The following is a 72089-nucleotide window of genomic DNA, read 5'->3' on the forward strand; positions in this document are numbered from 1 at the left end:
ATGTGATATTTTAATTTCACGCTCATTCTTCAGGGAGTTTCTATTATGGATGGATTGCACATGTTTGGCTGTGGGGAATATATATATATATTTCCAAAGCAGTCAAACCAGTCAAGAAATCTTGTTTGTCCTGTTTTTTTATTGTTTTAACCTCACAGACACATTTGGAAGTGATGGTAAATTTTAAAAAGAATATAATATTTTTGGAGGGGGCATAAACTCTTCTTCCGAACAATCACCATGCTTGGCTTCTTACACTGGAGGAGCATTTGAAAATGGTAGACTGTCTTTACAAACAGGACACTGCTAAGAAAAGACAGACAGAAAGAAGGGGAATTTCAACCGATGGCTTCACTAACTCACTGTCATCTAAAATACAGATTTGAGCATCTTCTAATTAAGACATTTTCTAAAGCGTAAGAAGACTTGTAGGGGAAAACAGCCTAGTATTTCCCAATCTCAGCAGTCAGTCAATCTTACTTTGGTTTCGAAACCACAAAGTAGCACTGAGTCAAACAAGGTAAAATCAGCAGACAACCTTTTGACGTAAACGAGTCTTTCCTATTAGCCATCTCTTTTTTAAATAGTGGAGTTACGAGACCTGGAAATCAAAGTTATAGTGAGAAAAGGGTAGTAAGAAAAGGGTAGGTTTAAAACCTCAGCCCCCGATGCTTTTGAAAGAGCAGTTTCTCAACACTTGTCCTAGCTAACTTGGGGCACACATCCCAACTAACCAAACTAGATGCGGCATTAATTGCATTCAGGAAAGCGTGTGTGTGTGTGTGTGAGTGAGTGTGTGAGTGAGTGAGTGTGTGTGTGTGTGGTGTTATGCAAACAGCCTTTGTGGGAAGCAGCTTTGCAGCCGTGGGATTCAAGGTGGGAAGGGAGACTTTAATCCTTTCTATCCCTGACAAGGTCCTGTAAAAAGGGGGGAGGCTCTCTGAAGCCATTTGCATTTCAAGGTAAGCCTCCACTGATGCCAGTGAAACAGCTGTTTGGACATCAGTTGCATTCATGCAATTAACATCAAATATGATTAATATCAAATCTAAGCCCTCAGCTGCTTCTTGAAATCTTCCTTTACCCACCCAGTTCACACAGCTCTGCCAACTACCCACACCCTAAACCTTCAAAACTGACCTATTATCTATGTCACCTGTCTGTTTTTAAAACATAGTGTGCTTTATTAATGAATCTGGAAGGGGAAACGGCTTGCCTTGAGCCTTGGAGATCACATGCTGTTCCAACGTCCTGTTGCATTTACAGGATGTGACGATCATCATTTGCTGGGCATGGGAAGATCACATCACGATCCACATGAACGGCTCTGCTAGACTGCTTTACTGATGCACTGCTAAGGTTGCCACGTGCTCCATGCTAGCATTCCATAAGTACCTATGCATACCATTGAGAGGTTCATTAGACGGTTTCATGACTGAACAAAACACCTGATGTGAGTTACAAGCTGCCTGCAAAGGAGAACTCTGGAAAGGTATTCCACCGATGCAAGCTTCTCTTGAGCAGCGTGCAGTTATTTAACAAAATTTTGATACCACTTGATTGCAAAAAAGCCTCCAAGTGTGTGAGTGGGGTGGGTGGGTGTTTTGGATCAGGTTAGCCATATTGATTTGTATGCTGTTGGTGGGTTTTTGTCATTGTCTTGTTGGGCTATGTATGTGATAAAAGGGAGCCATACTGGGGTGAAGCCGTCTTCTTCTACTTGTCCCCGTGTCAGTTTCAGCTTATTGGTTAATTTTTTTCTAGTAAGGCTGTTTCCCATACTATTTGGTACCATTGGTCCATGCTTACTCCTGGCCAACCCCAACATCTCTCACCACCAAAGGAACACAAGCGAACAGCAGAGAACCTGCACAAGTGACGCTGACAAAAACCAACCACATATATTAAGTAAAATAGAAACATTGTCACCCCCCATCTCTCCCCCATCTACCTCTTCCCCCCTTTCTTCCCAATGCCTCAACAAATGAAACTGATTTGTAAAAATGTTACCAGAGACATTGCATATATCTTTGTAAATCAAGAAAATCTTTAATTAAAAAAAGCCTCCAGGTAGCTTACAGAAATATGAAGTGTTTTAATTAAAAACCCCCAGTTAAGATTGATATTTTTAAAATATTCAAAAGATTAAAATCAACAATAGCTAACTAGAAGTAAAACATATGCAACTTCTGCATGTCTGGATAGGCTTGGCTAAACACAAACATACTGTATTTAACCAGGTACTGAAAAAAGTACAGCCAAGGCACCTAGCTAATGTCAGGAGGCTGGGAGTTCCAAAGATCAATTTCTTACAACAGACCCTCCAAGTGTCCCTATTTTCCAGGGACATACCTAATTTAGAGAAGCCATCACAGTTTCTGATTTGATCCCAGAATGTCCCACTTTTCCTTTGCTTGTTTTGTTTAGGCGTTTAGTCGTGTCTGACTCTTCATGACCCCATGGACCAGAGCACGCCAGGCACTCCTGTCTTCCACTGCCTCTCGCAGTTTGGTCAGACTCATGTTGGTAGCTTCGAGAACACTGTCCAACCATCTCATCCTCTGTCATCCCCTTTTCCTTGTGCCCTCAATCTTTCCCAGCATCAGGGTCTTTTCCAGAGAGTCTTCTCATGAGGTGGCCAAAGTATTGGAGCCTCAGCTTCACGATCTGTCCTTAGCATGTCCCTATTTTCATTGAAGAAATGTTGGAGGGTTTGGTGTTATCTGACCCCCAAGCCATCCTGCATAGGGAGGGTTTTTTCAATGTTTAATCTTCTATTATGTTTTTATATATGTTGGAAGCTGCCCAAAGTGGTTGGGGCAACTCGGTAAGATGTCTGGGGTATAAATAGTAAAATGATCATTATGGAATGGGACGTCCCTATTTTCATCAGATAAATGTTGGAAATGTTACAAGTGCAGAGTCGGTATTATGTGACATCTGTAACAGTACCAGTTCCACAGAATGAAGCTGTCAAGTGGGCATATGTGAGGTGAGGAGATCCTGCAAGAACAGGACACAGTCTATCAGGATGGTTACATCTGTGGCAAGACAGCTTAGTTCTCCTAGTGGTTAAAAGACGAAAGGCAATGGCCCTTAATGATATCGTCTTGGCTCCCTACTCCAATTTTAGCCAAATTATGACCCCCACCTCTGGTAACTTTATAAAAAACAGTAATTAATCATGGGGTCTCACAGAATATGAGGGGCCGGCCTCCCTCTGACCCTCTGGAATTTGAACACCAGTAACCCTGGAAGGCTTAGTATTCTGTGTCATTTGAAAATATGAGCGATCTGATTGAATGTCTTTATGCAAACACTTATAGAGTCATGGAATTGTAGGGTTGGAAGGAGTAATCTTGTCCAACCCCCTGCAATGCAAGAATCTTTCCCCCACCCAACGTGCGGCTCAAGCCCAGGGATTATCCGGACTCAAAATATGATCAAAATTAAACTGGCAGCTGCTTTCAAATTTCCTTAAAGATAAATCACTAAACCATTTCAGGGTGACTTTATCTCAAGCCTCCTAAATAAAATCAGGTAATCTATTCATCTGCAAGACTTCCTAACAGCATAAGCCTAATTGTGTCAGTTGTAAGTCCTACTGAATTCAATGAGCCTTACTCCAAGGTAGGTGAGATGAGGATCGCCAACTCAGTTTCAATTTCAGCCTTATAGAAAATGTACATGAACAGTGGTTAGGGGGAAAAGGATAAATCCATTAATATTTAGCACTCATTTAATTTCATTTTAAATAGTATTTTTAAATTATGATAATAAACTTGGAAACCATTTGGCAAATATTTTATTAGCATCCTAGTATCAGAGCTTTTCAGATATGAAGTTCACAAAAGTCTTGCTACTGTTGACAGAAACAATCAGAGGCAAATTCTGGTATGGATATTGTTCATCTTTGGTTTAAATCTGTACATTAAAAAAAAAGAAAAAGAAAAAAATCACCTACTCAGCCTACTTATCTCTGTTTATATCCATAAATCACTTATTTTGAAACATATTGGATATTAGCAGATTTAGCAGCTGTTTATATTCTGGGTTATCCCCATTCTATGGGAAACATTTTATATGCAAAATTTAAGCCTACAGAGCCACCTTCTGGTTCTATGTGGTTACTACAACATTATTATTTTTAGCCGTTTCCCCCCCCCCCCCTAGAGTGCCTTTAAAAATATACACAAGACAGTGTATGAACAATTAAAATACAAGGGTAATTTAAAATTGCACAAAAACTACATTAAAAACCTGATTCTCAAATGCCTTACAGATTGCATAATTATGGCATTTTCCAAATCATGGGACAAACAAGAAGGAAGAATAAATATGTATCTGCCAAACCTTCATTTGTTTCCCTCCCACCTTTCTTAGTGGCATCCCAAAATCACAATTCAAGCTTAGAGATAAGGAGACCTGGAAATCACCTGGCAATGATTTCATTCAAATTCTGATGCTACGCTTTTCAGAGACGCTGCCTTTACAATGCACTGAATCCAAACAAAGTAGAATGGATATGATATAGAAACTAGATGGTATACTTAGCTCTGATTTATACTTTACTTCCTGCAATGCAACCAGTTCATGGTTCCTCCACAAGCTGCTCAACATTTATATTATTTTCTGACCATGTAGTTAGGCTATATTGCAGCTTTCGCCAACCACTGCCCTAGCCATGCCAGCTGGGGCTGATGGGAAATGTAGTCCGGGGGACGGGACGGGACGGGACAGGATCAGCACCCCTGATGAAAGCAATAGGTAAATGTACATTTTTGTATGTAATGCCGTGTTAGAGGGCAGGGGCGTTGCTACATATTTAAGGAGTGCAGATATGGTTGGATGATATGCTTAGCGCTTATTGACAGTACTCCCTGCAACAGAGCCATGACACAATGTGTATATGCTCACTTATATGTACTGTTGCCTCTGGGAAACTAAGATGGTGAATGGCTAGGGTCCACTTCACTTTGCTTGCAGGGTGTCCAGCTTCTTTATAAACTGGATGAGTATACTCTTCTCATCCATGTGCTCTTCGCATCCATGCAGGTTTAAGCAGTCTAAATTCCCATGTGGCTCACTGCCACTGTATGCCTGTGAGGTTCATACGATAAAGACTCGCATTATCCCGGAAGCTTCAGGCCCATTTTCCTGTTCATTGCACGATGAGTACGTTCCCTCTATTTCTTGCATAGAGGTGTATTTAACTGGAGGGGGAGGTGGCTTGAAAGACGGCGGTCTGTTCAGACTAAAATGAAAAAACAACACCACCAGAGTTGCAAAAAAAAAAAAATTGCAACAAAACACAACAGCAACACACAATAAAATGGTAGGGAAGGTAAACAAAACTAAGACGTCATCGTTCTGGGGAGAAAACGGCCTCATACATAAAGTTTCTGGGCAATATACAAGGGCAGCCCCACACAGAGCAGATTACAGCAATCCAGTTTTGAGGTTGCCAGTGAATGGACTGCATTAGCCAGACTACTCCAGTCCAGAGATGGCCATAGACAGTGCCGATAATCCTAACCACAAAGGTCACCTAGGTCTCTGATGGCAAAGGTGCTTTGAAGGCTACCCCCAAGCTATGCATGTGCTCCTTCAGAGAGAATGCAAGCCCATCAAGAACAAGCAATATGAAAATCTGTTAAATCTCAAGTGTCAGGCCAGGGCAAAGAGGTGCACCTTCAGCATATGACAGAAACTACTCAGGCACACCTCTGTGGGGAAGGAACTGTTTAGGGACTGTCACAGAGAAACCCCTCTCTGGACACCTTCTGAGGGCAGTGGAACCCCTCCTTCCCAAACTTCTGAGGGCAGTGAAACTATCAATCTTAACATCTGACAGGGCTGTCTTAAGGTCATCGGGCGCCCTGGTGCAGGGATCCCTTGGGCGCCCCCCCACTCTTTTTTTTTTAAAAAGGAAAGCTCTTACCTGGCGTGCCAGGTGGCGGGTGTGGGGGGAGCCTCATGGCGGCCCCCGCGCCTCACAGTGGGGCCGCGCTGTACCGGAGGCCGCCCGCCTGTCCAATGCCGGACTGAGTGGGGGAGGGGGGCCGCTGCTCCGCGCGGCCTTCCTCCCTTCTCCCAGCGGGCTGTCTCCCGAAACTCTGTTTCCTTCCCGCCAACAGGGCGCTGCGTTTCATTGGTAGAGGTGGCGGATGACCCTGGCGCTGCAGAGCGGAACAGGGTCCTAGTGCCCCTGTTCCACTTGCTTACCTCCCTGCTCTCCTGGCACAGCTGGTGGAGGGAAAAGGGAGGTCAACGCGTAGCTCCCCCACTTGCTGGGGCACTCCTCAGCGCCCCCTGATCGCCCAGGCGCCCTGGCGCAATGCACCACTAGAGTCAATGGGCAAGCTGGGCCTGACATCTGAGAAGGTCTGTAGCTTGAATTGGGTCTGGAAATGAGCTGATAACCCATGCAGCTGTCTTAAAAAACAGGGTCTATGTCAGTTCCAAATGGAACCAGCAATCTGACTGCTGCATTTTAGACCAGTTGAAGTTTCTAAATCATCTTCTAGAGCAGCCCCATGTAGAGCATATTGTAGTAGCCTGGTTTATAATTATGACTTGCCCCAGTCCTGCCCTTGTCATGCACAATAACGGAGGTCATGGACACAACCAGCCATTTCAAATAGTACGGCTGTCTCTTTTATGCAAAACATTAAACTTCATTACCATAGCTGCCAAGTTATCCCTTTTTTAAAGGGATTTCCCCTCATGCTGAATAGGCTTCCTCGTGAGAAAAGGGAAAACTTGGCAGCTATGTTCATTACAGTTGACAGGAGTTGGAATTGCTTGCATGATGCCTCACACTTCTGTGCATATGTGAGTACATACTGTAAAACACTGAAGATTTCAATAGGGATGCCAGCAGGAAAAGTTGTTTTGTCTCTTATTTGCCATGTTCAATAAGTATCTGTGATTCTGACAGTGTCTGAAGAAATTAGCCAAGATTTTACACAGCACCACTCTTACTGCATTCCAGTTCTTTATTGTGATGTGGCACCTAACTGGGGCAAGTCAATGTGATGCCTTGAGATGTTGCTGGATTCCAACTCCCATCAGCCTCAGCCTGAATGGCCAATGTTGGGGGTTGATGGGAGTTGTAGTCCAGCAATGTTGAAGAAGGGCACCATCTTGGCTACCCTGCATTGTGCAAACTGGTGCAGATGCACTGGAACATGCTCAAGTCCCACTGTGGTCAATGGGGCATAGCAACTGCAATTTCAAGAATGCTAAATTATACACCATCCTAATCAGATTGCAAATCACAGGCATGCATGAAGCTGCTTTATATTGAGTCAGACCATTGGCCCATTCAGCTTCATGTCCACAGTGACAGCCACCATTACCCCAGGTTTTTTGAGACAGGGGTCTTTCTCAGCCCTTCCTGGAGAGGCTGGGGATTGAACCTGGGAGCTTCTACATGCAAAACAGTTGTTTGGCCACTGAGTTATGGCCCTTTCCGAGTGCTTTCATTGGGGATTTATTTCACAACAGCACATTTTGTATTAGCATGCAAAATCCCGGGAGGGCATGTACTACTTACATTTCTTTTTGATACTGACACCATTTTCTGACTCCCAAAACGAATAAGCATGTGCATAAGAGAAGCAGAATGGCTACAACTGCTGGCCAGGGGAAGGAAGTCTTTCCTGGAATAGTTGCAGTACCTGAAAAAATAACCCCAGCTATCATAGGCAAAAACAATACAACTTCAAACAGCTGCTTTCTCCTCCCCAATTTCTAAGCCAATTGCAAACAGCAATTTCTAAACCAAGGGCTGATTCAGACAGCACATTTTTCTTGTCAACATGTGAGTTGTACCTGGTAGTCACAATGAGAAACACATTGTGTGAAATTGCTGTTTGCAAGTAAAGCATCAGCGCTTGTTCACAGAAGCTGGTAACCGAGTGGCTATGATTCTGAGGCTCCTCTAGTGGAGCTGTTAATTGAACATTCATCCTGATTTGATTGCACAATGCATGCATGATAGTTATGCAATGTCCACTATTTAATGAGGATTCCTTCTGATGTGTTTGTGCAGAGGCTATATGACTTCCCATCAACCAACCACTATCTATTTCTAGTGCATTTCCCTGTCACTTTCCTTACAGCAAAATGTCTGGGTTTCTTTTTTAAAGCAGATTTGTTGTGATAGGGCGTTTTAATCCCTTTTAATTTCACGATTCTGCATTTTTGATATGCAAATGAATCCCTCCCACGAAACAGTGACAGTCTGGAGGTGACCCTGGAAACTGCGACAGTCATATTGGTTTTTGACTGATTGAGACATTAATACACATCTCAATCCTTGCAGCTTTGGAAAGGTAGAAGTGCCAGTCAGCTCTGTGAAACAGAAGCTAGAGACGCATGGTTGTCTGACGTACTGTCAAGATCAAGGAAGCCTTATCCTGACTGAAGAAGAAGAAGAGTTTGGATTTGATATCCCGCTTTATCACTACCCTAAGGAGTCTCAAAGCGGCTAACACTCTCCCCCCCCCAACAAACACTCTGTAAGGTGAGTGGGGCTGAGAGACTTCAGAGAAGTGTGACTAGCCCAAGGTCACCCAGCAGCTGCATGTGGAGGAGCGGAGACGCGCACCTGGTCCCCCAGATTACGAGTCTACCGCTCTTAACCACTACACCACACTGGCTGGTACAGGCTCGCCAAGATTTTAGACAGGGGTCTCTCCCAGCCCTATCTGGAGATGTAAGGGATTGAACTTGAAACATTATGTGTGCAAAGCAGATGCTTTCCCTCTAAGCTTTGTCCTTTTTGTCCCATCACCTTTTGTTCACCAAAAGGTTCTGTTTCTAAGCAGGCAAACCATCCCAATGGTTTGCAGCTGCACAGTCAAAACCAGCATCTTGCAGCAAGCAATAAAAAGCAACTATGAGCTCTGAGCAACTAGTTCCCACTCAGGATGTGAGTAGCCACATCCTGCAGTTTCAGTCTTTCAGGGCAACTGCATGTATGTCACATCTATGTCAATAGAAGCATTTGCGAGAAGCTGTCCAAGCGCTCCTGTGCCTGTTGTTCTCTGAGTTCTGACAAGGGGGAAATAGAGGCTTTTGCTTATCTCTGCTCTTCTCTAACCTATATTTTTGGTGTTGCCCTTTCTGCCCACACAGAAATTCTCAGATTGGTCTTAGAGGAGCAAATGGTGCAAAGGGAAGAGCAAAGAACAGGAAGCTTAATTGAGTTTCATATGACTGCTCAGGTGGTTATAAATGGCATTGTGAGACACTGACATATGCAAACTAGTGGCTGTTACTTCTAGCAAAAGGAAATGAGGCAAATATAAGATGTTTCTCTGGAGCACGTACCATGGCATAGTGGTCACTGAGGATTTTTAATTTGAGTCAGAATAAGAAAATAAAAAACACGCTCATGTCTCAAATTGTCTGTCGGCTCACCAGATGTGTGGTTCAGTCTTATGAAATTGCTTTTGGTGGATATGCTTAGAGTTGCTCTGTGCCACTTTTAGGGCTTATTGGATTCACTGACTTTTGTTAGGCTGTTTTATTTGTTTTTGTTCCGAGTACATTGTTGTTTAACCATTCAGAAATATCATAAAAGTTGTGCATTGTACGCACACAGACATAATCGGTGTGCATTAAAAAGAAGGGACCAAGAGTAGCACGTGTTTCCTGATTAAGGAAGGGCAATTTATGCACTGATTTATATCTAGAAAGAGCAATTATTGCATGAGATTCTGTGCTATTCATTTTTCTGCATGTGCTCAGTGACACACAGATTAGGTCTCCCAGTAAAGAAACTCATAAGGAGCACCCACTGTTCCCGTACTACGTACACAGTCCCAAATGAAGGGTTAGTACAATCGTACCTCTGCTTACGTACCCTCGGGACACGTAAACTTTGGGATGCAAACCCGGAAGTATTTTTCCAGGTTTCGCCGTGCGCACATGCACAAAAGCACTAAACTGCGCCATGCGCAGAAGCGGTTCTTTGGTTGCAAATTCCTTGGGATGTGGCCAGACCTCTGGAATGGATCCCATTCACAACCGGAGGTATCACTGTACTGGTGGTGTTCAAACAGCCCACTCCATGCAGACATCTAATATGTGGCTGCACCCTCAATACTGCACACTCTGCTGCCCCCCCCCTTCTGATGTCCATGTGTGGCATTTGAAGGAAAGCTGGCCAAAACACATACAACTGTCAAAGGCGACTATGGGATTGCAGCTCTCATCTCTTTTTCAGGCCGAGGGAGCCGACGTTTGTCCACAGACAGCTTTCAAGGTCATGTGGCCAGCAGGAACTGCTTTTGGTGCAACGGAACACTGTGACGAAAACCAGAGCACATGGAAACGCTGTTTACCTTCCCGTCACAGTGGTACCTATTTCTCTACTTGCACTGGTGTGCTTTCAAGCTGCTAGGTTCGCAGGAGCTGGGACAGAGGAACAGGAGCTCACCCCGTTGGTGGGATTTGAACCACCGACCTTCTGATCAGCAAGCCCAAGAGGCTCAGTGGTTTAGACCACAACGCCACCCGCATTCCGGACGAAGAAGATAGAGATAGGGAACCCATGGTACTGGAGGTGGAGACACCAGGCTCAACCTGGTCCTCCCTCCACCCATTGGATGTATGCATAGAAAAGGCCATTTGAATGCTCTTACTGTTAGATTTAATGGTGTCATGCTGGAGAGCCAGTATGGTGTAATGGTTAGAGTGTTGGACTGGGACCTGGGAGACCAGAGTTCAAATCCCCACTCAGCAATGTAGCTCACTGGGTGACCTCAGGCCAGCCACCATCTCCTAGCTTGACCTACCTCACAGGGTTGCTGTGAGGATGCAATGGGGAGGAGAAGAACTATGTACACCACCTAGAGATCCTTGGAAGATATGGGTAATAGATAAATGATGATGATAGATGATAGATAGATAGATAGATAGATAGATAGATAGATAGATGATAAATAACAATCATTACCATGGAGGGTTGAAGGGTGGGATTTAAACATATAATTCATATAATTCTCTCACCTAACAGATACACGTACCAGAACCAGCACTGGAAAACCTGCTAGATCTGGGCCTAAATTAAATAGGTCTAAAAAAGAAACAGTAACTCACCTGTGTTTTTAAACTGGTCCTTTATTGTGGATGAATTATCATGGCTAGTCTGTGGGGTTTCTTCAGTCACTCTTCTGGTGGATAGATCGCCTTTAAAAACAAACCCAGTGATCCCCACATGATACGTTATAGAAACTTTAAATTCCTATTATGAAATGTTAACCATCTTAGGTGATATTTGATGTGTACAGCTGGATATGTTTGGAGTCCACAGGTGATATTTGATGGGGACTCCAAACATATCCAGCTGTACACACACCAGCTCTCCACCCAATACACAGCCCTGTTTGCGAACCATTCTCAATGGAGAGCCGATACGTACATATCTCCACTCGTGTGGGCTCCCACTTCAAACATGGTGCTGAGTATATAGACAGTGAGGGAAGGGTTCCTGTGACACGGGAGGGAGAGACACCAGGCACAACTGGTTCCTCTGACACACAGTTGCTGTATGTGCAGAGAAGGTCATTTGAACATCCCTACTGCCATAATCAATCATTACGATCATGGAGATTTGGGGAGGGGAAATTTAAGCATGAATCGCCTTCCTTTAATCCCACACCTCCACCCAAGAGATCAATGGGAAGATTTCTAGATCAGGATCCAAAAGAAATGTTTGCAGCAGGGTACATCTGAAAGAGAAACAGTAACTCACCTGTATTGTTAAACCAGTCCTTCCCAGTGGATGAATGATCAAGTGCAGTCAGTGTGGTTGCTTCCGTCTCTCTGCTGGTGGATAGATTCCCTTTAAAAACAAATCCAAACCAACATCCCCAATATGATATATCTTATACTGGCTTGATTTCCGTGTTCTGAAATTGTAACAATCCTGGCACCATTATTTATTTATATGATAAAAATGTAGCCAACTAGATATTTCGATTTTGAAAAAGGGCTCCTGTTGGCATCAACGTCAAGCAAAACAAAAGCATTGGCTAATGATGAACTAGTGAGTGTAAGATGTAATTCACTGTGTTGTATCTTAGGGCTGTCATATTTGAAAGAGTGAAAATATGGACACAAAAGTTGTTGAGTTTTGTTTTGCCAAAGTTGTTGAGCTTTTTGGGAAAAATCAAAAGAATAATATTTTTGAGATATTTTAAAGAAAGATCAGCAAAAAAAAACGACACTGCTGACATAGGTTGCCATACACCCGGATTTCCCCAGATATTTTTGCCAATTTCCAACCACACACTGCTTCCGACTGCAGTATTCCAGTAAGGCCAGGAAATTCCAGATGTATGACAACCCTATGAGCAGAAGTAATGCTCCATGGTGGCTTTAATTATACATGTTTACAATTAAATTTCATACACACAGAGATTTTTGAATATAGGTATAACAGAAAAGCAAATAATGTTCTAGCATTCCTCTGCACATGTCATAAATATATGTGGACATATCTTCACTTAGCCCCCTATGTGAAAATAACCTTTGTTGTCTGGGCAATTTCAGACATTGTGGAACAGGAAGAGGGAGGAAATCTGTGAGAACCGTCCATCCTTTCCCAAGATTTCCATTACAACATCCAAAGCTTCTCCCCCTGTGGTGAGGGCATTGAGTTCCCTCAGAATCTCCAGCTCTTGCACCTCTGCCTCAGGGAGATTTGAGCAAATTTAATTTCTTTTCCAGTGATCTATTGAAGCCCATGTATTGGGGGTGGGTGGGTGAAGGAGGAAAAGGGTATTCTTGTCAGACCCTTGCCCTCCACACTTCATCCAACACTTCTCACTTGCGTAGGAAACAGTTTGGGAGCGAGCGATCAATATTAGTTTGTTTGATCCTAATTGCGTGTTATGTATGTGAACTTTTAAGCAGAATGACTTGCCACAGGGAATAGCTCTTCGCAGCTTGTATGTCAAGCAAGCATCCGCAGCCTGAAAGAGGAGCATCCTGCTAAGCGTGTTAGACATGAGAAATGATTGCATTAAGAGAATCGTAATTGTGAATTGCTACCAAGGAGTGTGGTAGAGTCTCCTTCTTTGGAGGTCTTTAAGCAGAGGCTTAACAGGCATATGTCAAGAATGCGTTGATGGTGTTTCCTGCTTGGCAGGGGGTTGGACTGGATGGCCCTTGTGGTCTCTTCCAACTCTATGATACTATGATTCTATGAATAGCAAGCACTAACCCTTAGGCCACTGGTTAGAGTCTTCCCGGATTAATGACTGGGAGCCTTTTTCCAGGCAGCAAGACAAGCAACATTTCAGTTGGAGCAATATGGTACAGCTGGGGGGGGGGGGTCTATTCTCTATGGGAAGGGCAACAGAGGGCTCAGCATGTGGATGAGCCCAGAGCCAAAGGCAGAGGTGTAGTGGGACAGAGACAGGCATGGATGAGCTCCTGTCACTTAATCCACAGCAGGGAGGAGGATATAACCTTCTGCGTGCCAAATAAATGAGCTTTTCTCAAAGAGAAAGCCACCTGATAAGAAGAGTTTGGATTTGATATCCCGCTTTATCACTACCCGAAGGAGTCTCAAAGCGGCTAACAATCTCCTTTCCCCTCCTCCCCCACAACAGACACCCTGTGAGGTGGGTGGGGCTGAGAGACTTCAGAGAAGTGTGACTAGCCTAAGGTCACCCAGCAGCTGCATGTGGAGGAGCGGAGACACGAACCCAGTTCCCCAGATCACAAGTCTAGTGCTCTTAACCACTACACCACACTGGCTCTAAGATAAGATAAGCAGAAGAAGGGGTTGGTTGTATTTGCATGCCCAGCTAAGGGTTATATTGCCACATTTAATTAGATTTTTTTAAAAATCGAAAATTCCCTTTATTATGGACAACCAAAATGTTACAAAATAGGGAGCAAGCTCTATCATCTTTCTTTGATAGTACAGTTGTACCTTGGTTCTTGAACGCCTTGTGACTCGAACGTTTTGGCTCCCAAATGCCGCAAAAAGTGAGTGTTCTGGTTTGTGAACTTTTTTTGGAAGCTGAATGTCAGACGCGGCTTCTACGGCTTCCGATTGGGTGCAGGAAGCTCCTGCAGCCAATTGGAAGCCACTCCTTGGTTTTTGAACATTTTCAGAAGTCGAATGGACTTCCGAAATGGTTTTCGTTTGAGAACCAAGGTACATGCAAAGGGATAGTTTGCATTTCTCTTCACTTCTGGATCTTTCATTGAAGCTAACTCCCCCCCCCGCCAAACCAAAACAACTGGTCTCTGTTGGGCAATGGGTCAGCACATCTGGCTGTTAACATAAAAAGCTATTCTAGGTTACTTACTTTGCGGCACTGTGGAGTAACTGGAGATCTTCGTAATGGTGTTATCTTGCAGGTTTTTAGTCGAAAGCCCGGGCTCTGTGGAAAACAAAGTGTCTTTAAGGTCCTTGTTCAAAGTGTTGCAGCAATGCTTTGTTGAAGATGGTTCTCCATGGGACAGGCCGCAACACTAGTGAGAAAGCTTCATTTTGTGAAATGATATATAATGAAATGAAAAAGATGTTAAGATATACATTTATTAGAAAAAAAGAAGCTTTTCTACTTGGTATTACAGGAGATGATATTAATAGACAAGATAAAAAATTGTTTTTGTACGCGACAACTGCAGCAAGAGTATTATTGGCACAGAAATGGAAACAAGAAGAATTACCGAAAATAGAAGAATGGCAGACGAAATTAATGTACTACGCAGAATTGGATAAGATGACAGGGAGAATTTGAAACCGACGGGACCAGAAGTCCTTGAAGGACTAAATTCAAGAAATATTTGAAAAACAACTGTAAACAACAAATCATGCTAGGCTTGCAGAAAGTTTTGTAAGGAGAACTATATGAAATATTACAGAAAAAAAACATATTACACACAAGAGAGAGAGAGAGAGAGAGAGATTCATTTTGTGAGGATACAAATGCCCTGTTCATTCATTTAAACAACATGCATGGACATGAAGTGTGGCTCAAGTGGGGGGGGGGCTGTGCAGAGCAACCCCACCCCTAATGCCATGTTCCTGCCCCCTCCATCTCTGAAGAGGTATTCTTCCTGCATTTGGAAAATGGATAGAATCTTCTACATAAATAGCGGAACATACTTAAAATCATCCTGAGCTTCCCTGAGCTTCCCTTTAGCCTCCTTGCTTCGCTCCCCCACTTCTTCTGGCTTCTTCCCCATTTCTTCCTTCTCCCCCCTTCTACTGTAGGTTCCAGTGCTATTTTCCTTAAAAAATATTTAGGGCGACTCTCATTTTGACTCAAGAAAGCCACCATTTCATAGTTCAAATCAGGAAAAATAAATACAGTAAATGGACATTGGGGGTAGCAACGGAACTTATGATTCACTGTGCTAGAGAAGAAACTAAAGTTTTATTTATTTTTTAGTTTCTGCTCCCGTTAGATTCACAAAATGTTTAGGCCTATGCGTACCCCTGTGTACCCCCAGGAAAAAAAATGCACTGGTAGGTTCCCTCCCTTTCCCCTGGCCACAGCGTTCTCAATACTTCTTGCCCAAATTTTACGGAGTCCGCGTTTTGAAGGATGACACATTTCAAGGTCTTTTTTCAGATATTTCTATGGCAAGAGGTCAGTCATCCTTGACATCTATCAGAGTTTGGGAAGAAAAGAAACTAGCTCTTTGACACTGGCTGCAAGCTTGAGAAGGAGAGATGTACTGTACAGTGATTAACACTCCGTGTCAAAGTGTCTCTTAGTGCCTGGCGCACAAAGGATGTTCCTATGGAAGCTAAGTGCCGAACAGCTGTCATTCGGATTATCTCACTGAGCAAAGTTGAATGGGAAACTTTTACAGTGAAAAGAAGAAGGCAAAGGGAAGTTACTGCTTTATTAAGGCAAGCAGGGGATTTGTCAGACAGCAAGAGCAACAAAAGCACTTTGCAACCAACATGACATTTATGAACCATGACATGGAATGTCTAAGGAAGTCGAGTGCCCTGTTCAATTCGGCAGTGGAGATATTCCACGCACGCAGTACAGATAGTCATGTTGAGCAGTGCCACTCAATGAAGTGAATAAAGAAGGACTTCTGCAAGTGTTTTCTCATATAACATTGCTGCATACAAAAGAGGAGGCTGGATCAGGGCACCACACATCAACTAGATAAGAGAGCATACTTGAAAGCAATTGAGTTTGTATTCAGGTTCATGTTTTTAAAAAGCAAGTACATGTTGGCATTTCAAAGGAGCATAGGAATCTGTTTTATACTGGATAAGGATCCCTCCTTGTTGTCCGTCTACTGCCAGGTGAAGACTTTCTTGTTCCAACAGACTTTTGGGAACTGGCTGCTTTTAATGAAAAAGCTGGTGCCATGCTGTTTTTATTGGAATTATTGGTATGTTTTTTAGCATTTTTACACACACACACACACACACACACTTTTTTTTAATTATTGCTTTTTCTATATTTTTAGTGCTTCTTATTTTTATTGCAATCCATTCCGAGTCCCACCAAGGAAAAAAGGTGGAGTATAAATATATAAATGCCATTGGGCTATCTCAGGAGCTAGAGAAGAAGAAGAAGAAGAAGAGGAGGAGGAGGAGGAGGAGGAGGAGGAGGAGGAGGAGGAGGAGGAGTAGTTTGGATTTGATATCCCGCTTTATCACTACCCGAAGGAGTCTCAAAGCGGCTAACATTCTCCGTTCCCTTCCTCCTCCACAACAAACACTCTGTGAGGTGAGTGGGGCTGAGAGACTTCAAAGAAGTGTGACTAGCCCAAGGTCACCCAGCAGCTGCATGTGGAGGAGCGGAGATGCGAACCCGGTTCCCCAGATTATGAGTCTACTGCTCTTAACCACTACACCACACTGGCTCGCTTGGAGCCAAGCGATCAAAGCACATGGTGTCAGTGAAATCAATTCCTTATTCAAGGAACCGAAACAGCGCAGGGCTAGCGAACCCAGCAACAAGGCAGTTTCGAAGACCCACCTTCCCATCACTTCTTAAGGCTCCTCCTCTCTGGGGTCTTTCCCAAGCAGTCATAAACTGTTCCTGCACACAACCCCCCTCCGTTCTGCCTTCTTCATTTCTTTGTGTTCTAGGAAACTGGGATGTGCATGTGAGAGAGACAGAGCTGGTCGCAACAGGAGGGGAAAACTGACTGGCTTCTTCAGCAGCCTGCCTCTCTGTCTCCTGGCCCCACTCTGCTCCAGCCTCTGCTTCTGCCTCAGAGTCTGAACTGCTCACCAAATATTGTTACCGCTTCTTCTCCCTCTGACCACTCATGGTCATTCCACCACCACTGAGCCTTCTTCCCCTGGGGGGTGCCCTCGGGGGTTCGCCAGCTAGTGCCTCCCACCACTCCTCAGCATCCAGCCAGCCCATGACAATCCATCTAGCTCAGTATTGTCTACACTCAAAGGCGGCAATATATTCCTGGGTTTCAGATAAGGTATCTTCCCCATCCTATCTTGAGATGCCAGGTATCAACCTTTTCTATGCAAAGCAGATGCTTTACCACTGAGCTACATCCCAAACCGTGGCACCGACGATCACTTTCTCACAGACATTCATGAAAGAACTTAAGAAATATTTTAGAAAAGGTTAGCTTGGTGACAAATGCGGCCGCAAGGAAACAAGCTCAAGAGTAGGTGAACCTGAACTAAAAAAAGAAAAGGAGAAACAGCCGATTGCTGCCCTTTGTCAGATGTAGGAAATTCCATCATGATGCTCTGCTGTGCCTGTCCTACAAGGAAATCTGAGCCAGCTCAAGACAAATGTTCAGCAAACAGCTGACTTGGTGCTCCATCTGGAGCTCGGCAGCTCCTAATGTAATTTCACATGTGCACAATGGCTCCCAGGAGAGGTGGATTCAGAGAATATTTTAAGAATCTCTCAGATTGCATTCCCTTTTGGGCGCATCACTCGGCTATGATGAAGTCACTTCACTGCCGGTGCTTTGTCTGCTCATTTTACGATGTGAACTTAAATATGTATATTAGAGATTTGGCAAATAAAAATAAAAATGCTGCAGATGAACAGAAGAAGCGGGTTAGTCTTTTGCCAAGTCTGTGTCTTGGCCAGGGAAGGCAAAATGAAGAGAGAAACAAAGGAGAGGACACAAAACCACCCTATAAGAACTTGGAGAAACACACACATAGATTATATGCTGCTTCATGTTTCCCTCTTTCCTTCTCTACCTTGAAAGGTCACACTCCTATATGTAGGGTAATGGGGAGCAGATGGGGGGATATAAGGAGAAGGTGGCTGAGAAGATTTGGCAGTGGTGGTGGATTAGCACAGGGATGGGGAAACTCAGGCCTGAGGGCAGAATGCAGCTTTCCAGGCTTCTCTATATCCCAGAATCCTCCCCAAACCATACCCCCTTCTGCCCAGACCAAACTCCTCATTGCCTGGCTAGATTGCATCTTTGAACTTTGCTCATGCTCCCTGTTTGCCTGGATGGGGGATGGAGAGAGGTATGCGAGTGAATCAATATTTTGCATCTGGCCCCTGCCCACCACTGACCTGTGGCTGCCTGTTGGGAGGTTGGCTAGAAAGGAACTGCAGCCGATTGGCTGGAAAGAGGTCCTTAACCCGATATCAGAACATTCTCCCTTCCTTACATGAGCAAAATGTGAGAGTAGCTTGAGAACATATTGGTATGCTTGATATCTCTTTGGTCTATCGAGGTGTGAATCAGACATTCCTGAATCTCTTCACAACATCGGACTGCAGGAAGCTGCTCTAGACTGAATCAGAGCAGTGGTTCGTCTTACTCAGTAGTATCCGCTGGGTGGCAATGGTTCTTCAGGTTTCTGGTTTTCATTGTTTCCAAGCTTTACCTGGAGATGCTGGGAATTGCAGCCTAAGATTTCCTGCAGGCAAAGCACACACTCTACCACTGAGCTACCACCCTTTCCCCATCCATAGGCTTTGAGGGGAAAACCTGATGCCACTTAGCCTAGGGGCATTGCCTGGAGCACGTGGGGTCAATTTGCCATATTGAACTTTCCACATAAACAACAAATGTAGTGAGATGTTCTCCAGCTGAACTACCCTAACAATAGGTGGGATGGAATACATGCTGAAATAGCAACATCGGAGCTTGGTAAGTATTTTGATCATTTATTGTTGGATGAATTTCTCAGAAAAGCACAGAAAGTGTTTCATACAAATAAACATAACTTACTTTTTGTGAGGGAATCCAAAACTGGATTAACCTGACTACTGGATTTTGAAGCTTCCATCGTCGTAGTCTGAAGCCCTGTTGAAAATAACAATAGCCTCAAATGTAGTGGATGAACTGTCTAATAATAGCTTAAGAACAACTTAGTACTAACTGCGAGATTTGATTCTTCGTAGGTGAAAACAACAGTAGGGTTTGTATGGTGGGGTAAGTCAAACCATGGTTTAGCAAGAATTCAAGAGTGCAAGAGTGCAGGTTTCTCACCGGTCATTTTGCCACTGCACATGTGCTGTGCCATGGTTTGGCTTAGGATATTGACTGAAGCTGGTCTTGTGGTTTAGCTCTTCCAGCTTAGTGTAACATGCCAGGCCAATGTCACAAAACATGATCTAACATTAGTATTAATAATGATATAGTCGTTTGTGTATGTGTATTTTAATAAACACACTTGCAGATTTCCCAATGAAGATGTCCAAAATACATTGAGATAAAAGAATTCCATTAGTTTTGCACCTGAATATCTTTCTTGTTAAATTCATTCTTCTTACAACAGAGTTACTTCAGCATGGAACTTTAGTAACCTCCCAGAAACTTTATGGTTCTGTATTTAGGTGGGGAAACACCATGGCAGCTAAGAAAATACTGTACCATTGCCACATTTACTCTCAGTATTTATGTGATTTTTGTGTGTGCAGGTTTTAAGAATAGCACAAAAATATAGACTTCACTTACTTTGTGTGGGGGAATCCGAGACTGGAGTAACTTGAGTAACAGATTCTGAGAGTGGCAAAGATGTAGTCTGAAACCCTGGTGAAAATAACCATTGCAACAGAGAGTGAACAATCCAATATTAGGTTACGGACAACATCACAATAACTGAGAGTTTGATTGGATTCTTGATGTACCAACACAATATCACAAAACATGACTTTTCATCAATATTGCAGTGACCTTAAAATGACAACACAGGCTAATCCCTTAAAGCCAATGTTTTAAGATGAGAATACAAATGTCTAAGTACTCTGTGGTGCTGGGCAACATAGTAAGGAGTGAAGTATCATGTCTATTCTAAATAATTTCTAGATTATGAAAATTTTGTAGAGAAAGTGGATAGAATTTTGAGGCCACAAAAACCCAGCAGCATCTGAGTGTGAATTCCTCCTTGTACGCAATTTTGTATGCAATTTTGCCTGCCATATCCATTTTTTGCAAAACAATGCTTGCACTGACATTACTGTACAAAGTTTTCTCCAACAAACAAAGACATTTTTATTTGCCCAGGCATTTTAAATTTGTTTTACTGCCTGAGCCTGCTTCATAGCATTACTGCCTTTCAGGGGTTCCCCCCCTATAAAATATATGTGGCATTGATGTGACGTATTATCATTTTTACTGTTGTTGTACACCACTGAGGATTCTGTCATAATGAAGGGTGGTTTAGAAATTTTATAAATAATACAAAAAAGGAGAATATATTGCCTGCTGAATATGCATTAGCACTGAATATATAACCAGCATTTTCAGCTGTTTTCTTAGCATGAGTGAATTTATACCTTGAAAACATGTGTGCAGTGATTTATGGAAGGAAGTGTTTTTCTTTTGTTTCTGCAAACTTCGCATTGTCAAAGAGGCTTCAGTTAGATTGAGCTCATGCACATCATATGCTCTTTGGATTTCAGGTGGCTCATAACTTGACTTACCACAAGGGAGAACTATTTCTTCAGATGAAATGTCATTTCCAGGGAAAGGATACACAGACATGCATTTGAAAGCCTGATAAATGGATGGCCAAGTTGTACTTCGTATTGTCAACAGTGATCTCCTCTCATAAAAACCTCCCTCAAACGTTGCATCTTCTTTTTGTATGGATAGTCCTTTGAAAAATAAGTAGAAATGAGATCGGTCTTTATTTATTCCTTTTTTTTTTAACCTTTAAAACTCAAATTCAAACCTTGAAAACTCAAAGAATACTCAAACCAGCTAACAAGAAGGATAAAACCATAGCTCAGAGGTTTAGCACTGGGCAAAGTGACAGAGGACCCATTTTGCATGCAAAGGAACCCGGGTTAAATCTTGGTGCTTCTAGGAAGGGCTGGCAAAAACTTCTGTCAGAAACCCTGGAAAGTCAATACTGAGCTAGCTGGAACAATGGTCTGACTTAGTTTAATGTGAACACCATTTCAGTGTCAGGTTAAATTGCACCTCTTCTCTCTGCTTTTGTGGAATTATGATAATGGAATCCTTACCGTTGTGTGTATTTGGGGAGGTGGAGTATTAGTTTATCATTAAATGAGGGTTGTGTTCAGCATAAAAGCTTTTCCTCTCACATAGATTATGAATGCTTACGTTCTTCTGCTCACAGAAAGAGTACTGTGCTCTCTGGTTAGAGCCGGATTTTTTTTTTTTAAAGTGAATTTTTGAAATGCCATTTCAGAAAATGTTTGCATTACCTCCGGATTTGTCCTTCAGTATCTCTCCATCCATGTACCACTGAAGGTCGGGCTTAGGAAATGCCTTCCTTACCACACAAGTAATATTAGCCTATTAGAAATTCAAAGGAAAGCAAGTCAATAATGGCTTGGCTATAATGCTGCACTCTGAAGCATACTTACAATGAACATTACATTTCAGAGGAATGTTGGCTCTTTGTGTGGGATAATCAGCCTCACATAACCTGTCCTTTTGTACTTACTTATTTATTTACAGCACTTATGTGCTTATCTGCCAAGGTACCCAAGGTAGTTTACAGTTTTAAAATACCCAAATACATGTTATTAAATGTAAAGTAGCCCTGTGTGTGGCGATGAGACTAGAACAGGGACTGACCTTTTCTTTTGCCTTCTCCCCTTGCTTTCTCCTTCTTCCCCCACAGGGAAGATGGTCTAAATCACCATAGTAAAGGTGCTATATCCATCAATAAATCAATAAGATGTTTGAATACTTCAGGGCAAGCTTTACAGAAACATTCAGTCTTTGATCCTCTGTCCCCATAATCACCCTTAACATTTTCATTTGCAGGTGTAATGAAACCACTAAAATATTACCACTAAAATAGTTCAAAACTTGAAGGAAAGGATGATCATAGCTGTGGCTCCATCTGGCATGCGGTTTGTCGAAAAGCAGAGAGGATGTGGTTTGGTACCCAGTTGACAGCGCTAAATATGAGGACAGCATGAGCAGGTCACAAGAGCCTTATTCTTGATGCATATAATGCAAAATACTAAGCTACCTAGAGAAAGATGAGCTGTTAAAAAAACCGCTTTTACCTTCATAGATCTGCTCGTACCTGTGGAGTGTTTTGTTAACTGAAGTTTTAAACTGAATGTGATCTGAGGTGCAAAATATAGACAGGGACTTAACATTTCCAGCCGTTTTGGAAAGCTCAGAGCTGTGGGTGGTTGCTATATTTTTTACTGCCCCCCTGTCGACCATATAAATAATTTATTTCACTTTTCTCTGCGGGTAGAAAACTGAGAACAAGAAAAGTGATAGGAAGATGGGCAGATATAGGAACAACAACACATGAGATTCAAATGACTCCTTAGGCTATCGAAGCAGGGATTATGTTAAAAGATGGACCTGGGTTTTCAAGCATATCAAACTTAGGAAAAATGTTATGATCTGAAATGAGCCAAATAAAACATTTTATTTTAAAATTAAAATAATATTGTTTTAATACAGAAATAATAATAATAATAATAATAATAATCTGGGATGCGTAGATTTTAAAATCTGAATTAGACAGGATAACTACTGGAGCCTTCTTTGGGAGTTCTTCTTGCATGTAAATACCCTGTTTCTCATATTTTAAGACATACCCATAAAATAAGCCATAGCAGGATTTTTAAGCATTCAAGGAATATAAGCCATACCCCGAAAATAAGACATAGTGATAGGCACAGCAGCAATGCTGGCCGCGGCAGGAGGAGGGAAAAAATAAGACATCCCTTGAAAATAAGCCATAGTGTGTTTTTTTGAGGAAAAAATAAATATAAGACGTGTCTTATAATATGAGAAACACGGTATATACAGTTACCAGTGTACAAAGCTTGCCTGACAATGCATAGAAGGGATTGGTAATGGGAGTGGCCTGCTCCTGAGATGATCCCATTCATAAGAAGGGAACGACATGGAGGAGAACGACATGGGCCTTATACTGAATCAGGGTATTGGTCCATCTGGCTTTTCATTGTGTACATCAACAGGCCTCAACTCTCCAGGATTTCAGAGAGGGGGCGTTATGAGCCCTGGAGATGCTAGGAATTGAACATAGTGCCTTCTGTGTGCTTCCAGCTCTATGATTCCATGATTCTATTCAAGGCAGATGCTCCATCACTGAGGTACAGTCCTTTCCCTGCGGTCAGGTAAATCCTGAAACAGGTTGCTTGTAACAAAGGACAAGGATGAGATAATGTGTTGTTCTTTTCTATTCTTTTATGCTGCCTGCAGATGTCAAAGAATGAGTACCGGTACTTCAAACTAATGAGCATTCTGAATTCTTTCCTTCAAAGGTTCAATACCATCCGAGGGCCACATAATTACCGGTACTAGGAGGGAATTCTGACTGGATGATTCCAAATTTGAGGGGAAAATATTCCCAAATCAGTTGCCTTGGCGGGTTTTCTTGTGGCCGAATTCTCAATTTTGTCCCATTTGATTGGATGACTGGAGCAATAAAGCTATGCACTAACTCATGCATTTGTACCGCTAAATGTACTCACCTCTCCTGTGAAACTTGCTTGGAGGCCAATAGAGATTTCTGGTTTCACTTGAGCACAGAAAGAAAATACACGTTTACATTAATTAGACAGCAGCCAAGTAAGCACTGCAAATTCTTGCACAATAATCATTACTTTGCATTTATGAAATAGATTCAAATAGAAGCACACGTGGTAATAGTAAGAGGAGATGATGTTCAAGAACAGTACTACAGATACTAGGATCCACTCAACAGCCTTGCAATAGCTCTGTTATGGCTTTGGTTTCAACTCCCCACTGAGTACAGTTGCTTGGGGGAATGAGACTAGGCTTTCCTTATATCTACTTTGCCAAATTCTGAAGGGCACTTCACAGAGGCTTGGCTACTAAAACAACTTAAGACATTTTCTGTCCACTTCTTCCCATGCTGCTACCTGCATCCTTTCTCAATCTTGGGTCCCCAGATGTTGTTGGACTACAACTCCCATCTTCTCTAGCTAGCAGGCTAGGGATGATGAGAGTTGTATTCTGACAACATCTGGGGACCCAAGGTTTGTTTCAGATATTAATATTGCACAGCATGAAGAAATTGGATGCATAAAAATGGAATAATTTTGAAATATAAATGGTCTAGATCCATAAGTATTATTCAAAGTTCTTCAAAAAACAGATACAAAACAATGATACATCCAGAAATTTGTGTAAAGCACATGCATATTCAAGCATAGGTTCTTCTTCTTAAATATGTAACATAATTGTTATCAAAGCTCTGTTTCTTTCATATCCTGCATTAGTCTGCATCCAGCCTAAGGTTATGCAACTCCTGGAGATGTATCTTATCATATCCTTCTCTCACTGTGCCAAAAGGCAAAGGCAACTACCTTTCAAAAGTGAACTAAGGTTAAACACTCATGTGAAGGCCAGCAGAGAACATTAACAATTAATTTTCAACCCAGCTAGAAGCTAAGAGAGCTCTTTCTAGCTTAGAATATTCCAATGAAATTTTCCAATGTTAAACCCTTAGCAACACACATACAGGCATTCTCCATTTCAGTGTGCAATTAAACAATTAATAAAGTTGAGCAAGGTTGCTCTAGAGCAGGCATGTCAAACCTGCGGCCCTCCAGATGTTTTGGACTACAATTCCCATCTTCCCCAACCACTGGTCCTGCTAGCTAGGGATCATGGGAGTTGTAGGCCAAAACATCTGGAGGGCCGCAGTTTGGAGATGCCTGCTCTAGAGGGTCAGGGAGGCTTTCTGAACAAGGTGAGGTGGGGCACAGATGACTGCTGAGAAAGAATTTGCCACAAATTGGGCTTGGATCCTAAACCAAGATAATTTAAGGAAATCCCCAGAAGGAAACTTTGCTGTCTTTTATTTCCTTCCCTGAGCAGCCCCCTGAGCCATGTCCCACATTTTTCAGGAGCAACTCCCCCTCTAGGGAAGGCTATGGATTGGTGGCAGAATATCTGCTTGGTCAAAGGGTTCACTCCCCAGTATCTCCTGGTTGTTGTTGTTTGGTCGTTTAGTCGTGTCCGACTCTTCATGACCCCATGGACCAGAGCATGCCAGGCACTCCTGTCTCCTGGTAGATCTGGGTAAATATCCCATGTCTGAGGACCTGCTGCAAGTGACTGCAGACAGTACTAAACTAGATGGAGCAATGATTGACTCAGTACAGTGGTACCTCAGTTTAAGTACACAATTAGTTCCGAAAGTCTGTACTTAACCTGAAGCGTACTTAACCTGAAGCGAACTTTCCCATTGAAAGTAATGGAAAGTGGATTAATCCGTTCCAGATGGGTCCATGGAGTACTTAAACTGAAAGTACTCAAACCGAAGCGTACTTAAACTGAGGTATGACTGTATAAGACAACTACCGTATCTTTGTTCCTCCATAGATACTTTCATTCTGTGAACTCCCTTCAATTCACTTAGATTGGGGTCCAAGACAATTTTCCATCAATGGCGCTGCTCTATGGGCAAACTCAGATTGCACGAGTTGATGAAGCTGTCCTCAGAGCACCCCATCTCAAGCCCAGGTGCCAAGCACTGGGCATTCCAGCACACTCCAGATATCATAAGCCACTGGTACACCAGATCATCAGAGGATTTGGGATAATATCAAACATGCTCAGGATTGCAATGCTGTAGAGCAGAGCCAACAAAGGGACACATTTCCTGAGACTTTAAAAGGCAGGCATTACTCTCCCTCACATCGCTGGCATGCCTTTCTTCACTCAAACTCCCCAGCAGAAAATCTATTTATACACTTAGGATGCAATGGGTAGCAATGCAGTCATTCTGTTATAGAACATTGGTTAAGGGAATCCTGTGGCAAAGAGAACGGCCTGCTTGTAATTAATTTTTGGCTCCTCTGTGAATGCAGACTTTGCACTGAAGAGCACCGGACAGAATGTAACACAGGAGGGGGAAGAACTTGTGGCCCTCCAGATGTTAGAATCATAGAACCACAGAATTGTCAAGTTGGAAGGGACCCTGACTCTACAATTGTTGGATTCCAGCTCCCATCAGACCTAGGAAGCACGGCCACTGGTCAGAAACAATGGATGTTGCAGTCCAACATGTGCATGGCCACAGTTTCCCCATCCCTGCAGTACAGCATTGCCGCACAGTGGCCTTGTTTAAACCATACCGTGGGGTTGGACTAGATGACCCTTAGGTGCTTTCCAACTCTAGAATTCTATGATTCTATTCAGGTGAGTTTGGATGAGCATCAGATTTGCATCACCCCCACCCCACCACACTGCTTCATATCCTCTCTTCCTCTAGCATGGCTGCAAGGATGCGAAGAAAAGCATTTGCTTCCTGTTTCAATGGACCGTGGTTTGGTTTTATGTCTGTTGCTCACCCAGCCTTGTTCCCGCAGTGCTGAATTGTGGTGTTTAGCATCATAGCCGAGGACAGTGTTTGCTAGAGAAAGAGCTGGCCAATTATCTAGTAAACCAGTAAACACCCCAAGCAGATGAATGCAAAAAATGCAGACCAGGTGGTTTAAATTAAGGTCAGGAAGAGGTTGGTTAAGTAGCTGAATACTTTGCAGCTCTCGGAGCTGCTCTCTGCATTCTCACAATGCTGCGTCAACAGTCTTATTGTGTCATCCTTCCTTTGATCCAGTTCTGCAGCAACACTCATTGCCTCCACTTTGGTCCTCAACGTCTGCCAGTTATCCTTCCCCAGTGACTTGGGTTGGGTTTTGTTCCCTCCAGATGGGTTTGTTTTACTTTGAAGTGAAGTTATGTTTTCTTAATGACTAACATCCTTCATCCTCCAACTCTGTTTCTGAGCATCTTCTAACCCAGTTGGGTGAAAAGACAAATTTTGCAGGATGTTGGGATTTGTTTGGTTTGGTGGGGTTTTTTTTTTTTTTTTGCTAGCTATTATTTTGTACTCCCAACCAGGGAATGCAGCAGACAGTAAGGGCTAGTACTGTTATATGGAAGAGAGGAAGAATAAAATAAACAGACTGTCTGACTTTTGTCCAGTAGTTAGTGATAATGCTGGGGTGGGTAGTCACACTTCTGTAAGAAGTGAAGAGCAAAGCTTGAAAGGGCAACATCAGGAGCAAACAAAAATCTATCTCAAACAATCCATCCATTCCACTAGATGCTCTGTCCATTTGACCAGATCATCTTCATGGTCTTGGATTTTTTCTTATCCATCAAGTTGTCAATGGCAGATAAAAACCCTGAACTATGTGTGATCAGTGTGCCTATCACACTCAAAACAGCATTTATAAGTCCAGCCAGTCCTGCCTCCAATACTTCAGGTTCCCTTCCAAGTCTACAATTCTATGATTCTGTGATTATCAGAACAAACTAGTCCTGTCCCTTGTTTTCCATGCATGCATGCAGCAGGAAAATCTGCAAGAAGGGATCTTGTACAGTAAATCCTTGCTTGCTATGATCCTGCCTCCAACCTTTGGCAAGCATCCTTATTCAAATGCTCGTAACCGCCCCAGACTCATATAGACAGGAAGTTCACTTCCACAGAAAAATAATAATCTTCCACATACTAAATTACATATCAAGGAGAGGTGTCAACTCTGTCCTAGTCCCTGACATATTAGTTTTCTATATGCAGGAATGTCACTCCTCTCCTCAATGTTATAGAAATGTTATAGCATTTTGTTATAGAAACCATCACCAGGCATAGACTTATCTGATCAATGAGAACTGGGACTAAGGGCTCATGCAGACTGCCACTTGCCCCACCACTTTCCCCTGGGGAAACCCAATCTTTACCACTGAATCAGAGCAAACGTCAATTGGGTTTTCTGCAGATTGATATTTGCTCTGATTCGGAGCTAAAGAGCAGGTTTTCCTGGGGGAAGTGGTGCTTTCTAGACATGGCACAAGCGGATGTGTGGGCAACCCAATATTTCCGGAGGATGGTAAATTCACATTATGGCAACCTTTCCAGCATTTGAAATATTCCATATTCCTTTCACTCCCACACCTCAGCTTTCATGGTGTATGATTCCCTAACACGGATGCTCAATCGAATTCTGATTGCCATATGAGCTCCTGTTCCAGATCTCACAGCCATGTGAAGAAAGCCAGGTGTCAACTTGGATTAGGGCTGTTGCTGCTGGGCTGCCCACCCAAGCATGGCGTGACAGATAACTTCTTTGTGGGCACCAGGCAGAGATGTGGCTTTTTAGTAAAACATTTTGCTGATGAAATAACTTTTGGGCTGGCTCAGCTTGCATTTATGTTGATGACTGCTGGATTTGTCAATTTGAGTTTTATTGCATTGGTAAAACAAACATTATTTGTTTTACACAGTGCAATTATTTAATCTGTTGGCCGCTTTGACTTTCCTTGGAGAATAAGGCAGAGTAGAATTTTAAAAACTTGCCGTTTTACTGTTTCTGCCCTGCATTTCTGCATTTGAAGTTCTTCTAAAACGTAAACTGAAGCACATTACTTGCAACAGGAACGTGGTCAGTCGAGCAGGAATGCAAATGCATTAGCTGGAGTCACCGCAAAAGAGATACCATTTAAAAGATTATAATGCCCCTCATTAAAAACAAATCTTAATGTGTCAATTACTGCTTACCACTGTTCTTAACAACAAGATTGATTTCAGAGCGGATTGTTCCAGTTGGAAATGTAGCAAAGTTGCACTCATACAAGCCAGACATTTCCAGACTCACGTTCTTCAGCTGCAGAATCCATTGACTGCATTCTATGTTGCTGGCTGTAATATCACTGTGGCCGCCCAGGCAATTGTGGGCATCCTTCCTGAAACTCACAGAGTAGCTGTAAGCCGTTTCATGGTGTTTTGGTCCATAGGTGGGGTGGTATATAGCTATCTTTCTCGGCAGACCATCCTGAATCTTTGTCCACTGTGTTTGTGTTACATACGTATCCTTTTCCTTTGGGATGCTACATGATAGAGTCACATTGCTGCCAGGCAAACCATAGACAGTTTTCCCGTCCTGAAGGATGATGTTAGACTGGGCTGCAAGAGAACACAAATGCACACAGTGTCATTTTCACATGCTTTATATACTCATGTTTGTAATTCCTAGGCTTCCACTGCACACCTGGCAGTAGAATATGGAGAAACTGGCATGAGCGATGTGATGCAGATAATGGCGCAAAAACAGTGGTTCTCAAAGGGTGTGGCCTGGTGTGGCAGGAGAAGCTGTCAAATAAGGTGCAAGATTCAAGAGCAATCAATTTTACAGTTGGGAATGATTCATGTTATCACATAGCTGCATTATTTTATACCTTCTTGATGTCCCACAAACATTGTAAATTAGCTGTGTACTATGTTATAAATCTAGCACTGCTAGGAGTTGTTCCTTTTTGTTTTCCATTGTATTTGTTATCAATAAAAAAATTGGAATGGCACAAGCAAATTTTTATTCTGAAAGTATGGCCTAGAGAAAAAAGGCTAAAAGAATGGCCCCCACAGCCCTTTTCTACCTTTTCTTCCAGCTTCAATGCTGGAAGAGTCCTTTTGCCCGCTATCACACCTCAGAATGCCAAGAGATCTGGAGACCCAAGGCTGCCAGTGGCTACTTGCCATGACGGATATACGCCACCTCCACTGCTGGAGGCAGCATAAAATCATAGAATAGCAGAGTTGGAAAAGCATGTCTCTGAATACTAGTTACCTGAAATCACGAGTGGGATGGAGCTCTGTTGCACTCATGTCCTGTTCACAGGCTTTCTATAAGAATCTAGTTGGCCACTGCATACCCCACAACTGCCCCATTTTAACAAGGACATCCCAGATCACAGAAACCAGGATTGGGGTGCCTTGACTTTGGCCTTGCAGCGGCAGTGAGCCACCAAAGCTAAGGCAGGGGGGCAGGCTTGGGGGGGGCAGCAGCAGGCCAAGGTGTCCTGGGCATGCTTGCAAATGGTGGTAGGCCAAGGTAGCCTGAGCTGGTGAGGGATGAAGAGGGGGTGTCTCCGATTTGGGACAGAAAATGCTGGGAGCATATGCCCGTGTGAGAAGAGAATGCTAGATTACATGGGTTTTTATGAGATGTGCAGGGGTCAAGAGAAGAGCTTTATCTAGGACCTACATTCATGGTATCTGGGCCTTTAAACGCTGTGTGAGTACGCCTTAAGAGACATTTTAGACTAAAGAGCAAGAGTATATATTTCTCTAACGAGGAACAAAGAACAGTATAAACAGCCCAGGGATCTCAATTCAGCATCTTGCATTCAGGAAGCTGCTTCACTTTTGACAGAATTCTACACAGGAAATTCTTCCTGGGAATTATGCTTAAGAGCATGCATGAAGATCAAAGTGCAACATCAACAGGGAATTAGGAATAAATATTTTAATACTTAACTTTTATTAATAGTCCTTTTATCTCAGAACGTGCGGCAATTCTTGAGTATCTGTCTCTTTCAAGTTGTCATGAGGGGTCTATTATCAGGCCAAAGTTGTTAAGTATGGGCTGACTCAAGTTTGACTGTCTGGTCTGCATTTAGGCTTATAATCCTATGCAGAGCGATTCAATAGCTGCTTGCCCTATCTGATAGGATCAACTCCATCCATGAGACTTGCTGAACCAGCACAGGAGCACTTAGGGAGAACCAGTAGATAGAATTATGGTAGCACCACAGTCATTTTGCTTATATTGGTTTCTGGCACACATCCTACCATAGCGGTAGGGATAGGGGAGAGACTTGATTCCATTCGCTTTTAAAGGCAAACCTGCACAATTACACAAAGCAAAGCAACCATCTTTCTAAATTCACATTTCTCTAAATTCATCACTGTGGTTCTTCAGCCAAGCAATGTGTAGCATACACTAGGCTGAAGTCCACATAAAATGCATTACTGGGGGAAAAACCCATACAAAATGCATTATATTAGGGAGGAAAAATGTTTTTTAAAAATGCATATTGTAGACAAAACTGCATACAGCTTCTCCCGTCTGCAAACGTGCCCATATGCTCCAAAAAGGTTGGCGACCCCTGTCCTATGAGGATATTCCAGCAGCAGACTTAGGGCGCCAAGCTGAAGAGATGCAAAATAATAATAATAATTAATAAATAAAAATATCTATATTTATTCAGATACCTACTGAGAAGATCCATAAAAAAAACAACTGTACAAAAAGGAATTGTTTTGAAAATAAGAAATCTTTGGGAGGGCGCACCAAATTTTATTCTCACTCAGGGCACCATATTACCAAAGTCCGCCCATGAATATTCTCTTAAGCCCCACGTGAAGGAAAGGCTGCATAAGATCACTACAATTTGTGATCAAGGCTGTACAACTAACACCCTTACTTCTGAAATGTTGCAACAGGGTGCGGAACCTGCGGCCCTCTAATTGTTCTTGGGCTTAAAACTCTTATATAACTGACCAGCAGCCGTGATGGTTGTGGCTGATGGGAGCTGGAATCCAATTACATCTGCAAGATGCTTCCCGTTTCCCCATTTCCTGTGTTACATTCTGTCCTCTTCAGTGCAAAGTCAGTCCACATTGATAGAGGTTCCAAAAACCAGAAAAAAAACAGAGAGAACCCAGCACTTTCCTTCAGAAATGAAATTATAGCTTATTCTTGAATTCTTATTAATAAATGGTAAGAATATTTTAACCACATTGTTATTAGCAAACTCCCCTTGAAAATACAGTTAGATAACCAAAATAATTGCTCCGCAATGTCAGCCTAATGCAGGACTTCATATCCAAAAGTGGCTTTTCGGAAGCCCCCAAGAAATACAACCATGGATATAAAACTTGAAGGAGACACATCACCACATTGCCTTGGGTCCTAACCCTCAGCTCAGGCATACAACAGATTTATCAACCTAACAGGAAGAGGTTCCTTGGAAGAAAATGAACTTACCATTGATCAAGTGTGTGAGGATGAACAAATAATGCACCTGAAATTGCCATCTCCTCTCCATCTTTAGCTCACGTTGCTAAGAAAAATTATTTCTAAAGAAAGAGTAACAACACATTCAGATGTCTCTCAAAGAAGATAAAATGTTCTGTCTGTGGTTAGGACTTCTCTCCTATTTGCATGATGGGTTCTGCTTTTCATGCTTTCTTTTTCACGTCTCTGAGAGGAAATAGATGCTTACAAGAAACCACTGTGTGTAGGGTTGTTTAAAAAACACACACAAAAAACGTATGTTGCCAGGAAGAAGGAGGAGGAGGAGGAGGAGGAGTAGAAGAAAATGAAACAGTACATGATAAGAAAACTTGCCCCTATTTCCAAAATATATTTGGTCACATTTAGCGTGAGTTTTCAGCTCTAAATAAAACAGTTTGACCTGACAATGGACAACACTATCATTATTATTGCCTTAATTTGTATACTGCCCTTCACCCGAAGATCTCAGGGTGGTTCACAGCATAAAAAATGCAAGATAAAAAACACAAATTACACATTAAAAACAAGAACAAACCAAACCAATAACACCTTACGGTTCCCAGGGAAGAACATGAGGCCATTAGTGATATATGTGTATTTCATGTGGTGTTAGAGCAAATGCTTGTTCTTTCCCCTTTTATATTATAGCAGGAGTTGCCATCATCGTACCTGTGGGCACTATTGTGACTGCCAAAGGTCTAAATAAATAGCCGCTCAAAAATCCACAATGCACAAAGGTCCATTTGCACTTCCTATTCAGCCCATGTTTGCAGCAATTCAGCCTTTCCTACACTGAATACTCACCCTTAAGCACACCCATATTTTACTGGATGCCAGGATCGCACACCCACTGCCCAATCTGCAAGTGGGACCAGAACCACTGTAACACAGTGCCCCCAGTTCCCATCCCACGGGAGGGTACCATGGTCAGCGACACCAAAAGCCATAAAGAGATCAAGAAGCAGGACCAGGAAGTCACATTCCCCTTGCCCCTCTCTTTGTAAATGTCATCCATCAGGGTGACCAAGGGTGATTCGCTCCCAGGGCCAAGCCTGAACCTGGTGCCATTGATGAGAGATGCTCGCCTAAAGCTCACATCCTTTGCTGGCGGGAAAAAGGTGTGTGCGTGTCTGTGACTGCTGATGACATCACTGTAGTATTGATGGGATTTGAAAAACAAGAGGGTTGTGGCAAAGATGATTAGCAAATGGCCTTTTCATAATTTGAAAGGAACCAAGGACGGGCCTCTGCACCATTATACGTTTTGCTTCAGCCAACCAACTCTGAAATGTGAATTCAACTGCAGAAGTAGATGGGTGGAAGCTCAGAAGGAAGACTGGGATGTTACTAATCTACTGTAAATTGGTGTGAGTGTTGGTGGGATCCACTGGCAGATCTCTGGATGGTTTGAAGTACGTAAACCAGTGAGGATTGCTTAGCAATGGCTACCATAAATGAATTCCCACCCTACCCCTAATTACCGTACTTGGCAGAAATGGGAGGTTCTTTGGACTGATACCTATGTAAGCTCAGTTAAGTTGCGGTACTAAAAACAAATTCTTGTGCTGATAATTCTTCACCCTTAAATTATAACACCTTAAATGTACTGTGCTTGGCAGATCTTAGGGACCTAGGAGACAACAACACAGTAGACCCCACAAGCCTAAAGTCTATTTTCACCTGATTTAAATAACTGCTTCAACTCTTACCCTTTTTGGGGGGGAGGCACACTGCTCCATTTTCTGCTTTGTTGCCTTCTCCCCCTCTCTCCCCACACCTACTTCTCCTTTAACAGCAGGAGGAGAAAAAAAGAGCAAGAGGTCAGCATATACAGCTATCTGTGTGACACAGTAGAAAAATTGCACAGTAGCAGTTTTATTGATCCCATAACTATTCATCACAATTGGAGACGACAGCACAAGCACAGTATGATATATGCCATGTGCACAAGAGGGTCGCTCTGAACTCCACGGTAGTTCCTAGGTCATTAGGTCCTGTCCTCAGAGAGGTATGCTAGCAACCATTACTCATCTGCACTGGCTTTCCTTGGACCCTGTTTGCTGGCCCTTGTCATGACACAGGGAACGGGCACGTCAGTGAAGATGAGACAAGAGGTTCCTGCTTGGTGGTGAGATTTAATTTATCCTGTTCAAGCTGATGTGGACAGGACCACTAGTTATTTACACTTGAGATAAAATATAGCAGTGGAAAAGAATGTGAGATCATGAGTTATGACTCTGATTCAAAACATGCCTTGGCTTGCCAGTGGTATCCTTATGCCCCAAGTGCTCCTTTGCAATATTCATGAATGTGCACCATAAGATAAACACATAGCTTGCTTTTACACACACACACACACACACACACACACACACACACACAACCTAACACTGCAGTCCCTTCAGGTCCTGCAGTCTGGGCAATAATACCTCAAAGAGCAATCTTGCAGAACTGATTGCTCAGCAGAAGACATTGCTTCTTTCAATGTGATATATGAAATGATTCTGAAAAATCTCTCTCTGCTCGACTCTTGCAGACGCCAACTTTAACAGAATGGAGTTCTTCCTTTTGCCAATGGGTCATAATGAGGCAACATAAACCAAGAAGCAAGGTTTGTCTAATACAAGGTATCCCCTCCTTTAATTTGCCAATTTGATCGACTATGTATGCAGCAGATTGGGCACTGACATTGCTCCGTGGGGAGAAGAGGGCCATTAGTGAGAAAAAGAAACAAACCCACTGGACAGATATGAATATCTCGCCTATAGAAAAGTCAGGGCAGGGAGAGGTTGTTGTAGCACAAAGCTGCTTCAACTCTTCAATATCATGTAGGGAAACATGAGGAAGAACTTTCCGACATTACGAAGAGCTGTTCAAGAGGAACATTGTGGAGCCTCTTTCCTTGGAGGTTTTAAAGCGGAGGTTGGATGGTCATCTGTCATGGATGTTTTAGTTGAGATTCCTGCATTGCAGGGGGTTGGACTAGATTGGCCTGAGGGTCCCTTCCAACTCTGCAATTCTGATTGTAAGAGCTCCATTCTGTCTCTTGAATCTGTACTAGGCACACAGGTATTTCTGACATCACAGGTTTATTAAAAAGGGTTATAAACAGATTCATGGCAGGGAACTTTACAGAGGACCTGAAGCACAGGGCCGCTAATCCAAGAGGAAATAGGAAGAAGGCTGAAAGCGAGGCCACAGTGCGCAGCTAATTCTCTGTGTCTCAGATAGGGATGGAATTTGCAGGATAAACAAACAAAAAATAAATGCAAACCCCTGACAAAAATTAATTAAACTTTTAGTGCACATTTCTCCTGATATACATATTTTTGTTACATTATTTCCACTAGTATTATAATTCACAGTTTCCCCTCAGATACATACTTTCCTTTGGTGAACCACACTGCAGAAGTGCAAGTTTTGAGGGAATTATGGGTTTCAGTTCACGCGTTGTTCCAGGAAGCATGGGTTAGGTTGGCATTAAAATGCAAACCAAACTAAACTTCTTCCCCATCCTTAGACCGAATATAGCACAGCCAGTGCCATGTGAGAATCCTTGATGGAAGACAATGTGCAAGATTCTCCGCTTTGATATGCAGACCTCCCTGGGAAATGTGCAGAGCTTGCAGCTCCAGAAGACACAATAGTTAGAAGGGAGAGTCATGAAAGAGCTTGGTGGAACTGTGGCCACAACTTCACAAAGCTGGAATGCTAAAGTGAAACGAGATAAATTCTGTGTTCTGTGTAGACAGAGTGTAGTGTTCTGCTTCAAAGTCATATAAAGCCATCAGTTTAGGAGGCACTTTGATGCTCTGCTTTAGAAAAGACAGAAGTCATTAGTCGTATCCCAAGGACATGCACTTTCATGTGAACATGATTCAATATCTACCTTTCAAATAGCCAGCTATCCATGCTGGAACACTTTAGTTGCTGGTAAAACTGAATTACTGTGTCGCGAAATGATGCAAAACCGAATTACTGTGTCGCCAAATGATGCATGTCTAAAAATTGTGCCACCAACATGAAAAGTTTGGAAAGCTCTGTTTTAAGTTCTTTGCAGTTCACCCGGATCCCACTTTCGGAAGTCATGGCTTTTTGCTACCGCTCCCCAGAGAAGCAGTATTGAAGAACCGTCGGTAGGTGGCGCCGCAATCTCATTTGCGAGCCTCGACGTGCAGCGAAGGGAAATCAAATCCCCGGGCGCGCATTAACTTTGCCCACATTTGGAGGATGGCGACGGGGCTTCCCCAATTATCTCCTCTTGGTGCTTTCACTTCCAGAGAAGGCAATCCTGAAGGATAAAAAAATTTGGGGTGGGGGTGGGGGGTGGGGAGAGAATTCGCTTTCGCAACCCAAGACCCATCAGCCCCTTCCATTATCCCTCCCGCTCAGAAAAACAACATCAATTGCCTGGCAATACTTCGACGGTTATAGCAGAGCCGCCTCCGAGAGAGCAGCGCAGGCACACACACCCCTCCCCTTTCCAAGCAAAAGGAATCCTGAACTCTGGGGACACTTTCAATTATTCACAAAGCGAGCCTTTTTTTCAGAGGACTTGGCGCGAGAGCTGTTCGTGCTAGAGGCGAGAAATGATTCCCTTGCAGCCCGGTGTCCTCTAAACATCGCTTAAGGAAACGCAGCTCCCCACCGGCCGGGGGGTGGGGGGAGGACACTTTGAAGCAGGAATGTCATTAAATGATAAACTAACTTTGCAAAAAAATAAAATAAAAGACTTGTGTTCAAATACTTTGGCCTATTTTCTGTTTCGCAACTTTAGACAGTTGTGTTAGTTGGGGAGAGATAACTTTCAATCTTCTTCTTTTTTAAGGATATATCACCTCCTCCCATTTATTACATTTAAAACCCAGATTTTTCTCCAAGGCAGTATCCATGGCTCTCTGCCCTCTGTTACATGTTCATAACAACCCTGTGAGTTAGGATACCGTAGTGGTTCCTAATTTCCCCCCCCAAGTCAACGCTCCTATAAAAAGCACTATTCAGAACAGAGGTTTGCACAACTGACTGAGGAAGACAACACAACGGAATTCAAAACAGTCACAATTAATTGCACATTTATTCGAAATCCATGCACTCCCCAATCTGTTCTGGAGGGTTGGGGGACCCCAGAACAATTTAAGGGGTACTGCAAGAGGAAACGGAGAAAGTTCTATTGTGCAAAGCATGAATCCTTCTGCTGACAGGACGTTGGATGCACTTCATTGGATGCAAACCATAGATTGCTCGAAGGCTAGGCTGCAGTTGAATCTCTCTTCAACACTATCGACAGGACAAAACAGTCACAATTAATTGCACATTTATTCGAAATCCATGCACTCCCCAATCTGTTCTGGAGGGTTGGGGGACCCCAGAACAATTTAAGGGGTACTGCAAGAGGAAACGGAGAAAGTTCTATTGTGCAAAGCATGAATCCTTCTGCTGACAGGACGTTGGATGCACTTCATTGGATGCAAACCATAGATTGCTCGAAGGCTAGGCTGCAGTTGAATCTCTCTTCAACACTATCGACAGGACAGAATCCTCCGCTGTACTGGCAGACAGAGGCTAGCCTAGAAGGGGCAGAACAAGCCACATGACACACCCACAGCCCTGTCCTCAAACAACTCACCGTCACTCCCTGTCCCTTAGGATCTGCTGCCTGAGATAGCTGCCTCACTCAGCCCAATGGTAGGGCTGACCTGATTGCCCCTTATTTCGAGGCACCTTCTGAGGAGTGGCACGCTTGATGGATTGCACCAGATGTCAGCTCAAAAATAAAATATGAGCACAATCCTGCTTCCTGCACAGAATCTCCCACTAAATATTTCTTAGGTTTGTCTATCTCACAGGTTACAAAAAGAGTGTTATCGAGAGAGTTCAGCTGTATAATTTTATTGTGGGCCTCAGACCTGGTTCAGCCTTGAATACAACTGGTGGAGTTTCTCTGTCGGTATTTCTCAGCCTCATCTGTTCACCCGTCATACGGGAATAGTAGCAGTTTGCCTCAGAGAGTGAAGACAAACAAGAATAAGAGGGTGCCTCACCCTCATATTAAATAGCCTTTAAGCATGCCTCACCCTATTTGTGAATGCAAACAGTCCAGAAGTATCTGGATGTTGCTTACCCCTGCAGAATAAATATTTCATGGAGGAGCTGTTCAGAAGTCAATAATGTCTTAATTTCTTTTCGTGTGGAAACTGCATTTCATGCTGCATCTTAAAAAGCCAACAGTGAGGATTAAGAGCCGATTCTCCAAATCCCCAGAAATTAGAAACATAAGAGACTTTGAATCAAAGCAGAGACAAAAATAAATACATAAAACAAACATCCTTCCTTCCTCCCCAATCAGGGCTTATCACTGTCGTTTTTTCATCCGAGCTGCCACAAAGCAGAGAAGAACAATTGGCAGAATCTGTCTTTCCTGCAGGAAGGAAACAAACCCCCACTTCACTTGCTAAGATTAGGTTTTTTCTTTATAAATAAAAAAACTCCCCAAAGTTACATGACTCATAGACATAAGCAGTTTGAACTAAATAAAGATTAAAACGAAAACCAACCAACACATGTATTTATAAAGTCCGAAGATGCATGGAGGGTATTCTGAATTTTATGAACTACTGTGCAGACCAAGCAATGCATAGTAAAGGACCCCTGGACGGTGAAGTCCACTCAAAGGCGACTATGCGGTGTGGCGCTCATCTCGCTTTTCAGGCCGAGGGAGCAGGCATTTGTTCACAGACAGTTTTCTGGGCCATATGGCCAGCGTGACTAAACTGCTTCTGGTGCAACAGTACACCGTGACAAGTGCCAGGGCGCATGGAAATGCCATTTATACTTGCACTGGTATTTATCTACTTGCACTGGTACCACTCAGTGGTATTTATCTACTTATCAGCTCAGTATTTATCCACTTGCACTGGTGTGCTTTCAAACTGTCAGGTTGGCAGAAGTTGGGACAGAGCAACGGGAGCTCACCCCACCATGCGGATTTGAACCACCGACCTTCTGATCGGCAAGCCCAAGAGGCTCCGTGGTTTAGACCACAGCACCACTCACGTCCCGTTACCTTTACCAATGCATAGTATCTAGATAATGACTGCAGTAGGAAATCACAATCACCTTGGTTTGTCATGCGGGGAACAAGCCTCGCTTCCCCTATTTCCACCAGTTGTAAGGAGGTGTTCAGAACGTTTTACTTCCCTTCTTGATCAACTACAGCTTGCAATAAACTGTGATTAATCTGATCTATGGCTTGCTTGAAAAAAGCCAACATCATTTTGCAGTTGATGGAGCTGGCTTGTTTTTCAATAAACCATCATTAAGATTAACTACAGTTTCCTGTTCAGGTTGAATGCTAAATTGTGGCTAATTCCAATCAGAAGCGAAAGTATCAAAGCCATTACTTGTGGCTATACCAGAAGAGGAGAGAGGGGAGTTTGGAAGCCCAGGGTAAGGCTGGGATGATTACCATGAGGATAAAGCATAATTTATCATGACATTCACATGTAGCAAGGCAAGGGACTTAACTTTTCAAAAGCAGGAAGCGACTCATCACCTTGTATGGACGCTCAAAAACATAAAGTCATTGGTCCTGATCCAGAAGCAGACTTCCTGACTGTGATGCTGAATAGGCAAAGAGCTTTGAGACGTGGATGGGCAGAAAGCAGTCAAGGTGTTGCCTGGCATAGTTGCCAAGGGGAATTAGTTACACACAGATGATCTGAATTGTGGCGCTTATTTCTCATTCTGTGTCTCAGTGGTCAAACAGACCCAGACACGCAAATGATTGACATTGTGCTTAGCACAGTTTTTTGAATACCCCAACACCGCTAGTCTCCTCCTCCTTGTGGACTAAGTTGCTCAGTAAACTTTCCCTTCTAACATCTTGCATTTCAACCTTTTTGTAGTTTTTATGGCTGTTCCCTGAACACTCTCCAGTTCATTAATCACCATAAGTTGTCAGGCCCAGGCAACCCCTTGACTAATAGCAGAAGACTAGGAAGGAGGTTCTTTTTTTCTAGTACATTATTTCCAACAGGTTTCCCACTCCTCTTCAGCTGGGGGCATATGCTGCATCCGAAGACCCCAAAGTAATGATGACTAATTTTGGTCTTTTTGTATTTGGGAAGGGTTTTATTGAACATGTAGTATCCAGCAGTATACAGCAGGCTTAGGTCAATAGTATCAATGGTTTCTGCTCCATTGTTTACATCTTGATACCACCTGCTGGGGGAAATGAATGGGAGGGGTGCTGTGGCCCTCAGCTCTTCCTTGTGGAATTCCTATAGGCATCTGGTTGGCCACTGTGAGACTGGAATGCTGAACTAGCTGGTGATCCAGGAAGGCTCTTCTTACCTGCAATTCAACTAACACATTTAGGCTGAAATCCTATGCACATTTACTTGGGAGAAAACCACTTTGAACTCAAGTGAAGACATGCAAGGTCATGTTAGTCTGGCAGAGGGTGAATTACTGACCTGCTCGTTAACATTAAATCCGCAAAAAAGTGGTCATCTAGTTAGATCATGATGTGCCTAGTTTGGCCATTGAGATCAGGAAAGGAGGCATTTTGCAGGTGAACTACCATTTCAGTTGAGAATGGTCATGTTGATAATACAGTCGTACCTTGGATCCTGAACACCTGGCAAGTTGAACGTTTTGGCTCCTGAATGCCAGAAGTGAGTGTTCCAGTTTGCAAACATTGTTTGGAACCTAAACGTCCCACGGGGCTTCCGCTGCACTTTGGTTTCCAAACATTTTGGAAATAAAACAGACTTCCAGCACGGATTCCGTTCGACTTCTAAGGTACAACTGTATGGCCTTTTTGATGCAAATTCCTTGACTGTGGATTTCCCTGCCTCCTTTTTAGAAAAGCCATGAAAACCATCCTTTACCAGTCCTATGAACATGCTTATGGGTGCTGAAATTTGCTGTTTCGAATCTTGCTTCCTACCTTATCTTGATTTTTTAAACTGATTTTTTTTCATGTTTTTCAGTTACTGGGCTGGATCCTAAGGTAAGTTAACTTAAGTCCAAAGAAAGAAGTTTTCTATCTCCTGCTCCCCCTGCAACTGCCTGTCACCCTCCCACAATACTTTCTGAAAATTTGAAGGTCTTCCTGAACAATGTGGTCTGAGGTAAGGCGGGGAATTGCCCCGAATTAGGCTCAGATGCTAACACATGTTAATTGAAGGAAAGTGTCTTCCCTACTTGAGCATTTTCAGGTGCCCCCCCCCTCTGAAGAGGCTTGTCAAAGGAAACAGGGGTCAGGAAACTTTGCTTCTGCAAAGTTCTTTGGCAGAGACAAAATGGCTTGGCTTCTAAGATATGCCATAAGTCATGTAGGGGAGGTGAGCAGGTTATATAAATCAGTAAACTGTCCTCAACTAGAAGTGGCAGTTTTGCCAGGTCTGTGCTGTGAAACGCTCTTTCAGCAGAGATTTGTCAGGCATTCTCACTTTGAATTTCAGGTGTCTCTTGGACTGGAATTCAGTGAAAGAAGTACAAGATCCAATGGATGTGGGTGTGACCCAACAATCGGCCACTGGTAGCTAGATGGTGCTTGACACCTGCTACTGCTGCCATGCAACTGGTTATTTTTTTTTTTTAAAAAAAACATTTCCTAACACTGCCTAATAGGTCAGGGCGACGGCAGTTAGGAGAGCAGACTGACCAGGACATTGAGGAATGGGGAGAAAACAGGGTAGCAAAAGGGACCAGGGTGTTGTTGTGTGGGTTGCCCATCCTCCTCTAAAACCTAGTCGTGTTCCTCCACATGCATTAGTTCAGTATTTATTACAGAACACTAGACTCCCCAAAACATCCCTGGAAATGGTTGGAGGTAAGTATGGTGAGCTATTAGCTGGTTTGGTTATTAACTAATCACACATGACCGATTTACTGTGGACCCAGTAAGCAACACACACAGGATGTGGATACTTACATTTGACACCTATATGGCACTGCTAGCACAGTAATACTATGTCTATGATTTGGGTGGCACTGTGGTCTAAACCACTGAGCCTCTTGCCAAGTGGAAGGTCAGCGGTTCGAATTCCCATGAGGAGTGAGCTCCCCTTGCTCTGTCCCAGCTCCTGCCAACCTAGCAGTTCGATAGCACACCAGTGCAAGTAGATAAACAGGTGGTGGGAAGATAAACAGCATTTCCGTGCACTCTGGTTTTAGTCACGGTTTTCCATTGCGCCAGAAGCAGTTTAGTCATGCTGGTTACATGACCCAGAAAGCTGTCTTCGGACAAATGCCGTCTCCCTCGGCCTGAAGGCGAGATGAGCACCGCAACTCTATAGTAGCCTTTGACTGGACTTAACCGTCCAGGGGTCCTTTATCTTTTAACTTACTATGACTCTGTGTGTGTGTGTGTGTGTGTGTGTGTACATACATATACATTCACACACAAATATATATATGAGACAAGCCATCCTTCATTTGCAGCAAATTCATGGTACCATTTCTACTGCATGGATCGTGCAAGTCCAATTGTAGCCTTTATAAACATTTTACATCAACACCTGCTATTCTTCATTCCTTTGGGGTGTGGGGGATAATCAACTGAAGCCAGTAGAGGCTTGCCCAATGTCAGTTAGTAGATTAGTAATTGATTTTCAGATTTTTCATTTACCTATTACTCTCGATATTATTGTTGTTTAGGCAACTCTGAAGTTTATAATTATTTAATTGTTCCGAATTGTTGCAGCCAACTCCTGCCCCCTTGAAAAATCAATGATACAGTAAATTAATTTCAGTCTGCTTCCATAATTGGATTTTGAAGAGAGCAACTTGCAATATCTTTTTAAAATTAAAAAAAAGGCGGGAGAAATGCAATGTTAAGTGTTTTGAAAACATAAACAGTTTTCCTTTTTTATAAACTTTTTTCCATTGTAATTGCAAATAAAGGGATAAGTTTAATTGCCAAACGGAAAGCAAATGCCTTATGGGCAACTACTTTTTACATATAAGCCAGAGAGAATGGCTGTGTGTGTGTGTATGGCATGTGTATATCATTACACAAGAATGAACAACAGAAGCAGCTATTGAATTATATTATATATCATGGAAGAGGAAGAGGAGGAGGAGAGAAGGAGATTTACAATGGTAACTTAGAGCATAATATCCCAATAGAGTTTAGCAAAAGGGCACTTAACTCGATTCATTTTAATACCAGCTTTACTGTTAAGTGAGAATGCTACAGATAAGTTAGCTTAGTTGCTCAGTTTTGCATGTGAAGACCCCCAAATCCACCCCCAAATGAAGACACAATAGACACAGATTTTAGTTTAAGGTTTTTGGCATTAAATTTAGGCCACAACTTGATTGATTATGGCATGTGAGTGGTTGCTTAGGCATTGGTTCCAGACTACCTGAACCTGCACGGTGGCAGGAACAGGACTGACACTGGGCACCACCATATGTCAGTAAGGGAAAGCATCCTGGGGGAGCGAGAACTTCTTTGATCTCACAGCTCACCCCAGATGCTCCCAGGGGCTCTGGTGTGGCCCTAGTCCCTTGACAGGGTTCGGACAAAAGCAAGGCGAGCCCCTGGATTCCTTTAACAGAATTCCTTAGCAGCAGCAATGGAGGGGCAGGCACAGCCAACCACGTCCCCTCCCCAAAACATTGTACCAAATTCCTAACCACCAACCTTACAAAGTTGTGATTATTTGCTGCACGGTAGGCAAAAACCAAGTGGCACCAGCCAATCAGCCAAATGGCAAAATTCCTACCGGGCCCCTGCTCCAAATCAGACGACCCCTAGACAGGCATAGCAAGGCCATAAGAACAACCCTAAATATAGGGAGAGGAGGGCGGGTGATCCACTGCACGTCGCAAGAAAGTGAAACTCTCCAGCGACGTGCAGCAGCTTAAGTAGCTCCTCAGCAGCCAATAGCTAACCCAACTGACTAAATTTCTGCCCCAGCAACAGAGGGGCAACCAATGGGGTGTTGTGGCCATCCAAACGGTCCCACCCCCACAACAGGGAGGCAGTTTCTGGTGATCTCACCGCAACATGTGCCCTCCATGATGGAGGACCCGGCTTGCAGATCTTTTTCAAGATGTTGACTGTAGTTCAGTTAAAGACTAATGGGCCAGTCAGTCACTCAGCAAACAACAATAATATTAGCAGTCAAATGTTTTACTCTTCCAGTAAACCTTATGACAAAACCAGAAAACGAAATGCTAGCAATAAGAATCAAGGCAATAATGTATGCCTATGGAATTTGAGCCATACTATCACATCCCGTTCTGATGTTGGTGCATTTCAGGCAGGTTCCTGTACTGCTTTCCTAGTGACTTCCTGGGGAGTAAATGAACAATCAGAGCTAATAGTGATTCTTTGGCCCCTGGAGAAACTCGAGATTTTACTATTGTCTCTCCCGAAAAAGCAACTCGTGAAAAGTAGATTGAAATGGCGTAAGAAAAGCATGTTCCATCTACATAACCAGCAGGAAAGGATATAACAGAGATGGGAACAAGTGAGCACAATTACACTGACTGTTATACTTCTGCTTCTCCAATATATTTCTTCAGTTCCAGTTTAAAAGCAGCTTTGGGACTTGGAGTGAACACTGTTTAATGGTAAAGTGTTGCAGGCTTTGCATGGTATTTCATCCCATTGAAGAACTCACGTGTGAGCAGTGGTTTGGAGTTCCCAATTTTGCTTTTGCTGAGTCCTGATCATATGCATGCAGGTCAGACTGTCTAGACCTTCCCCTGAATGCATAGAGGTTGGGGCAGGCACTGGGGGTGCGATCCTCCTCCTCTTCCACACATGCATGGTATCGGCTTCATGTTTTCTCTCCAGGTGCCTTCAATGGCTGGCTATGTTCCAACCAGGGCTATTATTCCAGAGAAAGAGGTGCTGGAACCAAAGTTGTTGAGTTTTCTTTATGCCTCTGAATACCAGTTGCTGGGAATCTCACATGGGGGAAATGCTGTTGCATTCAGGCTTCTGGTTGGCCACTGTCAGGACAGGATGCTGGGTAAGAAGGGGCAGCTCAGCTGATAGAGCACGAGACTCTTAATTTCAGGGTCATGGGTTTGAGTCCCACCTTGGGAGGTCAGACTAGATGACGCTTGTGGTCCCTTCCAACTCTAATCTAGCAGGGCTCTTCATGCATTCTTATTTTGCTACTGACTGAATAGGCTGCTGTTGTCACAGTCTGGTTGGCGGGAGGTAGCAGTCCCGACTCAGGATGTCAGGACCAGAGGCAAGATGGTGGTGTGGAAGCAGGAACCGGCTCTGGATGGTGCAGGGCTGAGGGTCCAGCAGCAGGCAGTCGCAGGGTCAAGGAACCAAAGGTTGGGAAGCAGGGCGTCATGGAGGCAAGGGCCCAAGGGTCAAGGAGCAAGGCGGAGGCGAAGGTCTGGGAGTCGAGGAGCAAAGCGTCGGCAAGGCGAAGGAACAGGAGGCAAGATGCAACGAGGCAGGGATCGCGTTGCTGTGGCAAAGAGCTGAAGGGAAATGCTGAGCTTTTATCCCTCCCAGCTCTTGCCACCAGGTGCAGTGAGTTATCAAGTGGCCTCACCTGAGTGGCCACTCCTAGCTTCTCCAGCACAAGCTGAGGCAGGTCCCAGTCCTGCAGAGCACTACAGGCCCCAGAGCCCATGACAGCTGTCATACAAAACATTTCTCTCTCTAAATATGGCCCTGGCTGCCTATTCCACCTCTGTCCTTGTCAAGCACTGAGTGAAGGGAGATCTGTTTTAGAACCCTACCAATTAGCGTAAATTCAGCCATTTGTCACAACTTCAACGGTCCTTTGAGCCAGGCCCAAGGGATGGCTGTTTATTTGCTTGACTTTAGCTAGCAAGCTCAAGTTGGCATTGCATATCCAGACACAAGGAAGGTGCTTTGTCTGGCTTCTGCAGCCAGACCCCCCAGTGTGATGTTCTTTGAGAAGCAGCCAAGTGCAGTCTCAGGGGATTGTTGTCTCACTTCCAGAGAGCAAAATCCATCCATCCATCCTTGCTTGCTTAGTGGTTCTGGAATGGAAGATTAGGACTCTCAAGGCAGCTTGTGAACTCAAACCTCTCAATTAATTTCCCCAGGATCAGCTAGATGTTCATTAAGTCAATTATCAATGCAGTTGGTCAATGTGCATATTTTGTATGACATCGCTTAGCATTGTTATTATCAAAGCAGTAAAATTGGGGAGGGAAAAAACTTTTTTTTAAAAAGAGATTTTGTTGCTTCTCCAACCAATGGAAAAGACACACTGCCCTCTCCTTTTCTCTTTTGGAGGGCTTGACAGAGAAAGATGCCAAAACAAGAAGGGGCTGAATTCAACTTTGCATTCTTTACATTTCCCACAATGCAACAGGGGCTGAAGTTGGACCCTACATTATTCTTCCTTGCAGTGTGAAAGGTGAAGAGCACTGTAACAATACCAGCATGACAAAAGTCCCCCACTCCTGCAGTTTCATGTCCCGTGGGTGGCTGTAGACCTCATTGTTGCCCATATTTAATCCCCACTTGTAGCCAAATACTGAGAAAGTCCTAAACTTGCAAGATCTGAGTCAGATGAAAAGAGAACTGAGTGCCATCAACATATTAATGGTTTTGGCACCTTCATCTAGTCTGGTATCCTATTTTAACTGCCAGTAGCTTTCCAAGACTTCAGGCAAACAAAGTGTGTGTGTGTGTGTGTGTGTGTGTGTGTGTGTGTGTGTGTGTGTGTTAAATTGGGACAATCTAAATGCAAAGAATGTGCTACTTCACTGAGCTATGTCTGCTCTGCAGCATCTGATTACTGGAAACACCTGGTATAAAGGCAGCTACCCGTAATAGCAAAAAAGGTGTGTGTTGTAGGTAATCAAGCAAAGTCCTTTTTTATTTCCTAGAATTTCCAAACCTTGTTTGCATTTTTGTACACTGCAACACCTAGTGCTCCCATTAAGTGAGTGCTTATCTTACCCAGCAGAGTGATAGGAATCTTCCACAATGCTGGAAATGAGCCCTAAAACAATGGGATCCATTTCACATGCAGCACGTAGTGTGCCTTCGAGGTCTATGTATCTTCGGAGTGACTTATGGAGCAGCTTTTCTGTCTCTGACAAATGATGGTGTGGGAAGCCTTGCCAAAGGTGGTGGCAGTGGGCACAAAACTATTACGCTGCATGCAGATTAAACCGCCCTGTGGAATTGTTCAGCAGGAAATCAGTATAAATGCTGTCATACTCTTTTTTTCTATTAAAAAATGTTAAGTCTCACTAATATATCCTCTGCCCAGCTTCCACTAGGAAAGTAACACGGTACCAGGCCACTGCTTACCCACTTGTAAGGGTCACTTACGAGGGATAGTTAATCATGTCAAACATAAAAGGCTGGATGATGCCAGTAGTCTCTCAATCTGGTCTCTTGGTATAGGTTAACTTCCTGCCTTGAGTTGTAGGGAAATAAACAAATGACATTGCCTGATAAATGGATGGGAAAATCACAAAGGGCAAAAGGAAAAAAGCAGATAATCAGGAAAATAATCGTGAATCCTTAGCTAAATAAAGTGATGCATCATGGGAGAGCTACAGAATGAGATATGGAACTCCCTTAGTGATAACAGCTTCAGGACAAGCTCACTTCTAACTCTATCCATCTCCCAAAGATTTGTATTACAATAATAATAATAATAATAATAATAATAATAATAATAATAATAATAATCTACCTCACCAATTAAAAATGAGCATGGAATTTAATTTAATTTTTAAGTCAACAGTGATGCTTTGTCTCACAATCTCATTTCAGATATCCCTTTTTGGTTGCCCAAAAGCAATATGGTCTAGCTTGTACATAGATCAGGAATCATAGAACATAGAGTTGGAAGAGACCACAAGGGCCATCCAGTCCAATCCCCTGCCAAGCAGGAAACACCATCAAAGCATTCTTGACATATGGCTGTCAAGCCTCTGCTTAAAGACCTCCAAAGAAGGAGACTCCACCACACTTCTTGGCAGCAAATTCCACTGTCGAACAGCTCTTACTGTCAGGAAGTTCTTCCTAATGTTTAGGTGGAATCTTCTTTCTTGTAGTTTGAATCCATTGCTCCGTGTCCGCTTCTCTGGAGCAGCAGAAAACAACCTTTCACCCTCCTGTATATGACATCCTTTAAATATCTGAACATGTGCAGGAAACCTGCACAACACCACGTAAAACTCAAACAATGGACGAAGTCACATCAAGATTGCCATTTTTGTGGTGTTTTATTAATGCACATCGGAAACAGTGATGCAACTGATCCAGAATGCTGAACCACAGTGTCAGTGTAATGTAATCTGCATGGAGCCAGTTTCCTACTTCCCTTCATGTGCGGCTGTGAGAAAGATATCAGAAACATTCACTTCTGGTTTAAACTGTGTTTGTCGCCTTGTCTGAACTGTGGTTAGCTGTAAAGGTAAAGGTAAAAGGACCCCTGACTGTCAGGTCCAGTCGTGAACGTAACAACGGTTTGAAGAAACAAGCCAGAATCGGTTTGATCTTGGCTTGTTCAGACAAACCATAGTTTAAACAAGCTGACAAACTGTGGGTGGTTCAAAAAGAAAGACTCCTCACAGCCATGCCAGAGGAGGACAAGTGTGGAGCACACAAGGCTGAAATATGATTTAGCATTACATTTGAAACAAAGATGCAAATGAACTAAACACTGCAGCAGATTGCAGAGGTTCCAATTCCAGAAATAGGTTTTTTGAAATAGAAATTCTCCTAGTTAAACTAGAATTTAGAAGTGGAATGACGGGGCAGAGCAATTCTATGTAACAATAAAGGAACTGAACTGTGTGCTTATCTTTAAACTGAACCCAGTGGGATGTACTCCCGAGTAAGCATGCTTAGGATCGGCTTTGAAGTGCCTCATCTCACCATTCTCCCCCACCACCACTGACATTTTCTCTGCAATGATCTTTGGGAACTCATTCCCTGCCTTGCTGTGGAGGCATTAGGGCAGCGAAAATCATGTGCAAGTGATGAAAAGTGTGATGAGGCCCCATGTTGTCTGCATACTGATGGCTCCGATACCCAAAGGAGTTGCCTGCTCCTCATAATTCCCAGGGGCTTCATTTACATGCAGTGCTGCAGATGCCCTGAAATAGAGCACTCTTGCGAGATAGCTCGTGATGAAGGCACAATTTACATCTAAAAGAATTCGCACAGAATGGGAGAGAAATGATGTCTTTACGGTCAAACACTTTAGAAACTCTGATGAATGCCATCCTCAGATGGCAGGCGCCACTGGGCAGGCATGCATGTTAAAATATAACATACGTAGGAATGCAATTAGTAATATTATATTAGCAGGATCAGCATGAACAAAAAAGGTCTGCAACAATATGTAGCATTACAAGTGCATCTTAAGAACCAAAGTATTCAATGTATTAGTTAGTTAGTTAGTTAGATGTTTTATTGTATTTTTAATATTTTGTTGGAAGCTGCCCAGAGTGGCTGGGGAAACCCAGCCAGATTATTATTATTATCATTATTATTATTATTATTATTACCAGTAGAACAAAAGATAAAATCATACGAAGAGCCTGCTGGATCAAGCCAATGCATAGCTGCCAAGTTATCCCTTTTTTTAAAGGGATTTTCCCTTATGCTGAATAGGCTTCCTCGCAAGAAAAGGGAAAACTTGGCAGCTATGAGCCAATGGCCCATGTACTGCAGCATCATTTCTCAGCATGGCCAAACACATGCTTGTGGGAAGCCTGTAAGCAGGTCCCAAGCACAAGACTGCTCTCCTTTCTCCTTGGAGCAGCTGTTACCAACTTAGGTTGGCGCATCAACTGCAGTTCTTTCTGGACCAGAACAGCCTTGCTTTGGTAGTCTATATACATTAGTAACCTCACAATTAGACTGCTGTAATGTGCTGTTTGTGGATCAATCCTTGCACCTGCTTCAGAAGATGAGGCTAGGGCCAACTGCAGCTGCAAGGGTGCTTCATGGGGCACCTGGCTTTACTCATCTCACACCAGTGTTAACAGATCTACACTGACTGCCTAGCAGCTATAAGGCCAAACTATAAGGTTTCGTTGTTGCTATTAAAAGCCATGAATAACTTGAGGCCGGGATATCTAGTAGATTGCCTTCCCCAGTAGGGAGATCTGGGAGATCTTCCTCATTGTTCCACAACCAGCGGAGAGCAAAGGCCCAGAATATGCACCAAAGGACCGACTGAGGAGGTTTTGCTGACCAGCATTGTTACCTACAGTGAATGCTCAAGCATTCTTATCCATCTTCTTACAGCACCTGGACTTCTGCTTGTGAAAACTCATGGCAATAAGGCACAGAGCTTCTATTCTCAAACTAAAGGATGATTAAAAGTTCACTCGAGTCCATGCTTAACCTACTTGCAAACGCCAGCCTCTGAAGCAAACTTCTGTCTCATCCGTAACCTTTTGCCAGTACAGCTGAGCCCCCTGGCACTGAGGGATAATACATTAGGTTTAGAATCTTGCCATATAAATCTCCAGTATTAGGACTTAACAAGGAAAAATAGATTTCCAACAAGCACTGGTGTTCTGTTCTCTTCTTTTATCCGTTCAGCACTTTGAACTGAAGGGCGCAATGTGTTTACATTCTATTACTATAAATTCAATTGTTTGCAAAAATTCTCTCTCAATTTTCTGCCCTCTGGCTATAAAAGCTACATTCAGAGTGGCTTGTCTTTAGCAATTGCTTCCTTTCCTTTTATTGATGGGTTCCCTGGACTTTTCACTGCGTGTTTTATTCTATTATCCTTTTTAATGGCTCCTCATTTCCTTAGCATAGCCAGGCAGGCACAGATGTATCCAAGGGAGCATATCTCAGTAACAGGTGGAAGCGCTGTTGCTCACTATCCATGGGGGACGGGGGACGGGAACAGCATGCAGAAAATGTGTGTTTTATGCAGTAATTCAAGAAGTGATTTCATAATTCACTTACTAAACTGAATTTAGCTTTTGCATACTGTTCAAACTCTAAGTGGTATAGATTATACCTCGTGATTTCTTTCATTTTTAATGCACTCCTTAGGTGTAAAGCTTCTGAGATGCATGTACTCTCCTCTAGAGTAAAGCAGTGCCAACCAGAACTCAGATGTGACAGGTGATCTAAGACAGGTTATCTCATTTGGCATTTCTGTGCCATGTACAAATTTGCTCTTCAGAAATGTCATCATAGCGCTAGCAAAATACGTGAACTCAGGAATAATTTCTTGTTATTTCTGAGCATGCACACTATTCAATAGTCCATCGGCCTGCATATTCATTGATAATGGAACACCATGGGAAGGTAGATTAGTCCACCATCTTCAAAACGCCAATAAAAAGCAATGTAATAAATGTTAATTCCTGACTGGAAATTTACATTATTCGGTACAGTCCGCCCTCTGTTTATGCACATTCAGTACAGTATGTGTGTGACTGTGTAAACGTGCATCATGCCAAACCTGGAAGTGACCTGGAAACAACATGAAGATGTCACTGAAACATCACTAACAGGGCAGAATGAGGGTGGAAAAGAGTCAGGGTGGGGACAGAATGGGGTGTTTGCAGGCTTTCCCCAATGGGTTTCAATTATATGTGATTTCACCGATGCCTCAGAATGTAACCCCCATGTAAACAGGGGGCTGCCTGCATTTTAGAGGCTATAGATCAGGCATCCTCAAACTTCGGCCCTCCAGATGTTTTGGACTACCATTCCCATCTTCCTTGACCACGGGTCCTTTTTGCTAGGGATCATGGGAGTTGTAGGCCAAAACATCTGGAGGGCCACAGTTTGGGGATGCCTGCTATAGATGCACAAAGGTTGTGATTGGCCTCACATTGAAACTGGCAAAAGATAAATGGCAAATGACTTAAATGATTAAAAAAGTTTAAGGTTCCTCCTTTTGCCTTCCTTGTTCACCTCGTGCAAAGCTTATTTATTTATATTGCCAAAGTTCAGCATGCAATACAAATACAATCCTATGCGGAAAGGGAATGCAGTGGGTTCAAGGTGGTAGGTCCCAAAGATATCTAGCATTCATTCACTAGAGAGAAAATGAATGAAATGTCATTGCTTAAAGTCATAGTTCACCACAATATACATTATAGCAATCCATTTAACATATTCAGCAAATAGATATACAACCCCTCCAATGCCAAAAAAGCCCACCACCCAAATACTCCCTGCATAATATAAACCACACATTGTCCCTACACAGTTATACATGTGTTAAAAATACAATAGAACAAAAGCACATTTTACCCATTCACCCATCCTAAGGTTTTTGGAACCTGGCTTGTATGTTCTTAGCTGCCAGAGCAAATTTTGCTACCTTGATCTTAGTGAATACATGTTTGCCTGCAAGTAATGTAGATATCTTGCCCAGGAGGGATTTGTTTGACAAGGATTAAAATACACAAGTAATAAATTTGTGCCTAGGGTAACTTAGTAAATAATGGGAGACATCCTTGACCTCACCTGACTCACAAAGTCTTTTGTGGATTGGAAAGGTTTTTAACCACCCAGCCAAGAAATCAGAGGGCAATAAGGCTGTGAATGATTTTCTTAAAGGGTTACAAAGTAATTCTCCAGACCAAGTATTGTTTTGTATAATGGGTCCTAATGTAAATAAGACCTTTGTGTGTTTGAACATAACCCCCACCACTTAAAATAGAGATGGATGCTCTCTTTTAACATCTGCTTGGATCTATTTGAACAAAAAAAGTAGGTAATACCTCATTATTAATCCCACAAGCATGCAAAGTAGTGCTGAGAGAATTTAAGGGATCAAATTTGCAGTTGTTCTTGAAAGCATTTTGGGGGTGACAGTTATTCATGAAAACTAGCTTCAACCAAGGCAAGTGCAACATGAATACAGGTTTCAACAGAGAAATCATAAGCCTAGTCAGGACTAGGAATGCTCAGTAGTCAGGGACTGTTGTGAATTGAAAGAGGAAAACATTAAAGGAAAGTTGGTGGGAGCTTCAATCCCTGACAATATGCAATATCCTGCAGGAGGGTATGGCTGGCAGTAATTTTTACCCCTAGCTCTCCTGGTAGTGCTGACGATGTCAAAACAAACATCATAGCCGCTCTCCAGTGTTTTCCTCCGCTAACACTGTCCTTGGACTTTTTAACACCTGGAAATGTGCAGAGCACTTAACAGTAACTTTTCGGGGGTCCATATAATTAAGCTTCATAATGAAGCAAACTTTCTGAACATCTTCAAAAGCAAATGATTGTTTTATTTTAGAAGGGCAATGAAAAAGGAAGAGAAAATAATCTGGAGTCAACTCATCATTATACAATTATTGGCTTAACATTGCTGTAATTTGCATTATTAACATAAAAGAGGTCAAGCCATAGAGGTTTTCAGTGCTCCATTCACAAAGAGTCAAGAGGAGAGGTGTTTGGGAATCATATTAATAGATGTGGGTGGAAAACATTAGTAGAAAATATTTCCACCCTTCATTTTGGGTAATGTTGCTTCTTGGAACTTTTAACCTGTGCTTCCAAAATATAATTGCTTTGCTTCTGATGAAAGCCCCAGAGTGAGCGGAAGAGACTCTTTTCTATCTGACTTTTAAATAACTTTGGTAGATCCACAGACTTTTATAGCCCACTGAAATTTCCTCCGTCCACTTTAGGGCATTTTATGAGCTCCTCTGAGTTTCCATAGGGATCACAGGATGTAGGAGCCAACTCCTAGGGGCTGAGGGGGCTTTGCCCCCGTCCAATAAAATATTTGAGGGGGCTGGGGAGCCCCAAAGTTGATTGGTATTGTCATTCAAATGGTGCACGTGCACTGTGTCATGTGATAGATTAGGTGGGGTGGGGCTTACCTGCCCCCCTCAATATTTTCTTCAAGTTGGCACCACTGTTCCAGGAAGTGTTGACTGCATCACTGTGAAGATTGTGGAATATGGCATATGTTCACCAAATCCTATTGCTATGAACTGCACTAGAAATCAGAATCACTCTCAGAATCATTTCCTGTCTTGCTATTTCTGCCCCCATTTTATTTGTCCAGAAAAAATGTATCTGTGTCACCTTCTATCCCATCTTCTGCAGATCTTTCCACTATAAATTGTAGCCTCCCCATCAGCTTCCTTATCCTATCTTGACTGTGTGTGACTGTTCTTTCGAAGCCAACCTCAGATCCAGGGCCGGCTCTAGGTATAGTCCCGGTGGCGCAAGGTGCCAGGGCGCCGGGCCAGCAGGCGGGGCGCTGCAGAGCCTCGCGGAAGCCATGCTGCGCGCTGTGAGGGCAGGGGCGCCGGAGCAATCTCCGCGCCTCAGCGCCAGGGCGCCCGACCTGCTCGAGACTGCCCTGCTCAGATCCCTTCCTTACTCAGCTTCCCATTCAGTTTCATGGCAGCTGCACATGACTGAGGCCTAGTGAGTCAGAGTGAAAGAAGAGATAAGTGTATAATTTCAAGCAGTGCTGAGGACTCTCTTCTGCAACCCCGTGTTGCCTCATAATTCAGTTTACACACTCTTTCACTCCTCCATTTCTATAGACTCACCCTTCACCCACCTCCTCTAATGCCTCATGCTCCTCATTGAGTGTGTGCTGTATATCTGTTAGTTTAGTTGTGGCAAGAATTATCCAGCTATTTTTTTTTTCAAACCACACACACACACACATAGGGGGAATAATTGATATTCCTAAACTAATCCCCATTGCCATAATAAATGTGCCTGTTCGCGAGCTATTCCCCACTGCTGTAATAAATGTACATATTTTGATTCCATGTATGTATTCAATAAATATTATCCCCATTTTAAGACCTGTATGAATGTAAGTTACTGGATAAATCTGCCAGATGCACTATTGCACTGCCTAAAAGCTCTAATACATGACTCTTAGAACATCTGTAAGTGTCTATCAAAGAGGCTTCCTGACACACCATAAGATTATCTGTCCTTTAGTCAGAATTAATTGCAAATGCTTCTGCCCCTCTCCTTCCAATTGCAAATTCCCTGAGAAGGGTATTATTATTATTATTATTATTATTATTATTATTATTATTATTATTATTATTATTTTGTATTATAGAGCATGATAGTTATCAGTGCATGAGTGAGCTTGTGAGACTGTGGAAGATAAACTCTCTTACACATAGATGTATAGACATCATATAGGATAAATGTACGCCTAGATTCATAGCTTATGTTAAACTATGCTTGGACTGAATAATTTTATGCAATGGAACAAACCTATTTTCCTCTTTCAAAGCTCTCTTTCCTTTTAGTTGTCATGGAAAGACATTTGGAAACGATTCTATAGAAACATGAATCAAATTGTTCCCATTTTTTTCCATCTTCAGAATGATGCATCCTATCATATTATATAATCCTAATCTATCTTCACCAACGACATTCGAGTGTGTGTGCAGATACGGAGAAATTAAATTCAAGCATGTTTGTGTGAATTTATATCATCACGTTGGTTTTACCACTATAAAGCCTAGGCAGGCATTATGCTTGAAGATGTACCTTCAAGGGGAAAGAGCCCTCCTGGATGCATTTTTCCAATAAGTTCTTAATTTGCCTTGCTCTATAAGGTTTCATATTGCCATTTAATATCGCAATAAAAACCAGTGAAGCAGCTAAAGTCCTCACTTTTATCCTTAGTCTTGATTTATCGAATAGCAGCCAGGATATCATTGGTCTGTATAATTGAAAGTCATCCAGTTTCTACAATTAACTTCCACAAGGCAGCTTTGAAGTATCTGTTCTGTTTATGAGCAAACAATATTGAATCTGGATAACAACGGAAAGGTAGAGATGCTCCCATGATATGGAAATCCCCAGAGAATAATACTGTCAGTAGCAAATCATACAGTGTTTATTGTTTATTTCTAATGTGCACATCATATAATACTCACCAACTGGGAGAACCTATACCTGTCATAGAGGACCAGGCCGATGTCCATTGGACTAGGCCAAATCCTGAACCAAATGGGACCCATCTGCGCATTGGTTAAGTCAAATCAAGACAGCCCAAAATCGGATTAGGCTGCCCAGGGTGATCCAGAGCTTTCAGGAGGTGGGGCATCAGGCAGGAAGGCGGAAGGCTGTTCCTTGGCCAGGATGTACCCCACAGTGAATGCAGTGGGGACCACATTAGGATTGAATCTTTTGCTCACCAGCTGCTGAGCAGACAATTCAAGCCTGTGGGCTGCTCCTTTGCCATGCCATTTGTTGATGATGAGCTAGGATGAAGTTACATGCACAATTTTCCCTTACCTATTCCATAGGGTCAGATCTACCATTAGGCAAAGTAAGGCAACTGCCATTTGATTGTTACTATTTGTAAAACCCTAATGACCGATCACATTGTTGGACTCGATTTCTGTACTGGATAAATGATTTGGTGAGCATGGCCTCTCTGATAGCTGTATCATCCAGGGGATAATTATTGCAATGTGTTTCAGCTTTGACAGTTCAGTCTCTGTTGCTTCCACTTATTTTCTCCAATGTTGCATTATGCATGGTGATGGCTTCTGGGATATAAACGCAGTATACAACTTGGATAATTAATGTATAAATGTTCATTAATACTACTATACAGAATTTAGCCCACAGAGAACGTTCTTCCGCAGAAACAATAAACAAAACCACACAAAGAGAGCAGGGTGGGAGTCCAATCCTAGCATCCAACGAAATAGGAACATGGAGGCACCTTCAATAGGGTTGCCGTAAGTGAAAATCCAAACACAAAAGTTGTTGAGCTATTTTTAGTGGAATTCATGAAAATCTACACTCAGCGGCGTAGCAAGCTGCCGCGACACCCGGGGCAACAAATTGCCGTGCACCCAGGGGAGGGTGTCGTCGCTACATAATGACGCATGCGTGCTACATAGAGGGGGATCGCGCCCCCGCGACTTCTAAACAGAGCCTAAACGGAGCGTCCAGGCTCCAGGTAGATAGCCCACTGGCGCAGCACACCGCGCCGCACTGAGTGGGCTTTTTACCGGGAGGCTGGAGGGGCTCACCTTGGTAGTCGCTGGGTGGGGCGCCAACTGTCACCTCCCCCATAGTGGAACCTGGGGCGGCCCGCCCCCTACGCCCCTAGCTCCACCCCTGTCTACACTACCGGACATTTCAGTGATTTGCACCTGGACGCTGTTTACGAGGGCTGAATACTGACTATGTCCAGGAAAGTCCAGGACGTTTGGCAACCTTAATGTAGGAGGTGTTGAGCCAGTTGAAACAGGAAGCATGAAGAACAAACAGTCTCAAATGCACAGAAACTTTGCGAAAGGACATACTGAGACCCGTTGCTGATGCCATAGGAGGTCCTGGCAGGCACACTGTGGGAGCTACATTTCCTGGTCCCTGACCAATATGCACTTAGAAATTGTGCCCATTGCTATGCTGTTTTTCTCCAGACAGAAAACCCGGGGAATTGTGAAGTGAATACGGATAGTGCAATCCTCATAAATTTGCTCAGAATGTTTAGTCTCTCTTTCATGTGAGGTTCTACTCCTTGCACTTCCAATTCAGCATGAAATTTTGTATTAGCACAGCTGAAAAGCTGCCCTCTATATGGATGCAGTTTCTGATTCCCCGTCTTTGTAGACAGGTGCAGAACTGTAGGCCCTGACTATGGCTAAAAGACCATCTCCAGTGGACAGATCGTGTAACTTCACTGTGAAACAAAGGCAATGATTTTGCACAGCAAGCATCCTGAAGCTATAAATAACTTTAGCTGGGGCCCAGGAAACAGTAGATTTGTCACTGCAGCAGCATCAGAGAGCCAAATTAGCTGGCTCTGGCTCTCCCATATTTGCAAACCATGTCCGATTTTCCCTTTGGATTGTCTACATGGAAGTAAGCCAGATTTCTCCAGCCTCAGCCTAAAGTTCATCAGTTAGTCATACATGAGATAGCCTATGGCAGGGCTTCCCACACTTGGGTCTCCAGCTGTTTTCGGACTACGATTCCCATCATCACTGACAACTGGTGCTGCTAGCTAGGGATGATGGGATTTGTAGTCCAAAAACAGCTGGAGACCCAAGTTTGGGAACCCTGGTAAGGAAGCTTTCTCCAACCTGGTGGCCTCTAGATGTTTTTGGGCCACAGGTCCCACCATCCCTGACCATTGACTGTGCTGGGTGTAAGCAATGGGCATTGTAGTCCAGAACATATGGAGGGCATCCAAAAGGGCAAGGCTGGCCTAGGGCCACGTCTCCTTTCTCTTTTCATACTACTGCCACTCAGATATCATCATGTGCAACATACCCAAACTTGGGAGTCATTGCCAATGGACAATAAGACTACTGTAGATTCCTTCATTCATTTCAACAAATGTTGAAAAGAAGATGGCCAGAATCCAACAAAAGTTAGTTTCATTTGCATCCCATCAAATCCAATGGGACAAGTCAGTCACATCGAAAGTCTCATTCATTTCAATGAGATTTTAGCATTCCCACTGAGCATGAAGGTATTTAGAATGCATAAATATTATTTGCATTCTTTTATACTAGTGTGTTGTTGTTGTTGTTGTTGTTGTTGTTGTTTTGTTGTTTTGTTGTTGTTGCTGCTGCTGCTGTTATACACCCCCTTTTCCCCTGACAGGACTCAAGGTGGCTTATAGATAAAGACTAAACTTCTAAAAACACAGAAGGCAAAGAACTCTAAGCTTAGCATAGAAGCTGCAGAATGTTAGAAGGATGCCTGCCTTTTTCAGTGTTCTCTGCAATAAATCAAGATAAACCTAAAGCATTCAAATGATAATGTAGAATATTTGTCCTAATTAGATTGACTAATAACATGAATCAGAAAGCAGACAGAGTGACATCATGACATGCTTGGTTCCAACTGAAATCATACGGCCTCATCTAGTCAAGGGAAATAAACTCTGAAGAATTTGAACAAGGAACAAGGAACGCAGGCTTAATGGACAGCAGTCAAGACGGTGAGATATTTAATCTTGAAACGACAGCCTTCAAAGTTAAAGTCCATGATGTGCAAGATGGTTTTTACTTCTTCCTGTTATTATTTTTTAATATTATATCCAGAGATGCCTCAAATGAAATGTAAACTTTCAGTCCCTGCTATTTTTACTTTAAAAGCTTTATTGTGCTTTTCCCCATCACTTAACAATCAAACCACTCATAGCCAGTCATGCAAATGAATTAGAGAAGGCTGTGGACAAAAAAATTATTTTCTTAGTTACAATGAGCTCAGCGAAGCGTAACACCACAGAATATTGGGCAGCCAGTTCAGGTTACTTAATAACAGGCATCAGATCTACAATTCCTGAGTGGTTAAGCAAACAGGGATCTTCTACATACAAGTAGTTGTATGGTTGAATAAAAAAGGGTTAGCTAAGATAGCTCAGTGGTGGAGATGTGGCAAGGACAATGCCTCTATGAAACACATGTTTGTACAGTGTTCTTAACAAGTTTTGGGAGAATGTGCTGGACTGTTTAACTACGACTGTGCAGGAAAAAAAGTTAAATCTTTCAGCGGAGAATATTTTATTGAGCTAAATACCTCCAATACAGAAATGATCAACGGGACAACGGAAATGGATTTTCCGTGCCCTAAATGGTGGCCAAGAAATTGATATTGAGGAATTGGGGGGGGGGTAAAGATATGATAGCCTTCAATCAATGGACTGACGATATGACATCATATATATGACATCATAATGTATAAATTGACTGCTTACAGTCACAGACTCTGTATGGATAGATATGATAACATTTATACAAAATGTAGTAGGCTATTAGCATTTGCATAAACACTAGGACAATAAAACTACCAATTTATACAAGGATGTATGGGAATATCATATATTGCTTCTTCCTTTCTGCATATTTTTGCTTTTATATGTATCTTTGTTGTTGTTTTTCTCCCTCTCACTTTTCCTTCTTTTTCCCATATCACTTTGTTTATTTTAACTGAAATCACCTTAATAAAATATTAATATTACTACATACAAGTGAAGAGGCTCAATCAAGGCCAGATATAGAATGTGGGTTCCTCAAAGGATGACTGATGTGTCTCCAGCTGAACTTTCATCCCCTTAAACCTACATATGTGGGTGCCTTCACCCTCTGTTGGATCAGGAGATACTTCTCAGTTTTACCTTCCTGGTTTTTAGCTAAGGCTGTTGGCATCCGTCTGTCTACTCTTGAGGTAGATGGGGTGAAATCAAACTGCTGCATTACCAGCACCAAAGTGACCTCTCTGGGGTGCAAGCCTGGTTGGTGTATCTGGAGATCTTGGGCTGCTCAGATGACAAGACCCTCCCCCTCTCGGCCTCACTGATGTGGTCCAAAGGAAAGCAGAATACATTTAGCACCAGCTTGGCTGCAGGAGTTGCCGGAAGGAGGAGTTCAAGGTGCCATCCAACCGTCTTAGGGACTCCACTCTCTTGAGGATGAGGCCAGGAAGATTTGGAATCTTCACAAATAATGTAAAGGAATATCTGAAATCTGCAATAGGACCCAGGAAATTGGCATTAGGCATATGGAGGAGATGGCAACCTATATGGTTTAAAAGGATCTCTCTGTGGGCACCCTTAGAAAGCATATATGAGGCAATAGACGACCCCAAATGGTGGAAAATTCTGAATGCTAAGGGATACCACATAGTCCAAGATATGTATAGAGGAGAGTCCTTAAAGTCATTGCAGGAAGAACCAGAGAATATAGGTAACCAATACTGGTTAAAAATTGGAGGGTTATATATATATATAAAAATCTTAAAGCCCAAGAGATAGGAAATATGAGATTAGAAGAGCCAATAGAGGAACTATATAAACAAATGGAAAAAACTAAACAAGGAATGATAGGTAAAATCTATACGAGGATGATTACAAATAAAGAACTGACAACCCAACTTATTCAAAAGATGGGGAGTAAGGAAGAACAAATTAGCAAATCAAAGGTCGAAAGGATAATGAAAAGGAATAGACGAGATTAAAGTAAGCAAATTTAGGGAACTCAAACTAAAATTCTTTCTAAAATGGTATAGAACTCCGGCCCAGCTAGCTAATATGATAACAGGATTGAACCCTAACTGCTGCCACTGTGAACAAGCCAAGGGATGGTTCTCCCACATGTATTGGGAATGCCCAGAGGTAAGGGGATTTTGGAATAAAATCATTAAGGTTATTAATGAAGTTTTTAAAGTGAAGTTACCTATAGACTTCAATCTCATGACAATGGGTATGCTAGGAAACATGGCCATAGAGAAAGGTGACCAGCACACCTTCAAAGCAATGATTCTAGCGGGAAAGGCAACAATAGCTTTAGGCTGGAAAGATAGAGAAAAATGGACAGTAGAGGTCTGGACTAATTATTTGTTTGAATTTATTCAGTCAGACATATGGCAGTAACGTCACAGGAAATAACATGGAGGGCCAAGTCTACTATTATAAGGACCAGATGGAACCCCTATCTTCAATGGATAACAACTACTGGATCAGAAGACATTCACTGGAAAGTAAAGACATTGTGCCCGTGGCTGAGGACAACTGTTTGAACCCTTCCAATGGATTATGGGGGGGGGGGAAGGGGTGGGAAGGGAGAAGGGAGAAGGGTACGGGAAATTAAAAATTGGAAGGAGAGAATATAATGTATGTAAAAATTCTCGTACTTTAATAAAAATATTTTTTTTAAAAAAAGGGACTCCACTCTCGATTTGTGTATTGGTTTACGTACTCCTTAGCCTCTCCTTCTCCTGAAATGTATGTGTGTGTGATGTTTCAAAATCAAGTTGTGAAGCCCGAGCTGCATTTAGAAAGAAACATTAGCCTGTAACAACTAAACCTATTCACAGCTGTCCATGGTCAAAGCTCTCTCTATGTAACAAATTAATCAGAACTGTTAAAAAGCCCAACACAGAACAAAGCTACCTGGGGGGCGGGCGGGGGTAGCCAGGAACAATTCTGGTAATAGAGAAGTAGAATATCTCAAAAGAAAAGATTAATTGAAGCATTGGGGGCAGGGAACTGTTTGGGTGAACAAGAGATGGAGCTCTTTGCCCCCAAATGCCTTTTCTCATCATAGACTGATTCTTTTTCTCCTCCCTCCTTTCATTTATATCAGGCATTTGTTTCTGTGTTGGCAAATGACATATCAGGGGGCAGAAACTTGCAAAAAATAGTTTCCCATTGTTTTAGGGGTCATGTTCCCAAGCCTTATCAGGGAACATGTTAAGCCCATGAAGGTCACTCAGAGCTGCAAGCTGTAAGAAGTAACGCATCCTGTATCTTCTTCACAGTGGCACCTTGCCATAAAACCGAGGTATTTCTGCTTCCCACATTTCAGAGTCTAGGCAGAGAGAGACATTTCTGCCCTCAGGACAGACATACAGGCAGGCAGACATCCATTCATGCCAGCTTTCTTGAGCCCGAGTTTCTTGACCAAAGATTGCTTCCCATCCACCCCATAGCTTGCCATCTACACCTAGCCGGAAAAAGGACATGAGTAACAAGCCCCTGCTTTCTGAAAGGCACTGGGTAAATGAACACTAAATGGACAATGTAAATTCAATATAGGTAAGCAAGTATAATATAATTCATATGGCAAGATGGGGAATCCTAATTTCACATATATGTACTTCTATGGTAGTCTGTTGCCCACAGCAACTGTGAAAGGTGAAATCCATGTTAGGGATCATTTGGAAAACGACTGAAAATAAATATATCCCTGTCGTAATGTCATATGAGCAGGTCACACCTGGAATACTGTTTTTAGTTCTGGTTGCCTCACCTCAAAAATTATATTGCAAAGCTGGAAAATGTTCAGAAAGGGGCAACAAAAATGATTAAGAGATTGGAGTAACTCCCCTATGAGGAAAGGTTACAAGATTCGGGCCTTTTTAGTTTATATTTTTTTAAAAAAATGAGGGAGCATGACAGAGGTGCATAAGATAATGTATGGTGTGGGAAAAGTGGATAGAGGGAGGCTTTCCCCTCATAATATTAGATTTTGGGGCCATCCAATGAAGCTGAATGCTGGAAGATTTAGGACAGACAAAAGAAAGTACTTCTTCATGCAGTGCATATTGTGGAGTTTCCTTCCACAAAATATGATGACGGCTACTAGCTTGGTTGAATTTAAAAGAGGCAAATTAGGCAAATTAATGGAGGATAAGGCTATCAGTGGTTATTAGCCATGGTGTTCTACTTTCGTAGTCAGAGAGAACGTGCTCTGCATACCACCTGCTTTGAGTTACAAGGGTTGTAGCACTGAGGCCCTGCTTGTGGGCTTCCCATAGGCACCTGGTCAGCCTGTGTGAGAACAGGATGCTAGAATAGATGTGCCTTTGACCTGACCCAGCAGAGCACTTGCGTTCTTGTGCTAAAGGAAGTGAGTCAACAGCTTGTATGAGCCTCATGTTCTGCCGCTTCTTTTTATTTCCTTTTTGTTTCTCCTCCTTGCCCTGTCCTGCTTATCCAGCCCTTTTCCTGAGCCTGTTCTGCTTAGAAGTGCTCCCTTTTAGCCTGCTCCCTTTCTGCCTTCCATGAGGACTGTTGATGTTGCAGCTGAATTGTATCTCCCCGGGCCCTTTCTAGCAATTCCCATCCCTCACAGTCCAATACTTCCAGCCCGTCCACTCTGCAGGAAATCAATCCATATCACTGGAGCAATGCTAAACATGGCTTCCATTCAAAAGTTGCATTTTGTTAACTATCCTCTACAGATGTGGCAGGGTGGTTACTGTAAGAAAATGGGGAAAAACGTAGGAGGATTAAATAAGGATTTTTGGTACAGACAAATCTGTACTGCAGCTGTGGATGAAAAATTAACTCTAAAATTAAGGTATGCTAGAGGGCAAACAAAAAAAATTCATTTTCAACTTTGTGACAAAATTTCATTTTATATAAGAATGATAACAATGTTCAAATGCATTCTATGAAATAGGCTACTATTTGGAATTCTTCATAACTTTCTGGCTTCAAGTGAAAATATGGTAAGACCTCAAGGACAATATCCTGATATTATAAATAAAGCAAATATTTTAAAAATATGTTACCACCTTCCTACAGGAATAATATTTATTATTATTCCCAGGGAGTGTGAATGAAGCAGCCCAGTTTTGGGTTTTGTGTGTGTGTGTGTGTGTGTGTGTGTGTACACCATAGCTGCCAAGTTTTCCCTTTTCTCACGAGGAAGCCTATTCAGCATAAGGGAATTTCCCTTAAAAAAAGGGATAACTTGGCAGCTATGGTGTATACACATGTTAAATTTTCATTTTCATTCTGTTGTATTGGTTGCAAATATATATATTGTGTTGAGAGAGAGGGGCTCATACCCAATTTCTGTGGTCTCCTTATGCAGACTGTTCATACATGAAACCCAGGTAGGTAAGAAAAAGTGAACATGATCTCACTTCCTCTCCATGTAGTCATTGCACATGGTTGGAAGAAATGGCTGATAAATATAGCTGATAAAATATCATTAGCTGCTTCATTAATAGTCAGTCATGTTTGTTTGCTTAGACTCAATGCTTCAGACAATCACTGGGTATTTGTCAAGATGTTAGTAAATCCCCAGCATGATGTATTTTAAACTATGCTCTGAGTAATTGTGGAAGCATTTTGCTGTCATCTAGTCAAGAATCAACTGTGATGCTATGACAAGTGTAATCCATTTGCACAACGTAACTTAATGCAGTGAATGGGAAACAGCTGAAGCAGAGGGCTTAAGCAAATACTGAAGTCGCTCAGCTGTTTAACCAAGCAGTAAATACACATTTACATTCAAGCACCCAACTTGATGATGTCACATCCCATGGTGAGTTGTGCGAGTTGTGTAAAGGGAAGAAGAGAAGAGCTAGATATCACCTTGGGTGGTAGATATGACGTTGTCACTTACAGCAGCAGGATGGTGTCTGCTGAGCATCTGTTTCCAGAGGGCACCCAGAGGGCATCAGGAAACAAGTAGATATGGATCACTTAGACTCTTGGCAATAGAAGCAGTCAAGCCAATGTCACATGGCCCACATAATACTCCACCATGACCCAGCCTTCTGCCAAAATAGGACAATAGCAAAAAACAAAAAACCCAGTATTTGAAATACTGTAAACTTCCACACATTCACCATCATTTTTGTGGGGTGGGGGTTTGAAAATCATTTTCCTGAAAATTAAGCAGTCAATTTACATTTTTAAAATGTTTTTTTAAAACTGAGAAATCCTGATATTTCATGACTGGAACAGTCAAGGCTGTGCTAGTATATGCAGGCCAAACTTCCCACCTTCCGCTTGACCAATAACAGCTGAGGAAATTGATATCGCAACCCACACATGCAGTACAAATGCCACCCACAGATTGCAGAGTGATCTGGGCAGGCTGATAACATCATGCATCCTACTTCTTATTAGATATGGTTCATCCACTTGTGGGCTAGTGGACGTAGCATAGATCATTGAACCCGATTTAGAGCAGCGTGATCGATTCCCCCACACTGCATGCCAAGCATAGGAGGCTCTGCAAGGTGCCACAACTATCACATAGTGAATTGAGCAGAATGGAAGGCAAGAGGTGGGGGGTGTCAATTTTTTGCCTTGCACAGGTTGCTGCTGAAATTTTAAACACCGAAGTCTGCCACTCATTGAAGCAACACTGCATGAGCATTGGGTGGAAGGGCACACCTTAGCAACACTAAAGAGCTTTGGTACTGAAGAGACCTACTGTCCTTTGAAACATCGTTCTCCTTGTTCTTCCTGCTTCGACTCAACTTAAGCATCCCAACTCCAAATGTTGACACGGTTCCTGTTTGTCATTCAGATCATATTATTCCTTTGCACCATTCTCTTCCTTGGATTTCCATTTACTCTTTAAGCTTCTTATACTTACTTTCAGACATCTCAATGGCCTATCTAATGTTCTTTTTCTGTATGCTCTTATGCAAACCCTTCACTCTACAGCTCCCAGTCTTTTAGTTGAGTCTAAGATTACCCTCTCTCTTTCCCTTTCAGCTTCCTGTCACTGGAATGGCTTTCCACTCGAAAAGTGACTCTCCTCTTCTGATTTTTGCATTCAAGCATCTCCTAACATCACAACTGATGCCTCACTCTGGCTTTTTCTAACTGGCTCTACATTTGTTTTTGTTTCATACTTCCCTTCCCTTTTTATATATTGTGCCTTGGTTTTTGCCTTTAGATTCTGAGCCTGCAAAAAGGACCTATTTCATTTCTCTTGTTCGCACAGTGCTGTCTTGCTTGGGGTAGCCTAGGTATTAATCCACAAGCTAGGCAGGAGTGTATCTTCCCCACAGAGTCCACTGCAGGCTTAGGTCAAACTGCAAAATTACCCAGCTGTATCAAGAGGACTGCATAAAGTAAGGTCAAATTGAAGTTAGGCACAAGAGATTGGATCTGAGACAAAACATAATCTAGGGGTAGTGATAATAAACAGGAGTTAAGGGGGTCAGCAGCTGGGGAGATTTGGAAGAAAGCAAGACAAAAATCAAGTTTTAGGAGAGGGAAGTTGAAAGGCTGATATGGCCTGACCTCCTGGGCAATGCCCAAGGTTCTTATAGAGCCTTTTCACTCAAGGGACTGCAAGTGTCCTCAAGCACCCTTTAATCTAGAGCCCATGGCATCTCTGGTGTGTGCCCTGTTGACCAGCTGCCTGGGCTTGGATCTTCCAGCATCGAAACTCTCAGAGTGTGGTTTGACCTCCTCTTTTGTCACAGCCAAGGGGTTTGCTGCTGGAGCTGAGCCGGTAACCTACCCCCAAAGTGCTTCCTGGACATTCCCTGGATACAGGCTGGGAGAATGTCATCCCTTCTTCAACAGCTCACTGTGTTTGACTCCACCAGCAGCCCACTTAGTTTCTGCACTGTGTGGGAAGGAAGCAAAGCACCCTCCTTCGTGCCTAGCAGTGGGCTGCCAGAAGAAGAGCTGAGTGCTCCATCCCTCTCCTGGCATCCCATGCCCTCTCCAGGGTGAAATTTCTTGTCATCGATGGTGACCAGGTGTGTATGTGGTGACAAGCCTAATATGATACTATACAAATGTAAGAGACAATCAAGCCAATAAGGGACACCACTGGCTCCATCACATGAATCCTGAACTTTCTTGACACCCTAGTGGAGATGGGCCACAAGTTTCTCTCAAATGATTTTGGGTGGCATGTGGTAGGAAAGACCTTTGCCTAATATTCAGAAAGCTATTCTCAGACAAAGTACACAAGCCAGCTTCATACGTTTCAGAGATGCATTACACGCAGCCTTGCAGATGTTGAGCTCCAATTCCCACCAGCCCCAACCAGCACAGTAGGAATGAAGAAAGTCCAGCGGTCCATAAACATCTGGACCACAGGTTCCTCATCCTGATATATTGATGTGCAGATACAGGCAAGCAATTCAAGGGTGCCTGCTGCAATAGAAATAGTGGGCAAATCCAGGGACTTCCGGTCTGTCGCGGCGGAGAGAAGGACGCAGGGACTTCGCGTGCCGAAGTCCCTGGCTTCGCGGAGGGGGGGGGGAAGTCCGCAGAGCGAGCGGACTCCCCGTAAAAGCACCGGGTAGAGAGTCCCGGTGACTCACGCACCCAGCGGCTGCTCCGTTTTGTGGATCCCCCGCTGCCTGAGAGCTCAGTAGAGCGATCGAGAGCCGGCGGGGTGGAACCGCGGGAGCCATTTTGGGCTTAATCTTACCTCCGAGAAGTGAAGCTCCGAGTCCTGACCCGGCAAGCGGCAGATTCTTCTGAACAAAGTTAAAGGTTTCCATAAAGTAAGTGGAATTTTGATTACGGACTCTAAATTTAACAATTGGAAAAATAGGAGAGACTTCAAAGTAACGGAAGTCGGTCTCTTCCTAATGGAAAACTGGGAGGCGCATTAAAAAAAATCTTAAGCCGAACGACGAAAAGCATTTGGAATTGTGGACCCGAGAGAAAGAAAGACTTTTTCGAACCCTCTCAACTCCCGAGTCCGGCACCCCCTTGAGGTACAGCATTAAAAAGGGGAGAGTGTTTTGACAGCTGTCAAAGCTGTCAAACTGTCAAAAGACCGGGTGGATTTATTGCACTGTTGTGATTAGTAAAAATTGACTGAAAATGTGGTAGAACTATTTAACATTGGAACTAAGAATGGATTTGTGAATGAATCAAAAGACAAAGGAAAAGTACAGCCAAAATGGAGTCGATCGTCTAAGAAAGGAATTTTCCAGCACCCTTTGTTCTCCACCTCCTGTTTGTCTGCGGTTAGGAAAAGTATGAAAACAAAGTACTCTCAAGCCTTCCAGGAGGCTGTGCAAAACTATCTACAAATATGGGAGGACATTTACAAGGAACGGCAACATCCCAATTTACCAGCAGCTGAGGTTGAAGTCCAAGTCCAGGACTTAGAGGAAAATCTGAATTTGGAGACTGTGGAGATTGAGACTGGTTGCCAGGAGAAACAACTTGATGAAAATTTTAAAGAGGACTTGGACTATAAAAAAACATGTTTGGGATGAAGCAAAGCATGGACTTCAAATGGAAGAAAAACAAACAGAGCAAGAAAATGAGAAGCAAAGGAACTTGGGGTTTAATGGACTTGAAGATCCTGGAGGGGTTGGAATGTGGGGTGATGTCAGTGAGGAATGGGAAAGACAGGGGCAGAGGGGGACAAGGGCCTGGAGACGGACATGGGAAAGAATGGGTGTGGGATGAAAATTTTAGTTAAAAGTTTTATTTTTAGTTTTTGAAAGACGGTTTTCGAAATTTTGGCCTGTTAACGGAAATGCTGATCCAATTGGGGGAAAAGACTTAGGGAGAGGAGATGGAGTGTAAAAATGAAAGAAAATAAGCTGGGCTTTCTGGAGGGAGGCATAAGAACGGCTTAGGAAAGTATTTAAGATAATGTAAATTTTTGTAAGTTAAGTTAGGTTTTAGGCAGGAAGCTGCCTACTCTCCTCTCCTTACTCTGAGCTACTCAGTGGCAGGGAGTGCTCGGAGGGGTGAGGAGGGGATATAATGGAACCTTGGAAATGCTGTACCCTACAGGTTCCTCTTGTGGCAGGAGGGGGCCTGTGGGAGGGCAGCACGGAAAAGGAGGAGGATTGAGTTAATATTACAAGAAAAGGATTTTAAACTGAAATAGAAAATCCGCCATAAGCTTTTAGATTTTGTTTAGGGAAAACCAGGAGGAAGACTATCGAGGAAGTCACAATTATAAGGTTAAGATAATAAGAATTGGGGAGTTAAATTTTTCCCCTACTATTGTTATGTGTATATCTGTTTAAGTATGTTTATGAAAGAGCTGGGGGAAACCAATCCTCAGAGCCCCTCCATTCCTGTCCCTTCAGTGGCAGGGGGGGGAAGAGGGGGGAGGAGGGAGGGGGGAGGTCAAACCCAGCTTACAATGGACCCCCTTTGATTCTCAAAGCGCACGGGTCTCACTGGTGGCAGAGGTGGACCAGTGGGTGGAGGGAAAACGAAGGGACTGTGCTGTATTGTATGTTTGTGTAGTTGTGTAGTCTGTTTAGTTTTGTTTGAAAATTAATAAAAATTATTATTATTATTTCCCAGTAGTGATGTATGGAAGTGAGAGCTGGACCATAAAGAAGGCTGATCGCCAAAGAATTGATGCTTTTGAATTGTGGTGCTGGAGGAGACTCTTGAGAGTCCCATGGACTGCAAGAAGATCAAACCTATCCATTCTGAAGGAAATCAGCCCTGAGTGCTCACTGGAAGGACAGATCGTGAAGCTGAGGCTCCAATACTTTGGCCACCTCATGAGAAGAGAAGAATCCTTGGAAAAGACCCTGATGTTGGGAAAGATGGAGGGCACTAGGAGAAGGGGACGACAGAGGACGAGATGGTTGGACAGTGTTCTCGAAGCTACGAACATGAATTTGACCAAACTGCGGGAGGCAGTGGAAGACAGGAGTGTCTGGCGTGCTATGGTCCATGGGGTCACGAAGAGTCGGACACGACTAAACGACTAAACAACAACAATAACAACACTGCATTGCCAGTGCTGGGTTTTTAATCCATGTTCATGGGACACGATCCAAAATGTATCAGTATCTTGCATTTTGTTATAAGATGCTACTGTCTGATGATGTGTTGTTTCTCAAATCGGCTTCATGCTGATTGGCATCCTTAAGCCTTAGCATAGGTTAAAGACATTCCTGCCCCCATCAACGCCACCTGGTGTGTACGCAAACAGAAATTAATTGAAGCCATGCTGATGTGAACAGCTGGAGCAGGTATGGGGAGAGTTGTGAAGCACTAGGAGAAAACAACAACTTCACTATTCCCTAACACAGTAATGTGAACAGTACCTAGGTCTCCTGAATGGCCAATCTGCAAGTGAGGAGTATCTCCCAGGATCCTCCCTGCTGTCGCAGGGGAGCTTGGCTGCCCTCCCAAGTTGCATGGATGGCCGCCCTCTTCCTACAGACCAACTTCCCTGCCCTTGAGCTGGGCTTGGAAAATTCACACAGTTATATAAAGGTCATCAGCTGAGTCAGCCGAAATCTATTCTGAAGTCCATCTAGCAATCCATTATCAGTCCATCTGTAAAGAGGGCTCTCAGATGTCCTATTTCAAGACACCACAGGATCAAAACTGCTTGCCCCTTCCAGGGATCTCTGAAGTGGGTCACTCCAGGCAAACAGTTAAGTGCTGAGAGCTAGAAGTGAAACACAAGAGGGGTTTGGAGAAGAATTACTAATGTTAAATACAGACTAATTTGTTATTCATATTAGTACATTTTCATCTGTATTCTTCAGATGACATCCTCCTGTAGCAGATTTAATCTCACTCACAGTATATAACTCTCTGGAGGATAAAGTAGACACAGTTTTTCCTATCTCTAAGAACTTATTTTAATGTATATTAAAGTCAAAGGAAATTGTCTATGCTAAGCACCAAAGTTGTGTGTGGTGGGGTTGTTTTTTTTGCAGTCTCTAAATCACAATGCATACAAAATTAATAAGGAAACTAGCACCCTATCCTCCTAATGAGTATAAAACTAGGCCAGCAATAAAAAACTAGAAGTTGGAACCAATGAGGACTTGGGAGATGAGGTGGGGTAAGGAGACTGGGCAAAATGATTTTTCTCTCTCTCTTTCTGACTCCCCCCCCCCCAAAAAAACCCCCCACCCCAATTCCTTACCCAGCTAATGAGGCATCCCTGGAGAGGGCAATATTACATACCTAAATCTCTGAAATCAGTCCTCCTTAGAGTCTTCTTTTCAGTGGCCTCCGTGATGAGTTTGGGTCTCAGAGGTGGGAAGGGAGTTTGTCCCTAGTGCTATGGGGAGCTTGTCTTGGGCTTAGGAAAAGAACACAGTAAACTACATTAATCCCCAATATATTCTATACCTGTCGAGGTCTGAAGTGTCTTGGGCAAGAGCAAGGGGACTTTCATGGAGCAGGCTACTTGCTTCCCCATACCCGCCTGAATTTACGGTTCCTCACAGTAGAAGGCAGTATTTGGGAAGTTGCCTTTTCTGAGTAATAATAATAATTTATTATTTGTACCCCACCCATGAGGTTGTATCCTAACAAGACAGAAGTACTGTTTGTGGTAGACAGGAGGCGGGCAGGTGTGGGGGACTCCCTGGTCCTGAATGGGGTAACTGTGCCCCTGAAGGACCAGGTGCGCAGCCTGGGAGTCATTTTGGACTCACAGCTGTCCATGGAGGCGCAGGTCAATTCTGTATCTGGGGCAGCTGTTTATCAGCTCCATCTGGTACGCAGGCTGAAACCCTACCTGCCCGCGGACTGTCTCGCCAGAGTGGTACATGCTCTAGTTATCTCTCGCTTGGACTACTGCAATGCACTCTATGTGGGGCTACCTTTGAAGGTGACCCGGAAACTACAATTAATCCAGAATGCGGTAGCTAGACTGGTGACTGGGAGCAGCCGCCGAGACCAC

General features: G+C 43.1%; 1 protein-coding gene across 1 annotated transcript; it reads right to left on the reverse strand.

Annotated features, from left to right (window-relative positions):
* Positions 1-3788: 3788 nt before the first annotated feature.
* Positions 3789-32426, reverse strand: CD96 (CD96 molecule). Its single transcript, XM_035116383.3, has 12 exons — positions 32241-32426; positions 28973-29377; positions 23913-23959; positions 21642-21732; positions 20892-21065; positions 19924-19998; positions 19195-19269; positions 14340-14414; positions 11768-11857; positions 11113-11202; positions 7559-7682; positions 3789-5254 (listed from the first exon to the last, which is right to left on the reverse strand). The coding sequence occupies exons 1-12, from the start codon at positions 32299-32301 to the stop codon at positions 5110-5112; spliced, it is 1452 nt and encodes a 483-aa protein (XP_034972274.3). The 5' UTR covers positions 32302-32426; the 3' UTR covers positions 3789-5109.
* Between the last annotated feature and the right edge of the window lie 39663 nt (positions 32427-72089).

The sequence above is a fragment of the Zootoca vivipara genome, chromosome 4 (genome assembly GCF_965207765.1).
Source record: "Zootoca vivipara chromosome 4, rZooViv2.hap1.1, whole genome shotgun sequence".
Lineage (NCBI taxonomy): Eukaryota > Metazoa > Chordata > Lepidosauria > Squamata > Lacertidae > Zootoca > Zootoca vivipara.

Bases quoted from the DNA above. Each gene is read 5' to 3' on its own strand.
- CD96 (XM_035116383.3), bottom strand. From the start codon at position 32,301: ATGGAGAGGAGATGGCAATTTCAGGTGCATTATTTGTTCATCCTCACA. The intron at 21,733-23,912 runs GTGAGTACATTT...AATTTCTAATAG, and splicing joins AAGCAAGTTTCACAGGAGAG to GCTAATATTACTTGTGTGGT. The intron at 5,255-7,558 runs GTAAGTAGTACA...TTTTCATTTTAG, and splicing joins TGTCAGTATCAAAAAGAAAT to TCTGAACAGACCGCCGTCTT.